The sequence below is a fragment of the Ovis aries genome, chromosome 3 (assembly GCF_016772045.2).
Source record: "Ovis aries strain OAR_USU_Benz2616 breed Rambouillet chromosome 3, ARS-UI_Ramb_v3.0, whole genome shotgun sequence".
NCBI classification, from domain to species: domain Eukaryota; kingdom Metazoa; phylum Chordata; class Mammalia; order Artiodactyla; family Bovidae; genus Ovis; species Ovis aries.
In genome coordinates, this window is record NC_056056.1 from 6,895,654 (window position 1) to 6,965,056 (window position 69,403).

Below are 69,403 nucleotides of genomic sequence, written 5' to 3' on the forward strand. Positions count from 1 at the left end.
CGTCACAGCAACTTGAGAATGTGGGTACTCTCACCGTCACCGTTTCCTCAGGTGAGGAAACAGGATCGGGGCGCTCTAGCCTGAAGCCGCTTTTACTGTCTGGCGGGCCAGTGGTGGAATCCCCCGAACCACACTGCCGCGCTCTGGGCGCTATGGCCTGGGGGGTGGGCTGGTCTGCGCCCTACTGTCCACTTCCCACAGCACCCGCCCTCCGCCCCCCGCTGGCGTGAGGATGCCCTGAGCTGAGCGCACGGCCGGTCATGCCCCGGCGTCGCCCCAGCTTCTGGGCCCAGCAGGTGGCGCCCGAGGGGCTCCCCGGCGGTGGCGATCGCCGGCGCAGAGACCCGCTGCTGCCCAGGCTGCTGCGGCCGGAGCTCCGGGCAGCCTCGGGCGCGGGGGTCTTCGGGGTCTCGAGGGCCTCTGAGAGCGGCGCCGAGTGGTGGCAGGCCTCCGCGTGTGAGTCCTTGCACTCCGATCCCGGGCTGGGCTTCAGGCGCTCCCGGTCCCGCCTGCCGGTCCTGCCCACCGTGGCCCAGCGGCCGGCGAGGAGCCGGACAGGGCTGAGGTCGCTGCTGCTGCCGCCCCTGCTCTTGGCCCGCGAGTCCCCCGAATCGGCGCCCGCATGCCGCGAGCTCGGACAGCGCAAGGACTCTCGCAGGGGCTCGGCCAAGGAGACCTCCGATTCCTTGGGCTCCCTCCTAGGAGAAGTTCTCCCGGGCCGGTTCCGGCAGTTCCTGCGACAGTTAAGGGCTGAGTCTGCGGAACGGCTTCTCCCACCGAGTGAGGCCCCTACGCCTCCCCCCAGGGGGCGGGGCAAGGCGGGGCTGCGTCGTTTCCGGTGGTGGGGGTGGTTGGAGTGGGGGTGGTCGGGGTGGGGGTCACACCACGTGGCATAGGATTCTTGTATTAGTGAAGTAGGGTGGCAGAATCCTGACAACCACTGCTTGAGGGCGGCCCTGCCATTGTACAGATGAATAAACTGAGGCCCAAAGCCATGCAACCAGGAAGACCCTAATAAAGACTGCCCCCCAAGCGAAGGCTCATAACTCTTTCTACTTCATCCTGCCCCACCCCCACCCCAGCACCCTCAACATCTCAACATCAAAGGCATCCTGCAGCAGAGTTCAACAGAAGTCCTCCGCGGTGTTCCAGCTCCCACTTCCTCCCAGACCTTGGGTAAGCGTCAGTGACCTCTTCGTGGGGACAGGGTTGTCATCAACGCTCTGACCATGGAGGACCCTCATATCAGGTGTGGCCTATTTGTTTTCAAGGGGCCAATCGTCCTACCTCAAGAATAGCCTTAAGAAGATTTTGCTTCATCAGATACCTGCCCTGGGGCCCTTGAGTAGAGATTACCCGCAGTTCACCACGGTCAAGGCCAATCAGTGAGTTGTGGGAGGACGGGGGTAGGGGGGTGGGGAGAAAGAACATTTCTTTCCTTCCTCTGTCTTTCCAGAATTTATCCATCTGTCCACCTGTTCATCCATCTATATGTCCATCCATGAATCAATTCTTCTCCCCACCTGTTTAAGGAGCATCCATCAACATCTATGAATCCACCCACCCATTCATTAATCAGGTCTTTGACCCACACATTCATAATTCCCTGATGAATCCATTCATATATTCATTCTCCTGTTCACCCATCCACCATTGCATACATCTGTGAACCAGGTCTTTTACAATCTATTCATGAATCTCTCCATCCATCCATCCACTCATGAATCAGGTCTCCTGTTGATTCATTAATCCATCTCTCCAGCCAGCCAGCTATTCACAAACTCCCACAATTCTGTCCACCTATTCATGAATTCAGTGATTGATCGTCTACCAATCCTTCCATCCACTTGTAAATCCAGGATACTGTCCATCACTAATCTAATCATGAAGCCAGTCTACATACCCACCTGCATAATCATTCCTCCATCCATGTATCCATACATCTACCTATCCTCCTGAGATCCGAACCTTATGCTAAGACCTTTTGCGGAATTCCCTGGCAGTCCAGCGGTTAGGACTCAATGCTTTCACTTCTGTGGCCTGGATTCTACCCCTGGTTGGGGAACTAAGGTCCTGCAAGCCGAGTGGTATGCCAAATAAAAAAGACCTTTTCACTAATTCATCCGTCAGTCCATCCACCCACCCACCCACCAACCCATTCTTTCACCCACCCTGCCATTCACTCATCCATCTCTTCCTCTGACTTTGATTCACTTTTACTGTATGTCAGTGGAGAAAGTGAAGTCGCTCAGTCGTGTCTCTTTGCGACCCCGTGGACTGTAGCCCACCAGGCTCCTCTGTCCATGGGATTCTCCAGGCAAGAATACTGGAGTGGGTTGCCATTTCCTTCTCCAGGGGATTTTCCCAACCCAGGGATTGAACTCGGGTCTCCTCCATTGCAGGCAGATGCTTTAACCTCTGAGCCACCAGGGAAGACCCAGGGAGGAAGTCAATGGAGAAGGAAATGGCAACCCACTCCAGTATTCTTGCCTGGAGAATCCCATGGACAGAGGAGCCTCGTGGGCTACAGCCCATGGGGTTACAGAGAGCCGGCCATGACTGAGTGACTGAGCACAGCACATATGTCAAATATTGGGGGAAATAAAATAAGCAGTGGAAGTAGGAAGGGCCTGGGCACTAGAACTTAGCTGGACCTGGATGCAATAGCTCTAAGGGAGGGAGAAAATAATGCAGAAGTAGTTCCCCCTGCTTAACTCTGGATGAAAGGTGAAGAGCATCGTCCTTGAGTTTAAAGACCAAGGACAGTACATACGCTAGACATCCTGGGCCCATGGCAGACATTACTAATTGAGCACAGCACTTTTCCCCCACTGAGCTTTAGAACCCTTCTTGACTCAGTGCTCCAGGAATACACCGCCTATGGATACGCACCACTGTTGCGTAACTAGGTCCCAATGCATGTAGCTGGTACTGTCTTGGTCATCTACTGGGTGCCTGACTCTTTAAGGGACTCATGAAAAGTGTCCTCTCTGTGTCCACATGGACATAAAGATGTGGTCAGATAAATGGAGACAGGTATATCCATAGGCATGTACTTAAGATCAAACATGGCATTTCTGGAAAACAGAGCCCTCAGTGGATCGAGCACACCATCCTGCAGCCTTGCTCTGGAGGCTGAAATGAGTAGCAATAAATGTAATAATCACAGATCCCCTTTACTGAGCCCAGGCCCCTGGCCAGGCTTCAAACTAGATGCCTCACATTTTATCTGATACTCTACAAACTCTTAGCACACTTCTAGGAGGGATGTTAGTGTAAAGAAGCCGCCTATCAATGCAGGTTAGACAAAAAAGATGCGAGTTTGATCCCTGTCAGGAAGATCCCCTGGAGTAGGGCACAGCAACCCACTCTAGTATTCTTGCCTGGAGAATCCCATGGACAGAGGAGCCTGGCAGGCTACAGTTCATAGGGTCACAAAGAGTCGGACACAACTGAAGCAACTTAGCATGCACTCAGACTCTTACAGGGCTTCCCAGGTGGCGCTAGTGGTAAAGAACCCGCCTCCAGTTGGGAAGATCCCCTGGAGGAGGGCATGGCAACTCACTCCAGTATTCTTGCCTGGAGAATCCCATGGACAGAGGAGCCTGGCAGACTATAGTTCATAGAGTCGCAAAAGAGTCTGACATGACTGAAGAGACTTAGCACGCACTCATGCAAACTGTTATAAGGATGTTGTTATCCTGTCCACAACACACAGTACATAACTTAAAGGGGAGATCTGCTGGTGGTCTGCCCCGTGTCACTGGACTGGGATGGTTCATAGTTGAAATTGATGACTATGAGGAACAGTTCTCAGAGATGTTTACTCTTGGCCCTGCAGACCCTGGGTGTGTGTGTGTGGGGGGTGCTTTGCAGTCTTTTTCACGTCTTCCCAGCCCTGTACTGTGGGCACGATGATTCCATTTTACAGACAAAGCAACTGAGGCTCCAAGAGTTAGAATTGAAACCCAGGGACTGCCCAACTCCTGAGTTCATATCCTTCTTCTCTCTGCTGAATTGCTTGATATACAAGAGTACCCGGTCTGGAACCAGGATTCATAACCTAGTCCCACCCCTAACTAGCTGTGCGATCTTGGACAAGTTGCAAAAAAAAAAAAAAAAAATCAAAAAACCCCTGTGCCTCAGTTTCCTTATCGGTAAAATGGGACTAATAATCGTGTTTCACAGGGTGGTGTGGGTTTGGTGGGCTGATGCCTGTTACGTGCTTGATCCATTGCTTTGCAGGGCAGGAAGTGTTCAGGAGGGACCTGCTCTGAAGGTCAGGATCCCAGAGAGCTCTGGTGGACATGTGTGTTGCCGGGGTGGCGTGGAGGCTGGCGGCTGAACCCCTCTCATCTCTCTCACCAGGCCCCAGGCTACACAGGCCCCGAAGCTCAAGGCTGTGCTCACCCACAGCTTCTCGGGGGAAGGCTCAGGGCGCCGCAGGCGATGTTGCCCTTTCCGAGTGCGATTCGCTGATGAGACGCTGAGGGACACAGCGCTCCATTACTGGGAACGCAGCTGTGCCGGTGAGCAGACAGGAGGGGGAGCCCCGGGACTCTGGAAAGTTCCAGCCTGAAGCCTGGCCAGCAGAGGCTAGGCCCAGGTACTGCAAAGGCCAAGAGGCCACTGACCCCGCAGAGGAGGCCCCTGAACTGGCCTTTCCAGAAGCTCTTAGGGTGACCTTCAAGGACCGTCTGAGGTCCAGCAGAGGTGGCTCAAGGCAGATGGTGCCAGGGAGCAGCTGGGCCCAGAGAACAGGGTCTGCCCAGGCCTGGCCACCTGGAAGGATTGCTCACTTCCAAGGGTCCCCACATGCTGTATCCTCTGCCCGCCTTGGAACCCGCACCCACAGCCTGCAGACCCCGCATCTGGCCTCCAGGGGCTGGAGAAGGTGGGAACTGGGACACCCGAAGCTTTTCCCTGACCCATGAAGGCAGACCTCAGGGGCCTGGCTGGGGAGGTGTCCAGAAAGTTCTAGAGGATCACACCTCTGTGGGAGGCTGGCACTGCCTGGTCCAGCAAGGAAGCTCGGAACCGACCATCAGTCCCAGGTTTCCCGGGGGAACTGTGCTCTCGGTTCCTTGGGTGATGGATGTGGTCATATTGGTGCTGGCAGTTTCCATTGTTTCCTGAAGTGGGTGTCACAAGAGGCAAGCAGGAAGAATGCACATCCTTGCTCTAGCATGAACCCTTCCCAAGGCCCCCTCTCCCCATCTGCCTGGCCCTTTCTCTCCTCAGGATCCAGTAATCCAAAAGCCTCATCTATTTATTAAGCATCGACTGTGTGCACTTTCAGAGAACAGCTGCTCCAAAGCCTTGCTGGGGATTTTTATTTTTCAGTTGCTTAGTCATGTCCAACTGTTTGTGACGCCATGGACTGCAGCACACCAGGCTTCCCTGTCCTTCACCAACTCCCAGAGCTTGTTCAAATTAATTTCCATTGAGTCAATGATGCCATCCAACCACCTCATCCTCTGTTGCCCCCTTCTCCTCCTGCCCTCCCTGGGGGTAAAGTCCTCAAAATCCAGGACCTTGGCCAATTCAGGAGGAGCCTGGCCCAGCCCCCTCAGGATCACAGGAAGTTGGAGGTGGAAGCTGAAACTTTGCCCAGTTTTGTTTGATGGGGGAAGCCAAGACTCCAAGAGCAGATGACAAGCAGCTGAGAAGGCAGCGTCCACCCCAGCCACTTCTGGGAATCCCAGCAATGGGAGGGGTGTGGAGGAGGCTGGAGAAAGTTTCTTGAGAATGGCAGCTGGCTGGCACGGGAGACACTTCCTGGGCAGTTGCTGGGCACAGGAGCTGTGGCCATCTCCTCGGGGCACCAGAGCGGGGATTTCAGGCTTCCTGACCAGCCAGAGGGGCAGCTGTTGGGCAGGAAAGGCTCCAACCCTGTAGGATTCTCAGCATCATTGCTTGGATTCCCTGGTGGGGCCACTGGGCTTCCCATGGTGGGAAAAGGGGGCCTGTTTTGGGCTGGAGCAGGAGTGGGTGTGTGGGGAGAGGATGGGGGGCAGTGCAGAGCTTGGATAAGAAAGGCAGAAACAGTCATGTGGGATAGTTTTAAAACCAGAGTCTTCTCTGGAGGCAGCCAGAAGGTGCTGGGGAGCCTGGGGTTGCCATGGAGACAGGGCTCTGCCTGTCACAGGGAAGAGGGGGGAGGGTGGGGTACAGGTGGCTCCGCCCAGGGAAGAGATCTCACCCATGCCTCCTCTCCTTCAGCCCGGCAGGGCATCTTCGAGAACAGGACAGCCAGCCCCCAGTCGACAGCATCGGATCGGGTGTTCGGGAGTGTCGGGAGATGGCTGGAGAGCTTGCCCAAAGCCCTGTACCCGAGGGCCAAGGAGGAGACCGCGGCCAGCACCTTCAGCTGGGACTTCCCTGGCCTGTGAGGCTTTGTGGAAGGGGACGGGATTCACGCGCCTCCTCCCCCTGTAAACCACCCTGTCCAGCGGTGGTCTGGACCCTGGAGGGTCCTGCCAGCAACGTGTGGACCTGGGACTCAGGGTCCACGCAGCTCATGGGCGCCTGTCCCCCTCAGGTCCACCCTGGAGCCGAAAGGCCACCTCCCTGAGGACACTTCCATGAACAGCAGCCTGCCCTTCATCCCCAGGGCCACCGCCCAGAGGCAGCGGGGGGACCTCAAAACCATCCTGGAGCAGGTGGGCAAATCGCCCTGTTCCTGGAGCCAGAAGCTGGTGAGCACTTGCCGGCGGCCAGCCGCCTGGAGTGCCCTGCCTGGTGGGAGGGTGCCCAGTGGGGTGATTTGGTCTCTGGGTAAAGCCTCTGTATGTGCTTGCCTAAAGGGGTGGGCTTTCAGGATGGACCGCCTGGGGTCAGATTCCAGCTCCTACCCTGCTATAGGTGGGGGCTTTTTTATGTCAGTTTCTGCATCTGTAAAATGGGGCTGACAGCGGTGTCTGCCCCCTCGGGCTGCAGTGTAGAACTCCCTGGGCCCAGGAAACCCCATCTCCTGCCCAGAGGCCCCTGAAAATGGCCCCCCTTCTCTCTCTAGGAGTCCTTCCTGCCCAGCTTGGTGCTGCACACAGTCCTAAAACGAGGCCACCCTAAGGGGTACCAGCTCCTCCTGCCTTCAGCATCTCATCGCACCCAGAGGTGAATGGTCACTGGTGTTCAAGCCCAGCCGTGGACATGGGTGAGGGGTGAAGAGAGGCCTTCCCTGACCCACAAATAAAAGCACATCCCAGGTGGCTGGTATCTGCTGCCGGGTCTCACCCTGCAAACCTCTCCAGGTGCCTGGTTGCTAGTCTTCAGGGGTCCTGGACCAGGGGTACGGAAGGGGTAGGGTCACAGAAGATGAGGAAGCAAGGCATCTTCAGGGGTCAGGCTTGTTCCAAGTGAACCATTCTGGGAGGTGGGAGACCCTGCCTTATACCTCAAACCTGGGACCAAGCCTCTGTCCACCTAGATCAGCCCACACCTGAAACAGGCACCTGCTCTGAACCACCCCCCCCCCCTCAGCCTCCATCTTTGACTGGAACCAAAGGCTGCTTGTTGTTGGAAGAGGACCCTCTTCAACAACACAAGAGACGACTCTACACATGAACATCACCAGATGGTCAATACCGAAATCAGACTGATTCTATTCTTTGCAGTCGAAGATACAGAAGCTCTATATAGTCAGCAAAAACAAGACCAGAAGCTGACTGTGGCTCAGATCATGAACTCCTTATTGCAAAATTCAGACCTAAATTGAAGAAAGTAAGGAAAACCACTAGACCATTCAGGTATGACGTAAATCAAATCCCTTACAATTATGCAGTGGAAGTGAGAAATAGATTCAAAGGATTAGATCGGATAGACAGATGATCTGAAAAACTGTGGATGGCAGTTTGTAACACTGTACAGGAGACTGTGATCAAAACCATGCCCAAGAAAAAGAAATGCAAAAAGGCAAAATGGTTGTCTGAGGAGACCTTACAAATAGCTGAGAAAAGAAGAGAAGCGAAAGACAAAGGAGAAATGGAAAGATATACCCATCTGAATGTAGAGTTCCAAAGAATAGCAAGGAGAGATAAGAAAGCCTTCCTAAACAATCAATGCAAAGAAATAGAGGAAAACAATAGAATGGGAAAGACTAGAGATCTCTTTAAGAAAATGAGAGATACCAAGGGAACATTTCATGCAAAGATGGGCACAATAAAGGACAGAAATGATATGGACCTAACTGAAGCAGAAGATATTAAGAAGAGGTGGCAAGAATACAAGAAGAACTATACAAAAAAGATCTTAATGACCCAGATGACCACAATGGTGTGATCACTCACCTAGAGCCAGACATCCTGGAATGCTAAGTCAAACGGGCCTTAGGAAGCATAATTATGAACAAGGCTAGTGGAGGCGATGGAATTCCAACTGAGCTATTTCAAATCCTAAAGGATGATGCTGTGAAAGTGCTGCACTCAATATGCCAGCAAACTTGGAAAACTCAGCAGTGGCCACAGGACTGGAAAAGGTCAGTTTTCATTTCAATCCCAAAGAAAGGCAATGCAAAAGAATGCTCAAACTACCGCACAATTGCACTCATCTCACACGCTAATAAAGTAATGCTCAAAATTCTCCAAGCCAGGCTTCAAAAGTACATTAACCAAGAACTTTTAGATGTTCAAGTTGGATTTAGAAAAGGCAGAGGAACCAGTAATCAAATTGCCAACATCCGTTGGATCATAGAAAAAAGCAAGAGAATTCCAGAAAAACATCTGCTTCATCAACTACACTAAAGCCTTTGTGTGAATCACAACAAGCTGTGGAAAATTCTTAAAGAGATGGGAATAGCAGACCTCTTTACCTGCCACCTAGGAAATCTGTATGCAGATCAAGAAGCAATAGTTTAAACTGTTCAAAACTGGGAAGGGAGTATGTGAATGCTATATATTGTCACTCTGCTTATGTAACTTATATGCAGAGTACATCATGTGAAATGCTGGGCTGGATGAAGCACAAGCTGGAATCAAAGATTGCCAGGAGAAATATCAATAACCTCAGATATGCAGATGACACTACCCTTATGGCAGAAAGTGAAGTGAATTGAAGTCGCTCAGTTTTGTCTGACTCTTTGCGACCCCATGGACTGTAGCCCATCAGGCTCCTCAGTCCATGGAATTTTCCAGGCAAGAATACTAGAGTGGGTTGCCATTTCCTTCTCCAGCTTTGGGATAGGGGGTTGCTAAGCATTGCCGGCAGAAAGTGAAGAGGAACTAAAGAGCCTCTTGATGAAAGTGAAGGAGGAGAGTGAAAAAACTACTTTAAAACTCAACATTCAAAAAAACTAAGATCATGGCATCCAGTCCCATCATTTCATGACAAATAGATGGGAAAATAATGGAAACAGTGAGAGATTTTATTTTCCTGGGCTTCAAAATCACTGCAGATGGTGACTGCAGCCATGAAGTTAAAAGACGCTTGCTCCTTGGAAGAAAAGCTATGACAAACCTAGACACATATTAAAAAGCAGAGACATTACTTTACTGACAAAGTTCTGTATAGTCAAAGCTGTGGTTTTTCCAGTAGTCAGTTGGATCATAAAGAAAGCTGAGTGCCAAAGAATTGATACTTGTAAACTGTGGGAAGACTCTTGAGAGTCCCTTGGACTGCAAGGAGATCAAACCAGTCAATCCTAAAGGAAATCAGTCTTGAATATTCATTGGAAGGACTGATGCTGAAGCTCCAATACTTTGGCCACCTAAGGCAAAGAACTGACTCATTGGAAAAGACCGTGATGCTGGGAAAGATTGAAGGCAGGAGAAGGGAACAACAGAGGATGAGATGGTTGGATGAAATGGTCCATCAACGACTTGATGGATATGAGTTTGAGCAAGCTCGGAGAGTTGGTGATGATCAGGGAAGCCTGGTGTGCTGCAGTCCGTGGGCTTGGAGAGTTGGAGACTGAACGGAGAGGCTGCTTGTGGGACTCCCTGGTAGGGAAAGGGCGTCCAGACTGTGGCGGAAGGGAGCCTTCCCCAGGCCAGGTTTTCACTGTCTGGTCCCTGGAGGGCAAGCATCTGGGTGGGCAGGGGCCAGATGTTTCTCTCCTGGTTGGGGCTGGGGGTGGTACTGGGACTAGGGGGGTGTTTGGACTCACATCAGGAGGTGGTGAAGGACAAGGTGGCAGGAACCGCCTGGAGTCCTCCTGACGCTGCACTGACCCATCAGCGCCACCTCTTTCTGCCTGTGTGCCAGGTTTGGCCCTGCCACACACCTGCATGCCCGCCGTTGGGCAGAGTTCAGCCCCCTCTCCTTCCTGAAGCCGCGCTGTGGCTCCAATCCCTCGCCAAGGCCAGCGTCGAGGTCTCTTTCGCCACCTCCTGGCCACCGAGGAAACAGCCTCGGAACCCACACCCAGTGGCTGCACTGCTGAGGAGGAAGGGATGGAATGTGGGCTGGACGGGCCGCGGGGTTCGTGGGACCAGGATGGGTTGTGGATGGAGGAGGGCGCTGTTTTCTTTCTTTTTTTATTAATTGAAGGATAATTGCTTTGTAGAATTTTGCTGTTTTCTGTCAAACCTCAACATGAATCAGCCATAGGTATACATATATCCCCTCCCTTTTGAACCTCCCTCCCACCTCCTGCCCCATCCCACCCCTCTAGGTTGATAGAGAGCCCCTGTTAGAGTTTCCTGAGCCAGACAGCAAATTCCCGCTTGGCTATCTATTTTACATATGGTAATAGAAGTTGAGGGTGCTGTTTTGAACAGGCTTTGCCTCCACAAAGGGGTCAGTTCTGACTCTTTGCGACCCCATGGACTGCAGCACCCCAGGCCTCCTTGTCCACCACCAACTCCCGGAGTTTGCTTAGACTCATGTCCATTGAGTCGGTGATGCCATCCAACCATCTCATCCTCTGTCATCCCCTTCTCCTCCTGCCTTCAATCTTTCCCAGCATCAGGGTCTTTGCCAGTGAATCAGTTCTTCGCATCAGGTGGCCAAAGTATTGGAGTTTCAGCTTCAGCATCAGTCCTTCCAATGAACACCCAGGACTGATTTCCTTTAGACTGGACTGGCTGGATCTCCTTGCAGACTAAGGGACTCTCAAGTCACGGATCTACAAACCCTGTGGGGGATGGGACCACAGGGGGATTGCAATCCCTGGGATGACTTAATCTCTCCCATCCCCACTCCCTGACTTGCACGCCCTCCCACTCCACTAGCAGTGGTTCTGTTTCCTGGAGAGCCTGCGACTCCAAAAGGAGGCTTGCTTCTACTACACCTCCTCCTCTTGGCCTTTGAGCAGGCCAAGCTCACCGGCTCCGAGCCTCAGTATGTACCCCCCGCAGAGTCGCCGCGGACCCCCCCCCCGCCCCCCGCCAAGGAGGCCACCGGCTGCAGCGCCGCGCCGCGCCCACGCGGGGGCAGTGTTGGCCTGGCTTTGGCGCCGCCCGGCGCGGCCGAAACTTCTCAGCCTCTCGCTCAAGGGTCGGAAACTTTTCCCCTCGCGCGGCGCTGGCGCCTGGCGTCCTGCCCCCTGCGCAAGCTCTCCGCGCCGGACCGCGGACCGGGACCCCGGGGGACTCTCCCAACCCCCTCCCCCAACGACTCTTTCTCGTTTTTTGTCGTTAAAGAAAAAATCTGCTTAAGCTTGCAACAACGGGGTCAGCCGCGAGCACTGGAGATGGAGTCCCGCGTGCAGAGCACGGGGGCAGGAGTCGGGGTGTCGGGGCCCCCCAGAGCTGGCGGCGGGGACCCGGCGGGCGGCCACGCGGGGTTCCGCAGCCCGGCTTGTCGGGGACCCCTCCGCTCCTCGCCCCCACCCCGCCACGCCCCGCCTCGCATCCCTTCCGCTCGCATCGTCCTCCTCCCCCGGAGCCCCCCTCCAGCCTTCCATTTCTTCCTTCCCTCTCCGCGTTCTCGTCCTCTCTCCTGTCTCCCTCCTCGACAGACATGGATTCTGTGTCAAGAGGACCTTGAGCGGCCCCGAGCCTCCCCTCCTGCCACTGCCAGCAGAAACGCAGGGACACACGGGGACAGCCGCGGACAGGCGCCTGCGCGCGCGCGCGCACACACACACACACACACACACATGCACATAAACACACGCATCGCACACGCACAGACACATCACACACACAGGCACCACATCCCAAGACCCACACCACACAGTTAGAAACCCCACATAACGGAACACCCACATACCCTCCCACGGTTGGGGATCTGCCAGCGACCGCACCCCCCACCTTCTGGGTGCACTTGTTGCCTGGGAGGCCGCAGATGCAGCCCCCACCGCAGTCCTCTGTAGACCTTTCCAGCATGCCCCTGCCCCTCTGCACACAGAGCTTTGGACGTGGGGTGACTAAGAAGGGGGAGGGAGGGAGGGACTTGCTTCACGGAGGGGAGCGACCCCTCCCCAGGGCCCCCAGCGGGGTCCTTCTCGCTGGTACATTTCCACTCAGGGCTGGCACGTGGCCAGTCCCTCCTGGGCTCCAGGGAGCTACACGGCTGGAAGGCCCCCGGAAGCAGCTGTGGCTGGAGCTGGCCGCCCCTCCAGCTCTTGCTCCCACAACCGCAGATCCCCTGAATCTCCAGAGGGTGGGGCAAGGCAGGTGGGCCACCCTCCACCGCACACACTGGTCTCTTCCGGTTTCTGTCTGCCCTCCTCAATCTGAGCCATAGTAGCACCCACCTCATTCCACCCCCTACCCTGGACCGCCTGCCTGGGCTGTGGGTAGACCTGTGCCAAACCAGGGCTGGCGGCTAGCTTGAAGGCTGGTGGGGAGGGAGGAACGCTCCCAACCCAGCGCAGAAGGAGGTGATGGGAGAAGCAGGAAAAGCACCCCTCCTTTCTCCTGGGGTCCCCCGTCACTGGGCCTCTTCACCCCCTGGAGGGCATCTTCTTAGCAAATAAGGAAACTGAGGCCCAGGGAAGTTACGGGGTCTTGTCCAGGCCGTGCCTACCGCTGGAACTGGAGCCAGGTCCACGTGTGTCCCAGACCAGAGCCCCTTCCCCCCACCGCCACCCTCCCTCCACCCCCTCCACCCCACCATCACCACCACCAACCCACCCCCACCCTCCCCACCAACCTCCCCACCCTGGACCTTCTCTCACAACCATTCCTTGTTGGGAAACCAAAACCCAGAGAGGCTCATCAATTTCTCAAGGTCACTTTGTTTTTAAGTGTTGGAGTCAGGATTCAAATTCAGCAGGAAGAGAGGCCAACATGGGATCCTGGGCCTTCCTCTCCCCGGGGGCAAGCAGGGTGGTCTGGAGCCCCTTCCTGCCCTGGGGTCTGTCCTCCAGCACTGGGGTCCCTGGGAGGCAGGGAGAACCCCAGCAAGGCCAGGGCAGGAGAAATGTATTGGAAGGTGGCGTTTGGGGAGGCTATGGAGACTGGCTAGTGACAGGGCTGGAGCAAAGGGTCCTGAGAGCTAGAGTCTCAAGAATTCCCTAGAAGGCGGGGCTGGGCCCACGGGGAGGCTGTGGGCCACGGGGAAGCGGGGGATGGGAGTGCTGACCCCAGGCAGGGTCAGAGAGGCAGTGGGAGTCTGAGTGTCAGGGTGGAGCCACGGAGACGCAGAACCCAGAACCCGAGAGAGCCTGCCTGCACGGGACTCCAGGGATATGAGCTGTCCCAGGGGCTCTTTCCCTTTCATCTGCAGGCAGTTCGTTGAGTACCTACTGTGCGCCACACTCATGTTGGGCCCTGAGCGCACAGTGGGCACCACACGTGCAGCCCTGCCGTCCGGAGGCTACAGTCTGCTGGGGACATGGACTCAAGTGGACGATTGCAGGACACAGTGACAGATGCTACGTGGGGAGGCCCGGGGCTTTGGGGGCACAGGGGAGGAACCTAACCCACTGTTTGGGGCACTGGGAGGACACCTGGGCCTTGTGACGACAGGGAGGTAGAGGTGTGGTCAGACATAGAGGACCAGGGGGCGGGGCAGGGAGGCGACTGCTGTGGGCCTTGCGTCAAGGCTGGTGGCACTCTTCTTAGCACGGGCTGGCAGGGGCAGGGGGAGTGGCAGGGGCCCAGGAGGACTGTTGACGAGGCAGGGGGAAGGCCAGCATTTCCCCAGCCAAGATAGACACACACCCTCACTGCGCGTGGAGCTGCCCACTGCTCATTCCAACTGCTTCTGTCTCTGCCATTTATCCCAGCCCACCGTGTCCTCCCATCCCCTCGTATTCCTGTCTTTTGGGGTCCTGTTGTCATTCCCTCCCAAATATGCCCCAACTGACAGATGGTCTGCAGCTTCCAGGGGCTCCTGCCGAAGGCCATCGAACCCTTCCATGGAGACAATGCATGCTGCGACCTCCAAGCAGCCCCCCAAGCCTCAACCTTCCCCTGTAAACAGCCTCAGGAAAAGGGGTGATGCTGATAATGGTCACTGTGCCATTTGCACTCATCAGAGCCAGCTTCGGATGCTGGGTGGGGGTCAGAGCCAGAAGCAGAGACTGGACGCATCAGATAGGGTTCTGGAACCCTCTTCAATAGTGGAACTGGGACCCAAAGAGCCAGGGGCAGCTCATCTGCCGTCTCCCATCATGAGGCCTTGGGGACCCTTAATGACTCACCCGCCAGGGTTTCCTGGGTTTATTGTCTGCACCTGGCAGTTCTGGGGACTGTGGCGACGCCCGCGAGTTCCCAGGGAGCCCCCATCTGGCTCTGGGCTGGCTTCCAGCTCCCCCAGCTGCAGGGCCCAGCAAACCTCGAAGAACCCTCTTCCAGGAACCTGCTGGCCCAGGCAGCTCGGAGCCCCTGGAGCGTGTTCTCCAGGGGGCGGTGCCTCCCACAGCCATTCCACAGTGTTAACCAGGGTGACCAGGAATCCACGTGAGTGAAACAGACCTGGGCCCTGCCCTCATGAAGCTCAGAGGCCGCTGGGGACCCCAGAGGCATAGTGACAAAGCTACTGAGCAGGTCCTTGTACAGACATTGATCCAAAGACTGCCATGCGTCGAGCTTCCTGATCCGTGAAGGAGGGTGCCGCTCCCTGAAGTAGGCACGCCCTTAGCTCCATATGTGTGTGTGTTAGTCGCTCAGTCGTGTCCCACTCTTTGCGACCCCACGGACTGTAGCCCACCAGGCTCCTCTGTCCATGGGATTCTCCAGGCAAGAGTACTGGAGTGGGTTGCCATTCTCTTCTCCAGGGGATCTTCCTGAGCCAGAGATCAAATGTGGGTCTCCTGCATCGCAGGTGGATTCTTTACCGTTTGAGCCACCAGGGAAGCACCCTTAACTCCATATTAAAGATGAAAAAACCAGGGCACAGGGAGGATAAGCCACTTTCCCAGAGTCGCACAGCTGGGCTCCAGATAAGAGGTCCATGAGAAGCGCTGTGATGAGGGAGGCGCAGGAAGGTTGCAGGGAAGCACGGGGCAGCCGCCGCCTCGAGGTGGAGGCTTCCCCTTCCAGAAAAACTGGCCCCAGCTTTCCTCTGGCCCAAAGGGGAAGGCCCAGGAGGGCAGGGCTGCAGCCAGTGTAAACAGGCGGCCCTATTGATGGTAAACTCTGCCCACACCTCAGTTCTTTGTCCTGCATTCACTCACAGAACACATTTACTGAGTATCTACTGTGTGCAGGCTCTGGAAACAAGACAGAGGCACGTCCGCCTCAGGGAGTCCACACCTTAGGCAGCAGACACAGACGGGGGCTGGGCTCGCCGGCGAGTGACTCCTGCACTCAGGACTCTTTCCGGAAAGGGCCCTCGGCTGGGCTCAACGCGAATATCTGGAGGTACGTAATCAATTTTGAGCAAGGAGCCCTAGGTTTTCACGTTGCCCTGAGCCCTTGCAAACTGTGAGCTAGTCCTGGACACAGACATTAAGGAGGGCTGGCCGGAGGGTCCACAAGCTTTCTTGGAAGAGGCAGTAATAGATTGGCCTGGGTGTGGGCTTTGTCCTGACCCCAAATCCCATCCTGGGCCCCCAGATCCCTCAAGGTAGCTCCCTGGGAGCTGGGTCAGTCAGCATAAGGCAGGAGGTCAGGACCAGCAAAGCTCCCAAGGGACTTTAAAAACACCCCTGCGTGTCTGTATCGACTCAGTGATAATGCATGCCCAGCATCTGTGGGCATAAGCTGGAGCCAAAGAGAAGAAAGCCCCGCCTAGCCATCCCCCACCCAGCCCTGGTCCCTCCCACTGGGTAACACTGTTTCCTGGACACCCTCCAGAGTTATTTGCGCCGTACAAGGAAGTGCGTACATTTGTGTATTTTTGTATTGTGACACTGAATTTTTTTTTTGGTGTGGTGTCGATTTTATTAATATATATGTTCTATATTGCACACTTTCTGCTGTTTGTGCTCCCACTTGACAGTCTAACTAGGAACTCAGAAAAAGCTCTTTCAAGGTCATTGAATTGGAGAGATGGAGAAACTGGGACCCAGAGTGTCACAGCAAGCGTGGGGTGTTTTGGTGGCCCAGGCACAGCTCCTGGCCATGGCACCGTGATGCTCACGGTCCCTCCATGTGCTCATATTCGCCCAGGCGTTGGTGACAACCAGCCCCTCTCCTGTCCTAATTTCAAGGACTGCCGTGGAGGGAGCCAAAGCTCTACTCTGTGAAGAGGTGCTGCGAAGATCCGAATTTCTACATGGGGCTGAGAGGTGCAGCCATCGTCTTGGGGTCACACAGCTGAACAATGGCTGAGACCTGCAAAGCGGCAGTGCCTCCCATGAGCAGGATCACGTTTCCCCAGGTGGCGGGGCGCTGCCCATTGCCATATACTCACAACCGCCCCTATGCCAGATGGGAAGGCCTTGACTTCAGCAGGTGAGAATTGGGCGAGGGACCCTGCCAGTCTGACAAAGCCGCCAGGATGGAGCTGGCAGGAGTCCCAGCAAGGCCTGGAGGACGAGGCTGGGCCAGGTGGCCTGCTGGAGGAGGTGGGGCAGGTGTGGGTGCCTGCCCCCCAGGCCCCAGCTGCATGGAGGCTCCTGGCACGCACCCCTTGGCGGCCTGTCGCCCGAGAGAGCTGGCATCAGCTGGTTGAATGTGCCTGGGGTTGCGATTCAGCATTTGGGTTCAAAGCCTTATTTTTGTGTTTTGTTTATTTGAAGCGTGCCTTTGAAATCTGTTTTCGTGCCGCCCCCATCCCAGAGAAGGGAACCTGTTTGGGGACAAAGCGCAGCAGTTTTCTCAGCCTTTAATACAATTCCTCCTGAGTTGGGGGCTCAGTGTCCCTGGGCACTTGTGGCCCCCGAAGTGTGGGTGCCACCGGTGGGTCTGCAGGACAGCTGGACACCCACCTGCCCAGCCAAGATGCCCCAGGCAACAGGCAGCCCAAGAAGTTGGGGGCCCTCCAAGCACTGGGGTGTCACTGACGCTGGTGAAAGGAGGCGCCACTTTGTGGGGGTGCTCGTGAGACCTTCTGACGAAAGCTAAGGACATTATCTGTCCAAAAAAATATACCCCCACACAAAGCTCTGCACTCATTTCCGGGAGCTTCCAGGATCTTCTTTGGCCCATCTGCGGACCCCTCCCTCCAGTTTCGAGCCTGTTCCTAGAGGAATCTCACCATCAGCCTTTTCGGAATAGTAAGGAACAACAATCAGTAGTAGCTAAAATTGAGCAGTTACCATTTTGGGGGTTGTACCGCGCGGGGTTCCGCCGATGAACTCACATATGCCCCAGGATTGAAGGTCATTCACCAAAGGTCTGACAGCTAGTAAAGGGCTCAGCCCAGATCTAAGCCTCGCCAGTCCAGCCAGTCTGTCCTCTCAGCCTAACATATACACATGCACGAGCCTGCACACACAAATGCACGGTACCTGGCCCCTCGGGACACCTGTGGATTAGGCGAGCCGAGTGGAGAGCCCCAGGTTGCACCCGGGCTTGGGGGTCTGACCAGGGTCGGTGGCCGGGGGCCAGTCCTTGTGAAGATCAGAGGAGATCCACCTGGAGATTTCTCTGGCTCGAGGCCAGCATGGGGGGGCTCCACCATCCAGGAAGCTGACAGTATTGTGAGGGAAGGGACCAAAGTGGGAGTTCCCCAGTGCAGACACCCCTGAGGGCTGCCATCCCAGCACAGGCAGGCGCCTCCCTTTCCTATCCCTCTTCTCTCCTTCCCTTCCATCCTCCCGGCATCCCTTCTCTCTGCTCTTCTCCTTCCCTTCCGCTTCTCCTCCCACCCACCCCCACACCTCCCGCAAACAAGGCAAACACTAGACCGTGTACAGCTCTGCTCTGGACACAGCCCATTTTTGAGAAGCCTGGACCCTGTCTGCAGGAGCCACGCAGTTTGCAAGCTGGCTGAGCCCACAGACCAGGTCAGACGGCCCACTCCCCATCCCGGGCCTCTAGCTGCCCCACCCTCCTTACCCCCAGGGCAGGCAGGACAGGCCTGGGGGTCTCCGTGGGCCTTCCAGGCTGGGATTTCCAGCGACTGTGGAGTTAAGACCCTAATACTATTTCCCAACAGCTTGTGGTGGTTTAATAGAATTGAGGGTAAATCTAACTTGCAAATTTTCCCTTTTGATCTCCCTTCTTTTTTCTCTTAGTGGCTCAATAGAACTGGGTTTAGAACAGGGCTGGAGACAGCTCCCTTCTCAGTCCTGCTCCCAGCCAGCATTCTCTCGAGGAGGTCTGAAGTCCTGCGGTGCCACGGAGGTGGCTGTTAGCCTCCTCTCCCCCGTCCCACGTGGCACTGAGCTGGCCCAGGCAGGCTTCTCCAAGCTCCAACCAAGGTCCTGCCCTTCAGCCTCCCAGCTGGCTTCTCCCCTTCTCTGCAGCAAGCAGGCTTTCTTCATGCCCTCAGGGCCTTTGCACTTGCTTTCCCCTCTGCCTGAAATGCTATTCCCACTAGCTTCACTGACTCCTACTTAACATCAGGTCTCAGCGTGGAAGTCTCCTCCTCAGGGAAGCCCTCCTGGATTAGCCTGGAACCACAGTAACATTGCTGGGACACAGAGGACCACTCTCAGCAGACCCCGAGCTCTAGGAGCCCAGGGACTGAACAGGTTCCTGCCCAGACCCTGCCCCTCAGGAGCCCCCCAAGGGGCTCCCTGCGGTGTCCTGCACCTCAGTTTCCCTGCCTATAAGATGAGGGGGTGGGTCACACTCCTGCACTTGCCGTGTGATGATTCTCTGCGGCTCCCTGTGGGTTTCTGGCAAGGATCACACTCATTTCACGGTATTTGACTTCCTTGATTATCTGATTTTCCAGGGAGGAATTTTAAATCTCCGGGCTGGGGTGGCATCTGCCTGATCCCCGGGCACCCATCCCATCCCACCAGCCGGAGTACACCTGACATCCTGGGGAGGCCCATGAAAACTGCCCTCTTGGCAGACGAGGTCCCGCACTGAGAAACCCTGCCAGGTTCTGTGACTGTGTCGTTTGGCCCGTGGGGTCAGGGAAGAGGGTGGTGGCAGCCCCACGCCCTGGGGCCCAAGCTACCAAGGCAGGCACCGTGGCTCAGGAGCCAGACAGGCTGGATTCAAAGTGTGACTCGGTCAGTTTTCGTGAGACTAAGGCCCACCTTTCACTTCTCTATGCCTCAGTCCCTCACTATATAATGGGCATAAAAACAGAACTTCCCAGCTGGGGTTCTTGGGTTGACCGAGATAGTTCCCTGCCTGGGCTCTGGGGTTAAAGGGCTCTTCTCTTCTCATCCCAGAGGCAGCAGCTAAGCTTCAAGTCTCTGGAGAAAAACAACAACAAACAGGACTTCCCCGGTGAGCCATCGGTTGCGAGTCCACCTGCAGAGGAGGAGACACGGGGTCAGTCCCTGGTCGGGGCAGATTCCACATCCCGTTGGTGGCTAGGCCCTCCTCCACGGCTGCTGAGCCCCAGCTCTGGAGCCGGAGCTCTGCAGCAAGAGAGGCCGCGGCCTTGAGAGGCCCATGAACCAAGCTGGAGAAGGGGCACCAGCCTGCCACAACCCAAGAAAGCCAGCACAGCCACGACCCAGTGCAGCCAAAAAACGGCAAAAAGTCTCTGCTACTTAGCTGGCTGTGTGAGCTCCTAGTGCCAAGGCTTTCCCATCTGTAAAGTGGGGGTGCTGTTTACAGCCGTCTCTTAGGGTGGCTGCACGCCAAGGTGAGCCCCAGCTTCCTGCTCTGGATCTCAGTAAACCAAACTCTAGGGAATCTTCCCAGAATCTTACCGAGTGCAAGGGCTTCCTGGGCAGGGAGGAGGGCTGCTGCGGAAGCCGAGGCACAGAGGAGGGCAGCGACAGGCCCGAGGTCACGCAGTCCGGCCAGGATGGAGGCTCTGTGTCCGCCGGGCCCCAAGGCGCAGCCTCCCGGGCACCCCGCTCCCCGCAGCCCCTACCTTCCCCGGGCCGCCAGGCCCTGTAGAGACACGCCCCGCAGGGGCTGCAGGGCCTCCCGGAGGTCTGCGCCCGCCCGAGCCGCGGGATGAAAGGGGAATCCGCCCAAACCTGCCTCCCTCCTGGCTCGCCCGCCCCTCCCGCAACCCGATCAGGCCCGGGCGGCCGGCTTTGATGTCGGCGGAGGAGCTGCGGCCCATCTGCCTGGGCGGCTTGGAGCCTCAGGGAGGCCGACTTGAAAGGGCGGCCGCGGGTGCAGCCTTCCTGGGATCGCCCGGCGGAGGGGAGGAGGCGGGGGAGGGGGTGCAGAGGGTCCAAGCCCCGCCCAGGGGAGCGAGGAAACGGCTTGTCGTCGGCATTCAAGGCCCTGCAGGCGGGTGTCCAGCCTGCACCACCGGTTGCGAAGCCCCCACTCAGCGCCCCCGGGCCGGACAGCGACTCCGGCTCCCAGGTGTCGCCGGATCTCAGGCCCTAGTAGATGCTGTTCCTCCTGCCTCAAACGCCCTTCCCCAGCTTTTCCTCCCAGGCCTCAGTGTCAGGCCTTGGGTTGGCGCTTTCTTCTTCTGGACCTTCCCAGAACCGCTCCGCAGCCCTGCCTGGTGCCTTCCTCCTGGTCTGCTGCCGCCGCGCCCCACCCCACCCATACCCCACCCAGGGCAGCACATGCTCTGGTAAGCCCCCACCCTAGGCCTCTGGCTGTGAGTTCAGGACCAGCATCCTTTCATTCCCCCCGCCCACCACCACCACCCCACTGGCACCCGCCTCGCTCCCCATACCCTGCCTGATCAGCTGTGGAAACGTGCTTGGGAAACAGGGAGAAGGACTCTTTCAATGACAGCAGCCATGATAATAAGGCTAGGGGCAGCCAGTCTGGTGCGAGGGTGGAGGGCGGGGCGCCCAGAGATTCCAGGCTCCTTGAGCACACACCCCAGGTTCCTGATACACCTTGTCCTCCGTTACAAAGCTGGTTGGCATTTCTCCCCAGCTCCAGGCCGGGCTTTGCCCTCACTCACTACACAGGAGCTCAGCCACTTCTGTTCAGTCGCTCAGTCATATCCGACTCTTTTCGACCCCATGGACTGCAGCACGCCAGGCCTCCCTGTCCTTCACCGTCTCCTCCAGTTTACTCAAACTCATGTTACTGAGTTGGTAAATGCCATCCACCCATCTCATCCTCTGTCACCCCCTTCTCCTCCTGCCCTCAGTCTTTCCCAGCTTCAGGGTCTTTTCAAATGAACTGGCACTTCCCATCAGGTGGCCGAAGTATTGGAGCTTCAGCTTCAGCATCAGTCCTTCCAATGACTATTCAGGGTTGATTTCCTTTAGCATTGACTGGTTCGATCTCCTTGCTGTCCAAGGCGCTATCAACCACTGACAGCGCCCAAAAGCCCCAGCCTCCTGACTCCCTGCCCAGAGTCCCATGATGTTCTGCAGCTGCCTCCCAGACCCGAGGCCTCTGCCCACGCAGATGACTCCCTCAGCCTCTCCCAGCCTCCCAGAGAGGCAGGCAGGGGACAGAGTTTTAGTTCCAAGTTGCAGATGGGGACACGGAGGCCCACTGAGGGGTCTGGGTCCCAGAGCTGGGGGGATGGAGCTGGCAGTGCTAGGCCTCAGGGAAGAGAGGGGGCCCCTCGCTCAGGCTAGATTCAAACGTAGGACTCCATTCAACCGAGGCCACCTGGGAGCCTGAGAGGGTCCAGGCACCATCGTTTTGTTTTTTTTTTTTTTTTTGTAGGGGGATGGATTCTCACATACTAAACACAGGAACAAATTGGCCACAAGCCTCAAGACAGGTTCAGTGTTAGGTCTCAGGAGCTGATGTTTAGATGCAGGCACAGCACCATGGAACTGGCTGGACATGCACACAGATCCCAGGGCGGCTCGGAAAGGGCCCTCCAGGGCTTCCCCAGGAAGGGGAGGAGGAGGGTTGGTTAGGGGGTCTGTAGGCGTGGATGTGCGGCCTGGATGGGCCACAGCAGTTGTGAGCTTCAGCCTTCGCTCTCCTCCAGCTCCAGCTTTCTGCCTCCCCAGGGGATGGGGTCTTCTGCCTGCAGCTCCCTCTCACCCCTCTGGCTGCTCCCACCCCCACCCCAGGGTCCTCTCGCTGCTGGGTTAGGCTGACAGAGGAAAGAAGGGAGAGAGAATAGAACAGCTCAGCCCCGGGGCAGGAGACCCACTCCTGCCTGGGCCAAGCCTCTCAGCCAGTTTTCTTACCTTTCCTGGAGGTTTGGACTAATTCTCCTACTTCCTTCCCTTAACAAATGTCTGCTGGGCACTTACTCTGTGCCAACCCTGTGTTGAGTGCTGTGGATACCTCTGTGGACAGGACAGAGTCATCATTTAGTTGGTGGTGGGGAGCAGACATGAACAGATAGACCCATAAAGACAGGCTATGATGGTGGAACTACAGACAGTTCTGAGAAAGGGCTCTAAGACAGATATCAGGGAAGGCTTCCTGGAGGAAGTGGCATGGGTGAATTGAAAGCAAAGGCTGGGGCAGTGGAGAGTGAGTGGTGGGAAGGGCAGAGGATGAAGTAGGTGGGCTGGACTGTGTGAGTGGTAGAGAGGGGAAAGACTCTCTAGAGGAGGGAAAGGCAGAGGCTGGGGGCACCAAGGAGTCTGGGCAGGGCCCTGGCTGAGTAGGGCCTTGCCACACCTAGGAACCCAGAGGATCCAACCCCCCAAAAGGACTGGAGATCCCTCAGTGTGGGTTCCCCAGTTGGGCTGGCCCAGGACCTGAGCCGTGGCCTCCGGAACGGAGCCTGGCCTGAGGAAGGGGGACTCAGTAAGGCCAGCTCTTGGGCGGGACAGGAGGGGTTGCCCCTGGGAAGAGAAGAAGGGCCAGGGACAGCTGTGACGGAGGGTTCCAGAGAACCAAGGGGGAGGGAGGGAGGCGACATGCCGGCAACCTCCAGCCTCCTTCAAAAACTGGGACTGCATCCGTGTGAAAAGATCTTCCCAGGGCAGTGCATTAGCTGGGATGGCCCGGCCCAAACTTCTGGCTCCTGGGATTGGTGGGGCGGGGGGAATCCTGATCCTGGGGAAGCAGGCAGGAGAGCCTGGGGGTGGGGTAGGCTCTTGCCTGGCCCTGCAGGAACCCAGGGATGTTGGCTCACCATCATTTTTCCAGCATCTCCCTTGGGTGGTGGCTGCTTCTCCACAGAGTATCTCTGCCAAGGAGCTCTTCCTGGGGACATTTTCCTACTCAGTCCATCTGGGTCTGGTGCAGAGAGAGGAGGCCCTGGAAAGGTCCAGCCTCAGCCTTGAGGTTCCATCCCTCAAGGAGAGAGGCCCAGAGAACCAGACAGACTCGTTAGGCGCCACCCCCCCACCGACCTCCCCCCGCCCCCCGCCCGCCGACACCCAACCCCCACCTAGACACCAGCCACCCACCCGCTGGGTCCCTACCAATTCTCCTGCCTCCCCGCCACCCCCCTGCAGAATTCCTGGCTGCACTCCTGGCCCTGCTTCTTCAAGAATTCAAGGCCTCAATCCTTTTCCCTTGTGGCAGGGGAGAAGGGGCAGGCGCGGATGGTGACTTTTTCATTGGGTGACAACTCCACACCCTGACTTGTTTGTAAGTGTAGACCAAAATACATAGGATTACACTGGAAGCCAATTAATTTGAAATGCAGATATCAAGATATGTTTTAAAACCATATTTGTGATGAAACAATAAATATGCTACTTTATTAACCATTAACGAGATCTAGCAGCAGATATAAAATGGAGAAGAAGGGATGAGTGAGATTTTGAGAAATCTGCATCAACTTTGATGTGGTCTGAAGATATCAATGATTCCTACTGGAAACAAAGCCGCAGGTACTGCTGAATACAGGGCCTGTTGGGTAAGTTCCTCACTGAAGGAAATGCTAGCTTGTATAGGTAAAGGGCAGTGAAAATGAAGATGCAATTTTTTTTCCCACCCAAGTTCATGATAGTCACCCTGAATTCTATCCACGCTGCACCCCAGCTTAAGGTTTCTTATTGTGCTCCAGTTGAAGGAGGCAGGAGAAGGAGATGACAGAGGATGAGATGGTTGGATGGCATCACCGGCTGGATGGACATGAGTTTGAGCAAGCTCCGGGAGTTGGTGATGGACAGGGAAGCCTGGGATACTGCGCAGTCCATCGGGTTGCAAAGGGTCAGATAGGACTGATTGACTGAACTGAACTGAACTCTGCTCCAATAATTGGGGTATGGACAGTATACCACCAAACATGGAGTTCTGGGAGGGGCCAAGTAGCTAAGGGGAGGAATCCTAGACTCCAGGGAGATTCACCTGACCCCAGTAACCAATGAAATGTGGAAACAGGGGGAGAGGGAGGAGCCAGCTTACTTCCTGATTTCTCCATCCTCGGATCCTGGGTACTAGGGTTCTTGAGAGAAGAGGGTGGTCAGGAAGAGGAGAGAGTGAGCAGCTCAGCTGGAAGTGGATGCAGCGGGAAAGAGAGAGTGTGTGTTGTCAACTCTTGCTTGGTTATGCTGTGGTAACAAACAGCTTCCATTTCTCTAGGGTCTCATAACCACAGAGATTTTCTTGCTCACCTGCAGCTCCAGTGTGTATCACCTTCTCCAGGATCCAGGTGGAGACATTGCTGTTTTCACAGTAAACCGGGGCCCCTCAAAGGCCCATGTCTGGCTGGTTTGCAAGTCTGAGCTGTTCTTTTATTTTTTGCCACACTGCAAGATATGCAGGATCTTATTTCCCCCACCAGGGATGGAACTCACTCCCCCTGCAGTGGGAGCATGCAGTCGTAACCACTGGACCACCAGGAAAGTACCTGAACCATTCTTAATACTCAGTACTCACTGAAGCAGTTGCCCTGAATCCTTACACAACCCAGGAGGAGGGCTCCAAGATGAGTTCGATCTTCCCAGTGGACCCCAGGGGCTCAGAGAGGGAGCAAGACTCCCCATGGGTGGCCCAGCGGGATATAGCAGAGTAAGGACTCCTTGCTCCAAGTTCCCTGGAATGTTCTTGGTTCCAGGTCTTGAAGCCCCTCCCCGCTCTTCGCCTCCTGGAGCCTGGTGAGGCCTAGCTAATTGGCTGCTGGCACTGTTCCCCAAAGCAGGAGATACCAGTCAGGCCCAGGGGAATTCATACAGGACTTGTGGGTCCTCACCAACTCAAACTGCAACTCCTCCTTAGCCAGCTGTCTCTGGCAAGGGAGAGATGGGGCTCTGGTTTGAAGCCAGAGATTCTGAGACCTCAGGAGCATCTTGACTCCTTCCCAAGAAGCCTGGATGGGGCTCCCTGTCTTTTAGGCAGTGGTAAGAAGCCTCATACCTATCCTGGGTCTTGTGTGGGGGCTGGGGGAGGAATGATGTGGGAGAAGCCCCGCTGAGCCCCCACCAAAGGTTTATAGTCAGGCTGGGAGAGGTGGGCCCGTCATCATCACAAGCGAGGTGAGAAAGGCAGAATCGGGAAGATATTGGAAGGTGCTGTACTGCTGGCTTTTTAAAATTTTATTTTATTTATTTGGCTGCACTGGGTCTCGGTTGCAGCACGTGGGATTTTCAGTCTTCTATGCGGCACGCGAGGTCTTTAGTTGTGGCACTCAGGATCTAGTTCCCTGACCAGAGATCAAACCCAAGCCCCCTGCATTGGGAACTGGGCGTCTTAGTCTCTGGACCATCAGGGAGTCCCTGTGCTGCTGGTTTTGAAGGAGAAGGATGAGGCCACAAGCCAACAAATGTGGGCTGCTAGAAGCTGAAAAAAGCAAGGAAACAGATTCTTACTAGACCCACAAAAGGAACAGGTTTCTGACCGCGGACTGAATGAAAATGAATTTGTGTTAAGCCACTTGCCCCTTCCCAGGTGGTGCTAGTGTAAAAGAACCTGCCTGCCGATGCAAGAGATGTAAGACACGTAGGTTCAATCCCTGGCTTGGGAAGATTCCCTGGAGGAGGGCAACTCACTCCAATATTCTTGCCTGGAGAATCCCATGGACAGAAGAGCCTGGCGGGCTACAGTCCATGGGGGTCACAAAGAGTCAGACACGACTGGAACGACTTGGCACACACACTAAATCTGTGGTTATTTGCAGTGGTAGCTACAGGAAGGAGAAGGCGATGGCACCCCACTCCAGTATTCTTGCCTGGAAAATCCCATGGATGGAGGAGCCTGGTGGGCTGCAGTCCATGGGGTCGCGAAGAGTTGGACATGACTGAGTGACTTAGCACAAACACTAAATCTGTGGTTATTTGTGGCGGTAGCTACAGGAAGCCCAAACTGTGGGGTTGCACCAGCTCTTCTCCCAGGTCTTAGCAAGCCCTGCTGTTCCAGAAAGACAAGAAGTAATACCCGTGACCCTGCTTTACAAAGAGGCAGGGGTGGGAGCTTCATGAGGTCACGGGGTCATCTATAGTTTCTCCAGGAAAGGAAACCAGCCCCTTTGACTGGGGGTGGGGTGGGTGGGGGGCTGCAAGGTGAACAAGAGAGACAGGAGAGCGCCTTTTCAGAGCAGAGCAGGAGGGCCCACTGGGCTGCTCCCCGCAGCTGCCTGTTTTATCATGAGTCCTCCGAGCCCACGAGTCACGAGCTGGGAAGGGGTGCCGGGGTGCTGCTGCTCCGCCCCGCTGAGTCATCACGTGGTCTCTGGGAGGTCCCCCCACCTCTCCAAGCCTGTTTCCTCTTCTGTAAAATGCAGAGAATCAGTGGGACTTACCTGTAGTGCCCACCTGGATGTCGTGCATGTGTGAGAAGAGCTCAGCACCGGGCCAGGCACACAGGTGTCACCCTGCGTGTGTCCAGGTGCGCATGTACAGGTATGCCTGTGCTGGGACCTGTGTGCAGTTATATACGCAGCCTGGATGAGCATTCTGAAATTCAGCTTGTACTTGTCTCGCCCCTGTTCATAGCCCCCCTACTGCCCCAGGGAGAAGGTCACATCTTCATCGTGACCTCCAGGACCCAGCACCGTCTGGCACCTGCGGCCTCTCTGCCTCCCCAAGTCCCCAGCTTGCACGCGGAGATCCAGCCTTGCCTGCCTCCTCTCTGTTCCTTAAGTGGGTCATGTTCCCGTGGGCGTCCAGGCCTTGGCACACGCTGTTCTGTGCGAAGTATTCCTCCATTTGGAATACTTCTTTTTCCTCCTCACTGACTAGCTCCTACTCAGTCTGGGTTTTGAGAAGATGACCTCCTCCAGGTAGCCTTCCCTGACTGCTACCCCCACTGGGATGATTACCCCACCTTTGGCCTCACGGGTCCCTCCTTCCTATGTGCTCCCCTGGCCTCAGCACTAACCGCCAGGTTGGATAATCGCTTGTGAGCATCCTTTCTCCTTCTGAGGGCCTGTTCTGAGGGCAGAAACCTAGAATGCCTTGCTCTCCCCTGTCCCCGGCACTCCGCATGGGGTCTAGCCCAGAGCAGGTGCTCAGAACTTTGTTGAATGAATGAATGAGTGGGTGAATGAATGAATGAGTGGGTCTGGGTGCATGAGCGAGGAGGCTGCCATCACTTACTGGTGCACACGCGTGCTTTCTCGCTGCTGGAGGGATGTGCCACATGTGTTCCTGCAGGGAGAGATGGTGGTGGGGTCACGACTGTGCCCTGGAGGGGTCTGGAGCAGGGGGAGGCCAGAGCGTTCCGCTTCCCTCGCTGGTCTCTCCCCTGCGCAGACCTGGACTCAGGGAGTTGGCTTAACCGTGGGAGCGGGAGGAGAGAGCAGAGAGGTAAGAGGAAGGCAGACCCCTGCAGCCTTCAGCACAGAAGGCATTCCGCTCCTTCCTTCCTCCCTGACCTCCCCGTGACCTCCATCCCCCAGCCTGGGCCCTCCACTGAATGGGGGGAGGGGCACAGACCTCCCAGTGTCCCCAGGGGACACCAAGCCAGGCAGTACTTCTCCAGGCGCCCCCCACTCCTCACCACCCCCACCCCCGCCCAGCTCCAGCCGGTCCCGGGGAGGATCTGATTAGGCCAGGAGAAGGGCAACCTGGGGTGGGGTGTGTGGGGGCGAGGGCTGTCCGGGCGCTTAGCCCAGACTGCCTGCTTGCCGGGTCCCTCCCTCATGCCTGGGTGAGGCAGACCATGCCACCTCTCTGACCCTTGACCCTGTCATCTGCACAATGGCACCTCAGTCCTCCCTTGCAGTGCTGTAGCAATTAACGAGATCTTGTTTACAGAAGGCCTGACAGGGTGCCTGGTGCTAGAGGATGCTGAGTGCGTGTAATTTTGTCATCATTGACATCACCCCCGTCCCCCCCATTCCTCGCCCCCAGCCATGACCATCCTGCACTGAGATCCATGCAGGTCTGGCGCCAGCACACTCCTGGCACAGTGGGACAGGTCTGTCTGGCTCATCTTTATGTCCCCTACCTCTGGCATCAAGTAGGCACTCCAAAAATATGTTAAATGAATAAACCAGCAGACTCAGGTGGCGTAAAGCACTTACTGTCTCCGGGCCTCAGTTTCCTTAAGTGTAAAACTGTATGTCCACGAACTAAGACTCTTCCAGGTTCCTCCTGGAACCTTGTTGCTGCTGTGCTGAGGTTTGAGTCTTTTTTAAAAAATATTCATGCTAGCTCACACATCCCCAGGCCCTCTCACCTGGACGCACTGCCAGCCTCTCGCTTTTCTGCCTGTTTCTGTGCCTTGACCCCATTCTCCATCCCGTGCAGCTGGTGCAGGGGTCTTGAAACACAACAGTCTGCCTGTGATAGACTGGGGAAGATTGACGGCAGGAGAAGGGGACAACAGAGGATGAGATGGTTGGATGGCATCACCGACTGGATGGGCATGAGTTTGAGCAAGCTCCGGGAGTTAGTGATGGACAGTGAAGCCTGGCGTGCTGAAGTCCATGGAGTTGCAAAGAGTCAGACACGACCATGTGATTGAACTGAACTGTAATAGACTAGAGTGCGACGTGGCTCACAGGGCCCCACACGGCCCAGCCCCTGGGAACCCTTCCAGCCTCGTCGAAAGCCTCCACCAGCTCCGCTACACAGGCCTTCTCTCTGCCCCTCCTCTCCTGGGCCTCCCTGTACAGGCCCTTGGAACACAACATGCCGTTCCCTCACGCTGCCATGCTGCTCCCTCCCTCTTTAACTGGTGATTTGCACTCAATCTTCAGGTCTCCTCTCTAGGGCCCCACCCTCTGGGAAGCCCTCCTTAACCTCTCCTGAGACTGAGTCAAATTACCCCATTATTTCTTTAAAAATAAATATTTGTTGACCAACCTAGACAGCATATTAAAAAGCAGAGACATTACTTTGACATTACTTTGCCAATCAAGGTCTGTCCAGTTACAGCTATGGTTTTTCCTATTGTCATGTATGGATATGAGAGTTGGACTATAAAGAAAGCTGAGCACTGAAGAATTAACTGTGGTGCTGGAGAAGACTCATGAGAGTCCCTTGGACTGCAAGGAGATCCAACCAGTCCATCCTAAAGGAAATCAGTCCTGAATATTCATTGGAAGGACTAATGCTTACGCTGAAGCTCCAATACTTCGGCCACCTGATGAGAAGAACTGACTCATTGGAAAAGACCCTGATGCTGGGAAAGATTGAGGGCAGGAGGAGAAGGGGACGACAGAGGATGAGATGGTTGGATGGCATCACCAACTTGATGGACATGAGTTTGAGTAAGCTCCGGGAGTTGGTGATGGACAGGTAAGCCTAGCATGCTGCAGTTCATGGGGTCACAAAGAGTCAGATAGGCCTGACTGAGCGGCTGAACTGAACTGATTTATTTCATTTTTGGCTGTGCTGGGTCTTCCCTGCTTTGTGTGGGCTTTCTGTAGTTGCGAGGAGCAGGGGCTGCTCTGCTGCGGTGTACCGCCTTCTTATTGCAGTGGTTTCTCTTCTCGCGGAGCGTGGGCTAGTTGCAGCTCGTGGCTCTAGAGCTCTGTCTCAGTAGTCGTGGTGCACGGGCTTAGCTGCTCCGAGGCATGTAGGATCTTCCCAGACCAGGGATTGAACCCACGTCCCCTGCATTGGCAGGCAGATGCTTTACCACTGAGCCGCCAGCGCAGGCCCCACTCCATTATTGACTGCGTCTCTCTCCCAGCATCTGTTGTGATCAGAAAGCTCCCCTTGCTTGCGGGATCACTGTGTGTGTGTGTGTGTGTGTGTGTGTGTGTGTGTGTGTGTGTCCCACTGGGACCATGTGTTCCTGGAGGTCAGGCCTGGCCTGGCTCCTTCTTACGTTGCTACAAAACAGTGAAGAGCCTGGCACATAGGAGCTACCTGATAAAGGGTAGCCACTGCTGGCATCCTCCCCTCCACATCGGGAGCCTTTGAGGGGCGCTGAAGAGTGCCGGTACCCAAAGATCAGGTGACCACGTGGGAATAGTGTGGGCTGGGTGGAGGTTCGTGCTTGACCTTGGGGGAGGGGAGCACCCATGGTTGGGGGGTGGTGATCAGGACAGTGGCCGGGAGGGGGATGGCCTCTGGGTGCGCACACCCAGTCCCTGCCTTCTGCCTCGCATCATAGCCTGCTCTCAGGGAAGGGCCTGCGTTTGCCACGTTTTGGACTTCATCCCATTCTCCGAGTTTGGCCTCTGCTGGAGAGACCCGGGTCCTGAGGCTCGGGATGAATCCCGGTGCCACCACTCATTGCCGTGCATCCTTAGGCAGCGCCCTCCCCCTCTCTGGGCCTCTAGTTCCTCATATGGGAGATGGAGGCAATACCAGTCCCTGCTGCAGAGGGTGGGAGTTAGGGAGGTGCTCTGTGCCCAGCGCCCCTGCTGGGACAGGAGGGAGCTCACTGGGGAACTGGGACACAGGGAGCAACAAGGGCGTGGTCTTCAGGGGGTGCCCCTGAAACTGTTGTGTGGCTGGTCTGCAGCAGGCATTGGGGAGGGTAATAGAAAGAGCCTCAGAGTGGCTGCCGAAAGACTGTGAACGCTGAGTGCACGTGTGTGTGTGTGTGTGTGTGTGTGCCTGTGCGTGTACAGCTGCCGGAGGAGAGACTTCAGAGGAGAGGAGGGAGGGAGTGAGCTGGCAGAGCTGAGCGCTGCAGCAGCAGTGGAACCAGAGGCCCAGAGGCGGGAGCTGAAAGAAGCCTCCCAAGGCCACTGCAGTCAAAGCTGGAGAAGGAGGGGTGGGCCTGGCTGGAAGGAGGGGCTTCCCAGACCTGGGAGGGGAGGCTGGGGACCCTGGGCTGGGGGTCTGAGGACTCACAGGGTTCTTAGCATCCCTGGCGTGCAGGGCTTGCACTCTGCCGTTCAGAGGCCCCTGTCTGCATTCGAGCTCTGCTTGTCACTAGCTGTGTGACCCTGGGCAAGCCCTTTGCCTCTCGAAGCCTCCGCTTCTGTGGCTGCAAGATGGGAATGATGACAGACTATCCCTGTGTATTTCCTGGGGCCACCATAACAAAGTGCCACAGAAATTAGTTTTCTCCTATTTCTGGCGACTGGAAACCAAGAGCAAGGTATCAATAGAGTTGGTTTCCTCTGAGGCCTCTCTCCTGGCTCGTAGATGGCCACCTTCTTGCTGTGGCTTCATGTGGTCCTTGCTCTTCTTAGAAGGACACCAGACATTGGATCAGGGCCCACCCCAATGACCTCATTTTAACTTAATTACCTCTTTAAAGACCCCATGTTCAAACACAGTCACATCTAAGGTACTGGGGCTTAGGACGTCAACCTACAAATTTTGGGGAGGGGCTTAATCCAGCCCATAATACTGGGCTCCCTGCACACTGGCTAAAATAAAGGCTGAGGTATGAGTAGTTTGTCAGGGGCAAGAGTGAGGGTGGGAGATGGGAGAGTGAAATAAACGAGAAAAGAGAACTAACACAAACCCGCCTTCTCGAGTTCCCCGAGTTCCCCGAGTTCCCCGGTAAGGCTGCCTGGGTGCCCAGGCCCCAGGTTTGTCTGAGGTTCCTTATGAGATGCACCTCGGAGGAGGCATCCCAGAGCTCCTGTTCCCTGGGATCAAGGGTTGCCCTGAAGGTGTTACAGCTGATCTCCTCCGACTGCTGAGGGGGTTCGGGTGGGCGGAGGGACATCCCAGACAGGCAATCCTATTTCCACAGCTTGTTTCTGGCCCGGGTGTCCTAGCTCTCGGGAACACACCACCACCAGCTGGCTGTGGGCTCTGGGCACGTGGTTGGCTTGCCGCCGCATTCCATCAGGCCCCTGCTCCAGGGCCAGACAGTGGCTACTATGCTTGTGCTCTTCCCTTGCCATCAAGTCGGGCCCTTGGTCCAAGGCCCAGGGAGGATGGGACCCCATGTCCCCAGATGAAGAATTGCGTAAGGGCTAGGATGTGACCAGCTATGGTGTTCTGAGAGGCGTAACAGCCGATGGAGCACACATCTCCCTGAAAAGGGAGGCTTGGTCTCTGCCTGGGCTGGCTCAGGGAATAGTGTGGAGGCCGAAGTGACCCTGCATGGCCTCCCAGGGCAACAGCCACCACTGGGTGCGGGAAAGGGGCAGCTGCTAGGCTGACCCATGGAGACCTTTCGGGAATAACTGGCAGCCATAACCATCCACTGAGGGGCAGGACAAAGTGACTGTGAACTCCCAAAGCTTGATTTCTGCCCAGGATCCCTAAATCCTTCCTGATAGACCATCATTCCTCCTGGGCTCAGCTTCCCAGGTGGCTCAGTGGTAAAGAACATGCCTCCAAATGCAGGAGATGGGGGTTCAATCCCTGGTCAGGAAGATCCCCTGGAGAAGGAAATGAATGGCAACCCACTCCAGTATTCTGGCTTGGGAAATCCCCTGGACAGAGGAGCCTGGTGGGCTACAGTCCATGGAGTCATAAAAGAGTCGGACATGCCTGAGTGACTAAACAACAACTCCCAGGCTCAGGACAGGTGGACTGGGCTCTGGGTCAGACAAAGCCTTCTGGATGCACAACCCTGGGTGAGTCCTGTCTTCATCACCTCATCGGGCCTCAGGAGGACTGAGGGACTGAACAAGATGCTGGGGGCCTGGCCCTCAACGGGGTTGTTAGTCCAGCCAGGGCACAGAGCGGCCACCCAGGGGCCTACCTTGATTGCCGATCTGGTGTTCCTTCCACCACTCCTCAAGAGAAAGCGTGGGGGTCGTGGGAAGAGCGAGAGAATGGGAAAGGCAGGGAACTTATGCCCACTCCCCTCCATAATGCCCTGCACATAGTAGGTGCTTACTAAGTACATGCTGAATGACTGGGTGCAAGGATGGATGGACAAACGGACAGACAGGTAGGTAGATGTGGCCTTGCTCTGTTTTTTCCAAATCCCAACCACCCAGTCCAGCCCTTCCCTCCCCTTGCTAACCTCATTTGGTTGCTAGCCGTCTCCCGCTTTCATTTCTGCAGAGTCATTGCTCTCAACCCCGTGATGGGGCTGGGCGTGCCAGGAATCCAGAGAGAAGGAAACAGAACCTCAGAACTTCACCACTAGCTCCATTTTTGAGATGAGGAAACCGAGGCAGGGGGAGGGTCCTGAGGTTTGCTCAGCCCCGGCACAGCCCACCTCCCCAGTGGCCAAAGGCCCCCACCCTTGCCTGGCTCACCCACCACCATGGGATGGCTTTAGGCCTTCTCTGGCAGATTTGGGTAACTGGTTGGAAGGGGGGTGCAGGGGAGTGGGGAGAGTTCGGTCAGCAGATTGGGTTCCCTGAGTCATTCCCAGTCCTCCCAAAGATGTCCTAACTCAACCCACGTTGCTCCAAAGACACACCCAGCCCCGCTCTGGGGCCTATGGGCTGCCCCCAGCCCCCTCCCCTGGGTGAGTCTCTCCTCTCTTCCTCTCGGGCCCTTCTTACCCTTCTGCAGGGTCTGGAGTCAAGACCCAGGGACTCGCCTCCGACCTGGCACAAGTACTATGGCCTTAAGCAGGCCTCTGGCCCTCTCTAAGCCTCCGTGGTCCCAACTGGGGTGGCTGGCTATCTAAATCCCTTCTGACCTTGACCCTCCAGGCCTCCTGGCAACTGGAGCTCTGCTCTCCCTTCTCCCTCGGTCTGCACACCCCCTTTCTCTCTGGACGCCCCCCCACCTCTCCTTCTCCCCACTCTGCTCTCCCCTCTCCTGCCCACCCTCCTCAGAATGCCAGGAGCGCAGCTTTCCCTGACCTTGAGCAGACAGCAGGCTGGGAGCCTGCAGCTCAGAGCTTTGCAAAAGGGCCTCCGGTGATGAGAAGGCTTCCTGCTTTTCTGGTCCTGGGAGGCTGCCCTGTCCTTGCTGGCCCCCTCCCCGCACCCTTTGCCCCGCCCCGAGTTTACTCTTCTTGGCTTTTCTCATCTTCTCACTAGTCACTTCATTTGCCTGCGCGTGCTAAGTCCCTTCACTTGTGTCCTATGTGCGACCCTACGGACTGTAACCCCCCAGCCTCCTCTGTCCTCGGGATGCTTCAGGCAAGGATACAGGTGGTGTTTGTTGTTCATCCGTTAGAAGGTCAGCTCCCCAAGGGCAGGGATTTTTGCCTCTTGTCACTGCTGGTGGGTCCCCCAGCCCAAAACTGGTGCCCAGCACACAATGGGTGCTCAGCAGATACCTGATGAAGATTCTGCTCTCTAATGACAGTGGCTATTTATGGAGGATGTAATACTTGCACACTGCCTCTGATTAGCAAGCCCTGCATGCCCAGGACTGTGCCAGCCCCTTTGGGAAGATGGGGAAACTGAGGCTCAGAGAGGAAGAGCACAGAGGGGAGAGCTAAGGTCACACAGTGGTAACAGGTGGAGGCTGGATTCGAACCCACAGGTCCAGCCAACGGGACTGCGCTCTTGGTCCTCCCTCCCAGCAGGGATGAGGGTGCCGGAGCGGTTGCAGTTGCCACCCCGGACCAAAGGGGAAGCCGAGGTCCGTGGCTGGGGCCGGTCAGTCCGGCCCCCAGGCCTCCGGCCACGCCCCTTACTTGTGGACCCGGAAGACCCAGGTACTCTACCTGCCTCGGGTTCCCTGGAAGCCTCCCTCCCAAATCCGAGTCAGTCTGGGAACCAGCCCGCGCCACCCCCCTCCCCCGACCCCCGCCCCGCCCGAGGCGGAGCTTCGCCCGCGCCCACCGGGAGCCGGGGAGGGAGAGAGAAATGAGTTTTCCTGCCGCCCGGTGGCGGTGTCAATTGATCGGGCGCGGGCGGGGGCCGCGCGCCGGGCTGGGGGCCTCGCTCGCAGCTGCCGGCGCACAATTATCGGGAAAAAACTGGGGCGGCCGCTGCGGTGAAATTAGTTATCGATCTCTCGGCGGGGCCGCGGGGCCGCGCTCGGCGCTGACTGCTGCAGACCCGGGCCCAGCCCGCCGGGCGGGTGCGGCGAGGAGGGGGCAGGGATGTTGGAGATGGGGGGGGGGGCTCCCCCGCCCCTCCCCTCCCTCTCCGTCTCCCCGCGGCGCTCCTCCACCTCCTCCTCCTCTCCGCACCCTCCTCCCGGCCTCTCTGCCTCTCTCCTCTCCCCTCTCCCATTCATCCCGCCGCCGTGGTATCGACCCAAAGCCGACCCCGAGCTAACGGGCATCCTCCGCCCCCAGCACTGGCCGCCCCGCCTGGGCTTGGCACCCGGCGCCCTGTCTGAGTGCTGAGAACACCCCCAGGGTAGTCCCTGCCCCCCGCCCCGGAGAGCCCCCGCGAGCTGGCGGGGAGGAAAGCCTGTTCCCGGTAAGCCAGGGTTTGGAGCCCTGTTGCCTGGGAAAGTGTTTGATCCGAGCCTCAGTTTCCTCCCCTATAAACTGGGCAGTTCCTACATCTTGCTTGTTGGGAGGATAAAATTGGAGGCTTCGAGGAGTGCCTGCGCTGGTCGCCTGGAGGGAAGCGTGTTGGGGAGCTGATTTCACGTTTATACCGCTAGTTCTTCCCAGCGACTCTAGGAGACGTGTCATGTCCTCCTGTCCCCATTTTACAGATGAGTAAACTGAGCTCTGAGGGGGGGGAGTGCCTTATCCACCCCATTACAGCCAACAAGTGGCCCCATGACACCAGAACCCAGCTAACAGAGGGGAGATTGGAGAGGGGTGCTTCTCAGTGGGTGCTGACATATAAAAGGGGAAGGGGGATGGTAAGAGAAGAAGTGGGGGGTCAAGTCAGTTCCCCTGGGACCACATGGCTCAGGGCAGCCTCCAGGGAGCCTGGGGAGGGAAAGGGGGAAAGGGGAGGGGGAGAGGGCCTCTCTCTTTCCCAGTACTAGGCTTTCTACTGTGACTTTGGGAATGCCCTTGACCCTGTCCCAGGCCTTCTACAAAAAGGGGTTTGGACCTCATGTCCCACCAGGGAGAGATCGACAGGGTCTGGTCATGGAGCACTTGGAGTGTTCCAACAAAGGGCATTGAGGAGGAGGATAGCAGGGTCAAGTTCGCCCCCATGGCTGGAAGCCTGGTGTGCAGAAATCCTGCACTGAAGTCCTGACTCTGTTCTTGGTCTCTCTGCGCCTCAGTTTTCTCCCTGTAAAATGATCTCCACCAATGTAAGGGCAGTGGCTTTGGATTGGTTCAGCCCTGGGTTGAGTCTTCCTTTAAAGCTACAGTACCTTAGGTGCTGGGGCTTCCCAGGTGGCGCTAGTGGTAAGAACCTGCCTGCCAGTGCAGGAGATGTAAGAGACTTGGGTTCAGTCCCTGAGTTGGGAAGATCCCCTGGAGGAGGGCATGGCAACCCACTCCAAGATTCTTGCCTGGAGAATCCCGTGGACAGAGGAGCTTGGGGGACTACAGTCCTTAGGGTCACAAAGAGTTAGACACGACTGAAACGACTTAGCACCCGTGCGTCCATGCACATTGGGTGCTATCAACAAGCGGTTCAATCAAAGAGGCAGAATAGCCTAGCAACTTGGGGTCTTTGTGCTCCCCCTCCTAAGATTTCCTGGCTTCCCAAACGGGGCTCCAGAGATGGTGCTTGTTTTCTTTTTTGTTTGTTTTGGCCCTGCCACAGGGTGTATGGAATCTTTTTAATAGTTCCTCCACCAAGGACTGAACCCGTGCCCCCTGCAGTGGAAGTGAGGAGTCTTAACCACTGGACTGTTGGGAGGTCCCCAGAGGTGGTGCTGAAGGGGATGTGGCCCCTCTGTGGGCCACAGTAGCCCTGGACTGATGCTGGAGGAGAGGCAAGGCCAGAGCGCTGGAGGCTAACAGGCTGATTCTGCCTCTTCTGCCCGTGGGTTGCAGGGACCTTGGCAAAGGGGTCCTGAGATGAGGAAACCAGTGCCCCCTTGCTGTCTTTGAGGGCAAATAGAAACTTATGGGGAGCAGGGACCAGGGACTGCAGGCGGCCTACGGGGCCTGCGGCTGCCTTATGTTCTGTAAAAACTGACCCTCATTAAAAAAAGGGCTGGGGGGGGGGGCGGTTCCCAGCTAGCTCAGCCAGTAAAGCAGCCGCCTGCAGTGCAGGAGACCCTGGTTCAATCCCTGGGAAGATCCCCTGGAGAAGGAAATGGCAACCCACTCCAGTATTCTTGCCTGGAGAATCCCCATTGACAGAGGAGCCTGGTGGGCTACAGGCTAAGTGGTCGCAGAGAAACAACGGCAACAATAAAGACTAACCCTTATCCATTCTGGGAAGCAAGGTATATTCTATTTCTTGATTTGGATGCTGGTTAGTTATACCGGTGGGTTCACTTAGTGAAAATTCTTACAGCTGAATACCTAGCTGTAACTCTTCAGTTCAGTAGCTCAGTCGTGTCTGACTCTGCCACCCCATGGACTGCAGCACACCAGGCCTTCCTGTCCATCACCAACTCCCGGACTTTACTCAAACTCATGTCCATTGAGTCGGTGATGCCATCCAACCATCTCATCCTCTGTCATCCCCTTCTCCTTCTGCCTTCAATCTTTCCCAGCATCAGGGTCTTTTCCAGTGAGTCAGTTCTTCACATCAGGTGGCCAAAGTATTATCGTTTCAGCTTCAGCATCAGTCCTTTCAAAGAATATTCAGGACTGATTTCCTTTAGGATGGACTGGTTGGATCTCCTTGCAGAGGAGAGACTCTCAAGAGTCTTCTCCAACACCACAGTTCAAAAGCATCAATTCTTCGGCGCTCAGCTTTCATGTACATCCGTACATGACTACTGGAAAAACCATAGCTTTGACTATACGAACCTTTGTCGGCAAAGTAATGTCTCTGTTTTTTAATATGCTATCTAGAATTGCTCATAGCTTTTCTTCCAAGGAGCAAACGTCTTTTAATTTCATGGCTGCAGTCACCATCTGCAGTGATTTTGGAGCCCAAGAAAATAAATTCTCTCACAGTTTCCATTGTTTCTCCATCTATTTGCCGTGAAGTGATGGGACTGGATGTCATGATCTTAGTTTTTTGAGTGCTGAGTTTTAAGCCAGCTTTTAACTCTCCCATTCACTTTCATCAAGAGGCTTTTGAGTTCCTCTTCCCTTTCTGCCATAAGGGTGGTGTCATCTGCATATCTGAGGATATTGATGTTTCTCCCGGCAGTCTTGACTCCAGCGTGTGCTTCCTCCAGCCCGGGGTTTCACATGATGTGCTCTGTGTGTGTGTGTTGTCACTCAGTTGTGTCCGGCCCTTTGCGACCCCATGGACTGTGACCCACCAGGCTCCTCTGTCCACGGGATTCTCCAGGCAAGAATACTAGAGTGGGTTGCCATTTCCTTCTCCAGGGGATCTCCCCCACCCAGAGATGAACCCAGGTCTCCTGCATTGCAGGCGGATGCTTTGCCATCTGAGCTACTAGGGAAGGCCCTAGCATATACTCTTCCTGTAAGTTAAACACGGTGACGGTATACAGCCTTGACGTACTCCTTTCTCAATTTGGAACCAATCCGTTGTTCCATGTCCGGTTCTAACTGTTGCTTCTTGACCTGCATACAGGTTTCTTAGGAGGCAAGTAAGATAGTCTGGTATTCCCATCTCTTGAAGAATTTTCCACAGTTTGTTGTGATCCACACAGTCAAAGGCTTTAGGGTAGTCAATGAAGCAAAAGTAGATGTTTTTCTGGAATACTCGTGCTTTTTTTCTATGATCCAGCTGATGTTGGCAGTTTGATTTCCGGTTCCTCTGCCTTTTCCAAATCTAGCTTGAACAGCTGGAAGTTCTTGGTTCACATACTGCTGAAGCCTAGCTTGGAGAAATTTGAGCACTAGCATGTTAGATGAGTGCAATTGTGTGTAGTCTGAACATTCTTGGGCTTCCCTGGTTGCTCAGCTGGTGAAGAATCCGCCTGCAATGCAGGAGACCTGGGTTCGATCCCTGGGTTGGGAAGATCCCCTGGAGAAGGGAATGGCTACCCACTCCAGTATTCTGGCCTGGAAAATTCCATGGATTGTACAGTCCATGGGGTCACAAAGAATCAGACACAACTGATCGACTTTCAAATAAATAAAATTTATTGAACATTCTTTTTTTTTTTTTTGCATTGCCTTTCTTTGAGATTAGAATGAAAACTGACTGTTCCCAGTCCTGTGGCCACTGCTGAGTCTTCCAAATTTGCTGGCATATTAAGTGCAGCAATTTAACAGCATCATCTTTCAGGATTTGAAACAGCTCAACTGGAATTCCATCACCTCCACTAGCTTTGTTCATAGTGATGCTTCCTAAGGCCCACTTGACTTCCCACTCCAGGATACCTGGCTTTAGGTGAGTGATCACACCATCATGATTATCTGGGTCATTAAGATCTTTTTTGTATAGTTCTTCTGTGTATTCTTACCACCTCTTCTTAGTATCTTTTGCTTCTCTTAGGTCCATAGTGTTTCTGTGTTTTATTGTGCTCATTTTGCATGAAATGTTCCCTTGGTATCTCCAATTTTCTTGAAGAGATCTCTAGTCATTCCCATTCTATCGTTTTCCTCTATTTCTTTGCATTGATCACTTAGGAAGGCTTGCTTATCTCTCCTTGCTATCTTTGGATCTCTGCATTCAGATGGGCATATCTTTCCTTTTCCCTCTGTCTTTCGCTTCTCTTCTTTTCTCAGCTGCTTGTAAGGTCTCCTCAGACAACCATTTTGCCTTTTTGCATTTCTTCTTCTTGGGGACTTTTTTTTTAAGTCTTTATTGAATTTGTGACAATGTTGCTTCTGTTTTCTATTTTGGTTTTTCAGCCTGGAGGCATGTGGGATCTTAGCTAACATTCCAGGTTCCTATGCAGTATTGTTCTTTACAGCATCAGACTTTACTTCTATCACCAGTTACATCCACAACTGGGTGTTGTTTTTGCTTTGGCTGGGCCTCTTCTTTCCATCCGGAGCTATTTCTCCACTCTTGTCCAGGAGCATATTGGACACCTACCGACCTGGGGAGTTCATCTTACAGTGTCCTATCTTTTTGCCTGTTCATACTGTTCTGAACACCTAGAGGTAACTGAGGCCCAGAGAAAGTCAGTGCCCTGGCTAGGTTCCCCGGCACTAAGACAGAGCCAGATTTGAAACAAGACCTGCCTCCCTGGCTGCAAGGCCCTCTGTTTTCTGTGACACTCCTCTCCCTCCCGCCCCATCTGACATTCCACCTGCCATCAGTATGCAGGAGGGTGAACAGAGGCGCGCAAATGGGGAAGGAGGGGAGGAAGAAGTCAAGGGGTAAGTGTCCTGAGCACCCTCTCCCCAGCCACCAGGCCCATCCCAGCCTCATTCACTCACAGGGGACTCTTGGCCCCTCACCAGACTGTCGCCCTCTTGCCTCTGAGCTTTTCCCGATGTTGCAGGCCTGCAAACCCTCTGGGCACTGGGCCCTGAGCTGGGCTTCAGGGATGCAACTGTGAACCAGGGCCCACAGTCCCTGCCCCTGGGATGCTTTCCATATAGCATGAATGTGTTGAGCGCCTTTACTTAGGCTTTTATAAGCACGCAGGTACAGATGAGTACGAGCTTCCCTGGTGGCTCAGTGGTAAAGAATCTGCCTGCCAGTGCAGGAGATGCAGGTTCGACCCCTGGGTTGAGAAGATGCCTTGGAGAAGCAAATGGCAACCCACTCTGGTATTGCTGCTGGGAGAATTCCATGGACAAAGGTGCCTGGAGGGCTACAGTCCATAGGGTCTCAAAGAGTCGGACACACCTTAGTGACTAAACAACAACATACAAGCACATGTGTTCCTCTTTGTGCTTGGAGTTCTCCATAAGATGGTGCGTGCATAAGGTGTACGGATGTGAGAGGTGGACGGTGAAGAAGGCTGAGCCCCGAAGAATTCATGCTTTTGAACTGTGGTGTTGGAGAAGACTCTTGAGCGTCCCTTGGACAGCAAGGAGATCCAACCAGTCCATTCTGAAGGAGATCAGCCCTGGGTGTTCATTGGAAGGACTGATGTTGAAGCTGAAACTCCAATACTTTAGCCACCTGATGCTAAGAGCTGACTCATTTGAAAAGACCCTGATGCTAGAAAAGATTGAGGGCAGGATGAGAAGGGGACGACAGAGGATGAGATGGTTGGATGGCATCACCAACTCAGTGGACATGGGTTTGGGTGGACTCCGGGAGTTGGTGATGGACAGGGAGGCCTGGCGTGCTGTGGTTCATGGGGTCGCAAAGAGTCGGACCGACTGAGCGACTGAACTGAACTGAACTGAAAAGATGGCACTGGAAAACCCGGCTGAACTTTTTGGCCGCCCTCTCCGCGTGTATCTGTGCGTTGCGTACATGGGCATGGCTGTGCACGTGTACACGCACTGCTCAGCCTGCACGTTCACGTAGGTATAAGCGTGGGTAGCCCCGTATAGGTATGAATAACTGTGTACCCATGTGCACGTGCTCACTTATGTAAATGTGCATCTTTATGCGCGTTGTACGTGCCTGTGTACATCTGTTTGTACCTGGTTTTCAGTGCACGTTTGTGTGGCAGGTGGAACATCCCCTTGAATGCTTAGAAGCACATGGGATGGGCATCTCTGTGGACGCACGGAGCTGCAGAGATGTGCAGGACGGGGCTGTGTGTCTGGACACCGGCTGTGTATTTGCATTCTGAGTGTGTGATGTGTGCATGCTGGCACGTGTGGCATGTATGCGGTGCAGGTATACACCTTTGTGGTTCCAGGCCTTCCCTGTGTGTGTGTGTGCCCGTGCGAGTCCTCTACGTGTGTGCACGTCGGTGTAGGGAGCGCCTCCCTAGTGCACGCGCATTTCCAAGGTTGTGTATGTTCGTGCCTGTGTCTGTGTTTGCCTCCATGCCCGTTCTGAGCATGAACACAGCGCCCTGGGTGTGTGCCACCCCACGTCCATTAGGGAGTACAGCACACTGCCGTGGGGAGGAGGGTGCTTCCCCATCTTCCAGCAGAGCTCAAGAGAAGACAGACCCGGGCAGGGCTTGGCTGCCTCCTACCTGGTACAAAATGCTGAAGAGGGAGGTAGAAGCTGGCCAGAACTGCCAGCTGCCCGCTGCAGCCAGCCGGGGTCCAGGGAAACGGCCTTCTCCCCACACCTCCTCCGGGCCGCTAGGGATGGCAGGGGCAGGAGACAGCAGGTGGTCTTGCCGAGCAGGCTGAGGCCTCCCCCGGGCCCCTTGCCAAGGGAGGCTTTCCTGAGTCTTTGAGCCGCCGCCTGCCACCTCCCTGTTGGGGCCTCTCACACCTGTGCCCCTGCCTGTCTGCTGTGAGCATCGTAGGCTCCAGTGGCAGGCCGTGTCTGTCACCTCGTGACTTTTTCTCCACTCCCATCTCCCTGGCTTCAAGGCCCAGATCGGGACTGGGCCAAGGCTCTCCTCTGAAGCAGCTGGAGCCTCTGGTGAAGGCAAGGTGCACAAGAACATCCTTCCTTTTTTTTAAAAGTAAAAAAAAATTTTTTAAATTGAAGGATAATTGCTTTACAGAATTTTGTTGTTTTCTGTCAAACCTCAACATGAATCAGCCATAGGATTACATATATATACATACATATACCCCCTCCCTTTTAAACCTCCCTTTCATCTCCCCCCTCCACCAATCCCACCCCTCTAGGTTGATACAGAGCCCCTGTTTGAGTTTCCTGAGCCAGACAGCAAATTCCTGTTGGCTATCTATTTTGCATATGGTAATATAAGTTTCCATGTTACTCTTTCCATACATCTCGCCCTCTCCTCCCCTCTCTCCATGTCCATTAAGTCTGTTCTCTATGTCTGTTTCTCCATTGCTGCCCTGTAAATAAATTCTCCAGTACCATTTTTCTAGATTCCATATATATGCCTTAGAGCACGGTATTTGTCTTTCTTTCTGACATGCTTCACTCTGTATAATAGGTTCTAGGTTCATCCACCTCATTAGAACTGAATCAAAGGCGTTCCTTTTTATGGCTGAGTAATATTAAAAAAACTATTTATTTATTTGGCTATGCTGGGTCTTAGTTGCAGCACACAGGATCTTATATCTTCACTGAGGTATTCAGAATCTTTAGTTGAGGCATGTGGGATCTAGTTCCCTGACCAGGGATCGAACCTGGGCCTCCAGCCTGGGGAGTGTGGAGTCTTTGCCACTGGACCACCAGGGAAGTCCAGTGCATCCCTCCTTAAGCTGCTGGCCTGGGTGGTAGTGATGGAGCCCACTGTGCAGAAAATGAGCTTGTTCATGCTTTTTCTGTCCATGGGAAGCTCTGTGGTTCCTAAGGTAGGTCTGTGATGGTCTTCCGTCCACCACAGCTTGCTTCTCCCCCATCCCCATCCAACTCCCTCATACCTTTGGGGTTCCTGTACCCTGGTCCCTGGGGTCTCTCCTCACCTGGCACAATACTTCAGAAGACTTTGGGGCCTCCCACAACCCTCCTTTCCTCGCTCAGTCTCCCTCCAGCACCACCGGGACCCCCTGGCTGATACCCTGGGCTCCCTCTTTCTCCATCCTGTTGCTTCCGGGGAACTTGGCTTGGCTCCTGCACGATGGTCCACCCTGACCTGGTCATCACTCGCACGGCCGTACTTCTGAGGTCTAAAATTCAGACATCCCTGCCTCCTCCCCACCTCCCACCTATCTAGCCCTCACTTTTCTGAGAATATTTGTGCTTGCCACCTTCTTCCAGGTCCCTCTGGTCCCAACCATCCTCAGGACAGCTACCTCTTTCTGTGCCATGTCCTGAGATGTTCCCACTGCAGGGCCAAGCCAGCCTCACCAGACTGCACCTCTAAGGGACCACATTGCCACTTTAGATCTCCAAACCATGGCCTTCTGGACATCGATCTCCGGTCCATTGTCTTCTGAACACTAAACCCACAGTGGTTGCTGCCCTTGACATCTCCTGTGTGTCCTTAAAGCCTACCCAGGCCCTTCCCAACCCAATCCCGCCCTCCCCTCTTCCAGGCTTCCCCTTCACGGTACCCCAGCCACATCTTCTGGGCCAGAAGTCAGGACATTACCCTTGTCTGCTTCTTCTCCTCCACCTTCCACATCCAGTAAGTCACCAAGCATCTGTGCTTAGGGTTCATTGAACTTCTTGGATACTGATTTCATTAAATTTGGAAGTTTTTCATCCATGAGTTCTTCCAATATTTTCCTGTTCCATTCCCCCCTTTCCTCTGGGACTCCAATTATCCATATATTAGGCTGCTTGGAATTATTCTGCAGCTGACTGGTGTTCTTCCCATTTAAAAAAAACACTTCTTCTCCATGTTTCGTTTTGGATGGTTTTTATTGCTATGCCTTCACGTTCACGAACGTTTCTTCTGCCTTATCTAATCTGCCACAAATCCCACTCGGTGTATTTTTTAACCTCAGACATTGCAATTTTCAATTCTTAAAAGTTAATTTGGGTCTTTTGTTTATCTTCATGTCTCTGCTGCTGCTGCTAAGTCGCTTCAGTCGTGTCTGACTCTGTGTGGCCCCATAGACGGCAGCCCACCAGGCTCCCCCGTCCCTGGGATTCTCCAGGCAAGAACACTGGAGTGGGTTGCCATTTCCTTCTCCAATGCGTGAAAGTGAAAAGTGAAAGTGAAGTCGCTCAGTCGTGTCCAACTCCTAGCGACCCCATGGACTGCAGCCTACCAGGCTCCTCCGTCCATGGATTTTCCAGGCAAGAGTACTGGAGTGGGGTGCCATTGCCTTCTTCGATCTTCATGTCTGTAGCATTTTGAAAATGTGGAATAGAATTATAAAAGCTGTTTTAGAATCCTTCTCTGCTAATTCTAACATCTGTGTCAGTTCTGGGTCAGTTGCCATTGATTGATTATTCTTTTCTTTATGGCTTATGTTTTCCGGCTTCCTTGTATGCCTGGTAATTTTTAGTGGATGCCAGACATTGTGATTTTGGGATATTTTTGTATTCTTATAAATCTTCTTGAGCTTTCTTCTGGGAAGCAGTTAAATTACCTGGGAACCAATTGATGTTTTTGGGTCCTGCTTGAAGATTTATTAGGTGGGTTTTTAGCAATACTGTCTAGGACTAACTCTTCCCCACCTCTGAGACAAGACCTTCCTAAGTGCTCTCCCCGCTTCCCTGTGAATTATGACTTTTCCAGTCTGGCTGGTGGGAACAGGCAGTATTCCCAGCCCTGTGTGAGCATCAGGCACAGTTCCCTCTAATACTTTCATACGGTTCTTTCTTGAAAACCACTGTTTAAATTTTTTTCTTCTGTCTGAATTTTTTGGTTGTTTCAGGTGGGATAGGAAATCTGGCCGCCATTACTCCATCTTGGTCAGAAGCAGAAGTCGGTTGTCCTTGTTTTTCAGCTGCTCATGCCATGTCCGACTCTTTGTGACCCCATGGACTGCAGCCCGCCAGGCTTCCCTGTCCTTCACCATCTCCCAGAGTTTGGTCAGACTCATGTCCATTGAGTTGGTGGAGCCATCCAACCTTCTCATCAGAAGTCAGTTACCAAATCTTAATGATTCTACTTCCTAGTAACTCTCAAAGCTCTTTCCTTCTCTCCCAACTCCTGCCATGGATCCAGACCTCACTGGCTCTTGCCTGGCATAACACCCACAACCTCCTGGGCTTTCTCTTTCCAGACTCAGCCATCTTTCCAGACTGCACTCTGACCATCCCTCTCCCTAGTTCAAACGTTTTGACTCGTCGTCTTGGAGTTAATTTCAAACTCCTGCTTGTGGCTCCCTGGGTCTTGATATAGCCAAACTGAACTGCATGTAACTCTCCCAAGGGATCGTTCTTGTTCTGCGGGGCCTTTGCTGTTAACTCCTGTCTCCCCTCTTCCCTTCTCCTCCTCCACCTTCTCTGGGAGGCTCTCTCACCCCTCCCTTTTGCAAACCTTCACAAATAGCTCTAGATCGGAGCTGCCTGGGATGTCTGTGTCCCCAGGGTTGGGCCACCCTGAGGGCAAGACCCTGGCCCCTGATGCTGAGCGCTGCCTAACTTATCCACTGAATGAATGAATAACAAGAAGAGAAGAGCATAATGGGCCACAGGGAGGGCTGCCAAGAAGGGGAGGGAGACCGGGACTGTGGCTAGGAGCCTGTGTCCTCCCCCTAGCCCTCCGACTGGCCCACTTGCTGTGTGATTGCAGGCCCTCACTGCACATGGTGACCTGGTCTCTGAGGTCTCCTCTGGCTTGGCTGCAACACTTGCCTGTTTCCACAGCATCAGCATGATTTGCTGTCATTCTGAGCCCATCCGCCTTGTTGGACTGATGGGGAAACTGAGGCGCAGTGCTGGGGGAGAGCTGGACCCTCAGGTTACTGAAACGCTGTTGCTGAGCTGTGAAAGACGCCAGGATTCTTGGCCTCCGGAGGCAAGAAATTCAATCCGGGGCCAGTGATGAGGCTTGGTCGCTCAGAGCTTTTGTGTAATAAAGTTTTATTAAAGTATCAAAGAGATAGACAAACCTCCTGACCTAGACAGCAGAAGGGGGCAGAAAGAGTGCCCCCTTGCTAGTTTTTAGCAGGCTGTTTTATGTCAGTTAGAAAGCTATTAACCAGATAAGAGAGACACCTCAAGGCTGAGGGAGTTTCACCAGGCCCCTCTCCCACAATATTTATTTTTGAGATAGGATGGAACGAGGTGTGTCATCCCCCAGCCATAAAATAATTAGTATGAATAATGGTTTGTTGAGCTATTATCAGCCCAAGGTTTGAGAAAAGAAAAAGTGTTAGTCTTGGGTGGAATCATTTTGAAGACAGGCAAATTCCAAAGCAAATACATAGTTTCATTAACATAGCTTAAGAAAAACATTTCCATAAGAAAAACGCATCGGTTAGCTCAAGGTTTGAGAAAAGGTAAGTTCAGGTGGACCCAGGTGTCGTCATGGCAACACAGAATTTTAAGAGAAACCTCCTTTTAATTTTGTATAGAGAAGGAAAAAAATCTGACACTGTAGTTAGTTTACTCCTGCATGTCTGACCCTTGCAGCTTATTTCCTCCGTTTGGAGACCCCTGGCTTTCCTGCCTGTCACCCTCTCATCACTGGCGCATGAGTGGCAGAGTCCAGCTTGAGGCCCACATGCCAACTCAGGTCTGCAATTCTGGGCTTTGGTAAGGAGTGTGGAGAAAAAAGAGTCGCCTCTCCCCATGTCCTGGACGGCAGCCTCGCGGGCAGGCTGGGGCGCCCAGGACTGGGACCAGGGTTTCTCTGTGCCTGGTGTTTCCCTAGGATTCAGAACCCACCAGTAGAGCACCGTAGGAAGCGGGTCACCCTGAAGCGGTCGCACATCCGACTGCGGTGGGAACTTAGCGGGAGGAGGCTCAAGGTCAGCCTGAGGTCAGCCCTTGTCCAGTTTAATTATTCATTAACCAGGCAAGTCTAGGCACTGAGTTAATGACCAACATTAACTGGGGAGGGGGTAAATTCTTCCCCTGAGTGTGGGCGCGACCTGCAAGGGCAGGGAAGCCTGTAAATGAGCAACTGGTGGAAAAGCTCTTCCCTTTTCTTTCATTTTCACCCCTTCGTTGATTTCTTCACTCACTCGCTCACGAATCCACTTCTCTCTCTGTGCCTGCCAGTGAGCAGAATCTTGGAAACCCAGCTGGTGCGGGAGGGGCAGAGCTGCAGAGACAAGGGCAGTCCAGAGTGGTCAGGGCTGCGGCAGGGGGAGTGCAGAGGAGACCCCCACCCCCAGGCCAGCTTGGTGGAGTTGGTGAGGCTGCTTGGAGAGGGTGAGGCCCCAGAGGAGACGGGCAGGTCCCATGCAGCCGGACCACATCTGCTGGTTTGTGGGATGTGGGGGTCTTTAGGGTTCTCAGCCCCACCCACCCAGCTCAGCTTCTGTAACATTTCTGAGGACAGGGATGAAGCCATCAAGCCCACTTCTGTCTTGGCTTTCCCTTCACCAAGAGATACAACAGGGGACTCCCTCCAGTGGTCTGGCCAGCTCCTGCCCCATCCCCGGTGGCCTGGCCCCCAGGCAATGCCCCTGGACAAGATGAATGAGGAAGGGGTCCAGGGAGGCCAAGGTGCAGGCTGAGGAGGGAGTAGGGTGTCCTCCCTTGGGGTTCCATGGGTGCACAGATGAGGTGAAGATCCTGTCCGAGGGGAGTTTTCAAGGATGGAGAAGCTCCAGAGACCATCTGGGCCTGGGCTTGGAGGAGCCTTGTGTGTTCAGGGCAGATGGAAACTGGACTGGGAGCTGAAGCTGGGGCTCAGCAGTGGGAGGGCAGAGAGAGGGGGAGGAGGGAAGACCGCAGTGGGGCAGCAAGTGGGGCGGGGGTCTTCTGGGAGAGTGGTGGGAGCCACGAGGCCTTTCCTGAGGACCCTGTGGGGGATCGGGTTGCTGGGACTGGCCTGTGAGCAGGGGACAGGTGCCCAGGTGTGGCCTTACTTGTCTCTGCCATTGCGCGTGTATACTGGTGGTTCCCTGCGCTTGTGCCTGCTGGATAAATGGCTCCCTTCCAAAGGCCCGTCCTCTCACAGGAAGGTCTCCTTACTAGGGGCCCTGCCCAGCTGTTCCCCATCACCTCTGGAGAAGTTGGCAGGATGAGAGGGGCTGGAGACTCAATGTTGCCCCTTCCCCTCCCTATTCATTTGGCGAGATTGAGAACTGGGCCCCAGTGGGCTGTGTTCCCATCCCATCCTCACTTGATTCAGGGAAGTGCCTGGATGAGTGTGGCTCCAAATAAAGGTGTGATGCTCTTTGGAGCTACATGAACCATAGTCTGCCAGGCTCCTCTGTCCATGGAGTTCTCCAGGCAAGAATACTGGAGTGGGTTGCCATTCCCTTCTCCAGGGGATCTTCTCATCTCAGGGATCAAACCCAGGTCTCCTGCATTGCAGGCAGATTCTTTCCCGTCTGAATCACCAGAGAAGCCCTTTTGAATAAATGTGGCTCCCCTTAAATTTGTTTTTTAAATTTTTTTATGGGATCCTAGTTCCCTGACCAGGGATCAAACCCGCCCCCCTCTGCATTGCCAGCACCAAGTCCTAACCCCTGATCTCCAGGGAAGTCCCAAGGTGGCTCCTCTTATTGAAACTAAACAAAACCGTTCCAAGGACACTTCATAGCCCCTGTCTCAGTCTGTCCAGGTTTGAGAACCAGAATCCTGGAGCGGGACCCAGGCAAGGAGGCCTCATGAGGTAGAGAAGGGGAGAAGCCCACCCAGGCGGGGGGTGGAGTAGGGGGATAGGGGGTGGGTATGCCCCCCTCAAGCTGGCCTTTAACCCCACGACCTCAGTCTGGGCCTCACTGCGAAGCCTCAACCACCGCGGGAGGCCCTGATGCCTCCCTCCAACGGACTCCAAGCGGTGGGGCTGAATCGCATCTCGACGGGTGGGCCCAATGCTGGAGGCCGACGAGTTAGTGAGGAAGCGCTGGATCTGTGCTCTGCCCCTCTTCCCAGGAACCGGAGGGCGCGGGCTCCACGCAGCCGGTGGGGGCAGCTGGGCCTGGAGGGTGGGGGGTTGGGGGGGACTGCAATTCCAGCCAGGGGAGGGGCGGGCACCAGACGGTCCCCCTCGCCCTCCGCTCCCAACAAAGGCCTAGCTGGGAGGAGAGGGCCTGTTTGTTCAGCTCTTGTACTGGTCGAGGGGGGGCAGGAAGCAGAGTTTCAAAGCGGTTTCACCCTTTGTTATCCCTGCCCGGTCCCACCCTCCACACCCCAGGCTGCATTCCAGAACCTGGCGGGGGCGGGGGGGGGGGGTTCCTGCCCCGGGAGAAATCCGCTTAACCGGAGGAGGCTCGGGTTACAGCCGAGCTACTGGGGAGGAGTCGGGCCCTTCCCAGCCTGACACCTAACATTCCGGAAGGTTGGTCTCCCGGTCAACCTGGTCCCTATCCTGGGACCCCCTGGGACCCTCGGGCCTTGAGGGGAAGGAGCGGGGAAGAGGATGGAAAATCTGGGGGTGGCGGGGTCCAGGTCCTCGTTTACACATAGGACAAGAGGGGGTTTGGGTGGGTTTTTTGTTTTTTTTTTTTCTTTTTCTGGGAGGGAACCCAGGACTTTTCTTCCCCGGGGTGTGATCTCAGAATCTGCAGGGTGACTCCTGATTTGCACGAGGTGGGCTGCGGTGAGGTGGGAAGCTTTCTTTCCAAATAGGGCAAACTGTGTCTCTGCCTTGCTGTACTTTCCTGCGTGTCCTTTACATAAGCTGGAAAGCTCTCGGGTTACACGTACAGCTCCACGATTTCGCACATGTCTGTTCCTGTGTGATCACTACCCTGGGCAAAAATCCAGGCTCCATCACCTGGGGATGTTCCTGTCATGCTCCATCCTACAGGGATCTGCTAATCTCTCCTTCTTCACCACGGACAGCTTTCCATTTACACACACGTATAATCAGAGGAGGGTCTCTTTTATGCCTGGCTTTGAAAACACGGTATTCATTTCTTTGGTTGTGGTGGGTCTTAATTGCTGCACACAAGATCTTCGATTCATTGAGGCTGGTGGGACTTGGTTCCCTGACCAGGAATCAAACCGAGGCCCCCTGCATTGGGAGCCTGGAGTCTCAGCTGCTGGACCACCAGGGAAGTCCCCGTGCCTGGCTTTTTCGTTCCACATGTTTTGGTGATTCATCCACGTCACTGAGCACATGAGCACCCGTCCTTTTTCGTTGTTCAGTTGAATTTTGCCGTTTATTTATCCCACCTCCTGTCAGTGGCTATTCCGGGTTCTGGTCTCTGATTGATGAGGGAGGTTACTGTGTTACCTGTCCTTTTGTGGAGTGGGAGGGACTCGATATGACGCTTTTATTCGTCCCCTGATTCCTGACTAGAAGCATATGGAGCCTCAGGGCCTTTGCATACGCTGTTATCTCTGTCTGGACGCTCTGTTCCTGTCCTTCTCAGAGACCTTGGCCGTCCCAGATCCCCTGGTCTAACAATGTGCCCCAGCCCTCCTGCCAGGTTCCCCCTGATCCCCTGGTCTGACGGCATCCCCCAGCCCTCACGCCAGATTCCTCTTCTTGGCTCTGTTGTCTTGATGGCACTTGTTGCCATTTGCATCCATCTATCCCTGGACTTGTCTCTTGGATGCCAGGCCTCTCCCCAAAGGTTCCTGCTGTCGAAGGCCCCCACTTCTGCCTTGCGTACCCTAGTGCCCAGCACGGGGCCTGGTGTGGGGTGGTGCTCCCTCAGAAGTTTGTGGGTGCTTCTCTAGGCACTGCTTCCCCAGTGGCTCCGTGGTGAAGAATCTGCCTGCCAATGCAGGAGACGGGAGTTCAATCCCTGATGGGAAAATCCCCTGGAGAAGGAAATGGCAACCCACTCCAGTATTTTTGCCACGGAAATCCCATGGACAGAGGAGCCTGGTGGGCCACAGTCCATGGGGTTGCAAAGAGTGGAACACGACTTAACAACTAAAGAACAACAACTGTAGGCATTGGGAGGTGGGGACTCTGCTGGCCTCAGAAGTATAGCCTCTCCTGGGGAGGCTCCCTGCAACCATGACCCCTGTCCCAAGAGGCCAGGCAAGGAGGGGTAGGAGATCTGTGGGCTACGGTCGTATCTGCCTTATCTCTTGGCTAATGGTTTGCCAACATAAGCAAACCATTCCAGGAAATAGGAGGGTGGGGGCAGAGTTCAGCCTTGTCTCCACTCCTGCCTCAACCTGAGCAGTTCAGCTCTCATCTGTTTTATAAACACAGGTGTAGAAAAGCGAGGTTTGGAAATGACTGCGGTAGGCAATAGGGAGCTACAGAGGATTTAAGAGATAGAGTGATATGGAGGAAGTCAGCAGCGACCATCTATCCTGGGCTGGTAGAAAGAAGGGCTGGACTTGATCATTTTGCTATCAGCCCTCCATGGGCTGAGAAATGGCCCCACTTATTTGCAAGGTTGCTTTAGGCCGGAGAGTATAGAGCGAGGGAAGACCCACCAGTCTTCAGAGCTGGGTGAGTTGAGCAAGTGAAAGCCTCAGGTTGAGAGAGCATGGCCGGGCAGCAGCAAAACTGCTTGGAGCTGGGGAGTAGTCATGTCCCCACACAAGACATTTGGGGACCTCCCTGGTGGTCCAGTGGTTAAGACTGTATTTCCACTGAAGAGGGCACGGGTTTGATCCCTGGTCGGGAAACTTACATGCCGCGTGGCACAGCCAAAAAACCGAAACAAAACACTTTGGACATCGTGCCTTCTGACAGAATGCAGGAATCCTGCTTCTGAACTCTGGGGGACCCTGGTGTTGAGCCCCGTTGGCTGAAGGATGGAGGACCTGGGATGGAAGGGGATGGGCTCACGGCCAGTCCCCCAGCTGCTTAGAGGCAGGCACAGATGAGAAGCAGTGTCCCAAAGGAAAGGCAGTGCTGGGTCCCCTCCACTCCCCTCCCTTCCAGCCCTGAAGAGCCAGGCTGCTGTGGGTTCTTCCTCCTCAGACTCCTCTTCTGTTTACCTGCTGGCAGGACACACAGGGTCCTGTGGGGTGGGGGTGGCGGGATGGAGGAGCTCTGCCTTCATTCCTGTATAGCATCTGGGGGTCTGGCCTGCTTCTACAGGAGAGGCTGGGACCAGGGGACCAGCCTCCCAGCTCTTGCCCAGCTTCTGTCTCACTAACTACCAGAACATCTCCGGGGTACAGAAGGGTCGGTGACATCAAGGACACAGTCATGTGTTTGCTGAGCCCTCCATGCCAGGAATAATTTGGGGACCCTGATGGTTAGGAGAGGACCGATCTGCCTTGGTTGTGGGGCTCTTGCAGCCCTTAGCAGGGGAACTGCAATCTGGTGCTATGATCTGTGATGAGGGATGCTGAAGATTGGTAGATGAGGGGAACAATAAATGAGAGGAAAAGAGGGGGCCGAGGCAGGCCCAAGTCAGGACCAGCATATCTGTGGCCTTGGGGCAGGGCTCCTGGGAGAGCTGGTGAGTTTCACAGGACTGGGTCCTCTGGGTCCCAAAGAGGCTGCCATGAGCCGTGTTCTGTGTGAATCAAGTCCCAGTCACCTTCTGTTCTGAGGCAGAGCTTCTTTCTCATGCTTCAATGTGCAGGGCAGGGGAGGAGGAGGAAAAACTTGCTTAAAATGCAGAGTCTCTGGCCTAGCATCCCATGTTTCTAGTTTGGAACCCAGTAATGTGGATTTCTGAAGGCGATCAGCCCTGGGATTTCTTTGGAAGGAATGATGCTAAAGCTGAAACTCCAGTACTTTGGCCACCTCATGCGAACTGTTGACTCATTGGAAAAGACTCTGATGCTGGGAGGGATTGGGGGCAGGAGGAAAAGGGGACGACAGAGGATGAGATGGCTGGATGGCATTACCGACTCGATGGATGTGAGTTTGAGTGAACTCTGCGAGATGGTGATGGACAGGGAGGCCTGGCGTGCTGCGATTCATGGGGTGACAGAGTCAGACACGACTGAGCGACTGAACTGAACTGAATGTGGATTTTGGGTGTTAGTTCTAGAAGGTCTTGTAGGTCTTCATAGAACCGTTCAACTTCATCTTCTTCAGCATGACTGGTTGGGGCATAGACTTGGATTACTGTGATAATGAACGGTTTGTCTTGAAAACGAACAGAAATCATTCTGTTGTTTTTTGAGATTGCACCCAAGTACTGCATTTCGGACTCTTTTGTTAACTGCGAGGGCTACTCCATTTCTTCTAAGGGATTCCTGCCCACAGTAGTAGATATAATGGTCGATCTGAATTAAATTCGCCCACTCCTGTCCATTTTAGTTCACTGATTCCTAAAATGTCGATGTTCACTCTCGCCATCTCCTGTTTGACCACTTCCAATTTGCCTTGATTCATGGTCCTAACATTCCAGGTTCCTATGCAATATTGTTCTTTACAGCATCGGACTTCACTTCCATCACCAGTCACATCCACAAGCCTGCACTGCTTTTGCTTTGGCTCTGTCTCTTCATTCTTTCTGGAGTGATTTCTTCACTCTTCTCCAATAGGATATTGGGCACCTACCGACCTGGGGAGTTCATCTTTCAGTGTCCGATCTTTTTGCCTTTTCCTACTGTTCATGGGGTTCTCAAGGCAAGAAGACTGAAGTGTTTGCCATTCCCTTCTCCAGTGGACCACGCTTTGTCAGAACTCTCCACCATGACCCATCTGTCTTGGGTAACCCTACACGGCATGGCTCACAGTTTCATTGAGTTAGACAAGGCTGTGGTCCAAGTGATCAGTTTGGTTAGTTTTCTGTAATTGTGATTTCCATTCTCCTTGCTCCTTGGAAGAAAAGCTATGACAAACCTAGATGTATATTACAAAGCAGAGACATTACTTTACTGACAAAGTTCTGTATAGTCAAAGCTGTGGTTTTTCCAGTAGTCATGTATAGATGTGAGAATTGGATCATAAAGAAAGCTGAGTGCCAAAGAATTGAACTTTTAAACTGTGGTGTTGGAGAAGACACTTGAGAGTCCCTGGGACTGCAGGGAGAGCCAACCAGTCCATCCTAAAGGAAATCAGTCCTGAATATTCATTGGAAGGACTGATTCTGAAGCTGAAGCTCCAGTACTTTGGCCACCTGATGTGAAGAACTGACTCATTTGAAAAGACCCTGATGTTATGGGGAGGGAGGTGGGAGGGGGGTTCATGTTTGGGAACGCATGTAAGAATTAAAGATTTTTAAATTAAAAAATAAATAATTAAAAAAAAAAGACCCTGATGCTGGGAAAGATTGAAGGCAGGAGGAGAAGGGGGCAACAGAGGATGAGATGGTTGGATGGCATCACCAACTCGATGGACATGAGTTTGAGCAAGCTCTGGGGGTTGGTGATGGACAGGGATGCCTGGCATGCTGCAGTCCATGGGGTCACAAAGAGTCAGACACGACTGAACGACTGAACTGAACTGAATTTATCATGGATTGTAGGGTTTCCCTGGTGGGTCAGCGGTAAAGAATCCGCCTGCCAGTGGAGGAGACTTGGGTTTGATCCCTAGCTTGAGACCCCTGGAGAAGGAAATGGCAACCCATTCCAGTATTCTTTGCCTGGAGAATCCCATGGACAGAGGAGCCTGGCAGGCAACAAACAGTCCATGGGGGTTGCCAAGAGTCCAATACAACTTATTGACTAAACAACAACAATCTGCGTTTTAATAGCCATCCCATCTTTGTTTCCTAGGGCTGCAGTAATACCTGACCTCAGACTGGGTGGCTTAATATTAATACAACAGAAATTTATCCTCTTGTGGTTCTGGAGGCCAAAGTCCAAACTGAGTCCTGCTGGGCTCAGACGAGTTCAGCAGGGCTAGTTCCTTCTGGAGGCCCCAGGGGAGAATCTGTTCCTTGTCTCTTCCAGCTTCCGGAGGCTGCTGGCATTCCTTGGCTTGTGGCCCCATCACTCCAGCACTCCAGTCTCTGTTTCTGTCTTCAGATCAGCTTTCCTCCCATCAAATCTCCTGTGTCTTCCTCTTATAAGGACAATTGTGATTCCATTTAGGGCCTGTCCAGACGATCCAGGATAACTTCCCCTATCTCAGGATCCTTCATTTAATCACACCTGCAGCACCCTCTTTGCTTTATCAGGAAGCATTCACAGGTTTCAGGGACTATGACCTGGTGTTTTTAGGAGTTATTCAGCCTGTCACTCATCCTCCTAGTGATTCCAGACACTGTCCTGAGAAATCCTGGTCTGAAGGATAAATAAAATCCTGTTTATTTAACTGATGGCTGCTCTCTCCTGATTCTCTGAACTTATGGAAATAGGGCACCATTCATCATTCATCTAACAAGTCCTTATGGAGCACTTACTCCATGCCAGGCCCTGTGCTGGACATTGTGGGCATTGAGGTGAGGTGGACCCAGCCCATCATGCTGCGAGCCTGGGAAGGGGTAGAGATCAGGCTCCCAGCCCTTGACCCTAGGTTAATGGTTTTTGTAAAACAAAAGACCCTTCTTGATGTGTGTGGTGCCTCCAGCCCTCCCCAGTGTGTAGCAGCACTGGCTTGGGATTACCCCAGCTCCAGGCCATCTCCTGGAGACCTAGGCTGTGGTGCTGTTCAGTCGCTCAGTCGTGTCTGACTCTTTGTGACCCCATGAGCTGCAGCATGCAGACCCCAGGCTTTCCTGTCCTTCACTGTCTCCTGGAGTTTGTTCAGATTCATGTCCATTGAGTCGATGATGCCATCCAACCATCTCATCCTCTGTTGCCCCCTTTTCCTGCCCTCAGTCTTTCCAAGCATCAGGGTCTTTTCCAATGAGTCAGCTCTTCACATCAGGTGGCCAAAGTATTGGAGCTTCAGCTTCAACATCAGTCCTTCCAAAGTATATTCAGGACTGATTTCCTTTAGGATTGACTGGTTTGATCTCCTTGTTTCCAAGGGAGTCTCAGCAGCCTTCTCCAGTACCACAGTGCAAAAGCGTCAGTTCTTCAGTGTCAGCCTTCTTTATGGTCCAACTCTCACATCTATACATGACTACTGGAAAAACCATAGCTTTGACTAGACGAACCTTTGTCAGCAAAGTGATGTCTCTGCTTTTTAATATGCTGTCTAGGTTTGTCATAGCTTTCCTTCCAAGGAGCAAGCGTCTTTTAATTTCATGGCTGCAGTCACCATCCACAGTGATTTTGGAGCCCAGGAAATAAGGTCTGTCACTGTTTCCATTTTTTTCCCCATCTATTTGCCATGAAGTGATGGGACTGAATGCCACGATTTTCGTTTTTTGAACGTTGAGTTTTAAGCCAGCGTTTTCACTCTCCTCTGGCTGTGGGAGGCCCTCTTTCCCTCCTGCTGGACTCCAGGAAGAAACCAGGTGGCCTCCACTGTTCCCTGAGGATTCAGCTCAGGGTGAAGAAGGGACAGCCCTGACCTGGGAGCTGGCCCCATGCTGGGAGGCATGTTTTGCCCAGGTGTCGCAGAGTCGGACACGACTGAAGTGACTTAGCAAACCAGCTTATTGCTTATGCCAGCCTGAGTCAGGATGCCTGTTACCTGCAGCCAGAAGCCTCCTCACTGAAGCAGCGTGTGGAAGAGACAGCCAGTTGTCCAGGGGGCTTGCCCAGTGTGTCCTGAGACTGCTCAGATCCAGTCCTACCCTCTCCCCGCTCCTCAGCTCCCCCTTGCCTGTCTGCCATTCCCTAGGGGCTTCTCTGCTGTGAATCCCTTTCTTCTTCTGTTTTAAAAAACAGTATTGTTTATTTATTTTGGGGTATGCTGGGTCTTCGTCGCTAGGCAGGCTCTCTAGTTGCAGCAAGACGGGGCTCCTCTTCCGCTGGGGCACACGCGGCTCCTCTTGTTGCAGAGCACGGGCTCCAAAGCGTGGACTCAGTCGTTGTGGCTCACGGGCTTAGTTGCTCCTCAGCATGTGGGGGTCTTGCCAGATCAGGGGTCGAATCCACGTCCCCTGCACTGACAGATGGATTCTTAACCACGGGACCAGCAGGGGAGTCCCTTTTTTTTTGTTGATTTAAAGTATTTTCATTTTATGGGAGTAGAGTTGATTTACAGATTGCGTTAGTTTCAAATGTACAGCAAGTGGTGCTTTTTTTTTTGATTAATTAATTATTCTTAACCACTGTACCACCAGGGAAGTCCCCTATATTTGCTGGTTTTGTTTTTTTTTTAAAGAATCTTTTCGCATATAGGTTATCACACAGTATCGGGTAGAGCGCCCTGTGTGATACTGTTGGTTTCATGGGTTATCTTATATACAGTAGTGTGCATGTCCTCATCCCAAGCTCCTGATGTCATTCCCTTCCTTTAAGCCCTCCAGTCCTTTGTCCTACAGTGCTCAGCTCACATGGTGCCCTCTCCGTCCTGTCTTCCCAACCTCCCAGGGCAGAGACACCACCATAAAAAAGGTTCACCGACAAGAGCAGAGCCTTCTCTGGGGCCAGGAACTGGCTAAGGCCTTTCCAACATGATCAGCTACAAAGGAAGTGCTCTTCTCATCACCCTCATTTTATAGACAAGAGGGTGGAGGTCATTCACAGACCTGAGGTCTGCCTGGCTCCAAGTGCACACTGGAAATTAACCACCAACTGTGATTCTTCTTTCTGCAGCCTCAGAATTTAGTTCCCCATCCTCCTCAGGGATTCCTTGCCCTTCATCTCTCCTGTATCCAGCCCAGAAGCACAGGAGTGGGAGGGGGATTGTAAAAAAATAAATTCTTTTTTATAAAAAAAGAGGCCAGGGGTGCCGTGAGCAAAATCTCCCTGCCACCTCTTATGGGCAAACCTGCAGACAGCATCACTGGGGCAGCTTCTGGACACTTAGACAAAGGCTGGGTGCTTGGGAAGGTGAGTGAGGAGGCGGGGCATTGGGCAGCTTCACCACAGGCCCTTTAGCATTGGCGTTCACAGCAACAAAAAATCCTGTCTAATTTTCACCAGGTTTTTTTCTTTTTAGTATTTATTTATTTTGCTGAGCCAGATCTTAATTGCGGCTCGCGGGATCTTTAGTTGCAGCATGTGGGATCTAGTTCCCTGACCAGGGATTGAACCTGGGCCCCCTGCTTTGGGAGCACAGAATCTTAGCCTTTGGGCCACCAGGGAAGTCCCAGAAACCACTTACTTCAGTACTGACCCTTCATTTAGTGTGGCGTCAGCTAGGATCACACTGGTCACTTCCCAGGTGCAGGTGGTGGTGGTTTAGTCACTAAGTCATGTCTGACTCTTGTGACCCCGTGGACTGCAGCCCGCCAGGCTCCTCGGCTCACGGGATTTCCCAGGCAAGAACACTGCAGTGGGGAGCCATTTCCTTCTCCATTCTGTGTGCAGTGTTTCTGCTAAACACTCCGTGCCCTTGACCTCACTGGACTGCAACCTTGTGACAGGCATGCCTTTATTATCCTTGTACACAGAGGGGGAAACCAAGCTCCAGACAGAGTAGATGAACTGCCTAAGGTCACCCTGCTGGGAGAGACAGAGAAGGGACTAGAACTCAGGCCTCGTGGTCCAGACCAGAGCACTTTGCACTGAATAGTGCCACCCACTGCTCCCTCCACAGAGGGCCTGGGGACCATGAAGGAGGTGGGGAGTGGGGGAGCAGGAGGAGAAAGTGAAAAGTGTTGGGGGAAGGCCTGGATTCCAGGACCTGCTTTGCTTGTTCCTAGCAGGGTAAGCCCAGGTCAGAAGGAATTTTATTTTTTGAGCCTCAGTTTCCTCATCTGTAAAATGGGCTCAGTAGTGGCATCCATCTCCCAACGTAGTTGTAAGAATGTAGAATGTTTTGTGGACTGCTCCCTTTGCTTGGGAAGTTCCTCTCTAGCTCTTCAGGGAACCAGCCCTTCAGGGGACCAGCTTCTGCTCGCCCCTTTATATCTGTTTGAATGCCCCTTCCTCAGGGATGGCCTCCTTGACTATCCTTAGACAGTGTAGCTACTACCTGCCTCCTGCCATACACGCTGGTTGCTGTCTCTCTCGTTACCTTGCCTATTTCATTCCCAGCCCTTGTCACTGGCTGTGACATTTATTGTCTATTGTCTCTGCTCTAGCAGACTGTGAGCTCCATGAGGGCAAGGAGTGCCCCTTGCCAACATCTGGCAGGGTGCCTGGCAAGCGAAGGAATAATCAAATGAAAGCTGACGCATGTAAAATGCTTAGCACGGCGCCTGCTGCAGAGCAGTCACTCCATGGATGCTAGCAAGTGCTCTTGTGTGTGTTAGTCGCTCAGTCGTGCCCGACTCTTTGCGAGCCCATGGACTGCAGTCCACCAGGTTCCTCTGTCCATGAGATTTTCCAGGCAAGGATACTGGAGTGGGTTGCCATTTCCTTCTCCAGGGGATCTTCCCAACCCAGGGATCGAACCCAGGTCTCCTGCACTGCAGGCAGATTCTTTACCGACTGAGCTACAAGGGAAGCCCACTACTAAACAAACCCAAGGACTCCCCTGGTGGTCCAGAGGCTAAGACCCCACGTTCCCAATGCAGGGCGCCTGGGTTCGATCCCTGGTCTGGGAACTAGGGCCCACCCACATGCTGCAACTAAGAGTTTGCATGCAGCAACAAAGACCTAGCACAGCCAAATAAATACTAAAAAGAGAACAAAACCACACTCACATTTTGAGACTGTCCACATAGAACACGGTGGCCTTTGGGTCAGTCACTCTGCCAGCTCTACTGCCTTGAAGAGAGCACAGGGTGGGGGGTCCTAGGTTCCCCGCCCCTCACCCCAGCCCTGCACCCCCTTCCCCGCCCCCTGCCCCGCATGCTTTGACTACTTTTTATGGTGACTGTGGGAACAGCAGGGAAGAGCTGCCTTAGCCTGGCCGCTGCTCTTTGAGTGGGGAGGCTGGGGTGCAGGCTGAGTAGGACCTAGGGGACCTGTGAAGTCCTCAGACACCACCCCTGCCCCAGCCCAGACTGGGCTCACCTGTCACTGCGCTCAGCCTCTCCCCAGTGACTGAGTAGCTCCGGGGCACCTGTAATGTCATTTACATGTAGTATATCTAATATGAGAGTCCTCCTCTGAGTTCACGGCTGTAGCTGCAGGACTTAGCGAGCACCTGGCCTGTAGCAGGTCTCCATAAATAACGTGCTGAATAATGAAGATGCAAGGGAAGCATCTCTAGGGCTGTGTTTTCTAACTTTTCGGAGTCGCTGACTACTTTGAAAAACCCACGAAACCTTGGGACATCCCACCCGCTACCCGCCACCTCGTCAAGCACCCAGAGTGGGACGTATCATTTCAAGGATTTCATGCATTCTTCCACCCTAAGATCATTCATAAAGCTCTGCCTAAGATCTTTCTATCTGGGGCGGGGGCCAGCTCTGAGATCGCGGGGGCGGGGGAGATGGTGGGGAAGATGTTACCGAGAGGCACACTCTGGGGAACCCAACCTCCCCCCAAGAGGCTGGCGAAGAACGGGGTGAGTGAGCGCCTCTTCTTTGACGTGCTGCGGTCCAGGAGAAGGAAAGAAAGCGAGGTCGAGGCAATCTGGCAGGATGGGGAGAGAGCGGGAAGCAAGGGAGGAGAGGACGGAGCATCGGGGAGGGAAAGGGGGCGTGATGGAGAGACGCAGCCCTTCGCCGGGAAGAGCAGGGCGAGCCGGGGGAACAAAGAGCCGGCGCGCAGCGAGCGAGGCGCGGAGGCGCCGGGAGGGAGAGGCCCGAGGCCGGCCGGCCGCCCGGGCTGTCTGATTTTCTGTCAGCCGCCGCTGATTAACGGGCCGCCTTCCAGCTCCGAGCGCGCCGAGCCGCGTTCCTGGCAACCCGGCGCGCAGCTTCCTGGCGGAGGCGGGGCCTGCGGAAAGGTTACATTTGCACAAAGTGCCTCGGCTCCGCGGCCCGGAGGGGCTGCGCGGGGCGGGGGGATGGCGGGGGGCGGCGGGCAAGCCAGGCGGGCCGAGAGGAAAGGCTGCGGCGTGCGGCGCTGCCTGGGTAATGGGAAAATTCCTCTGGGGGGCCGTGCTGAAAAATATCAGGTTACACACCGGCGGCGCGAGCGGCACCTCCCGTAGCAGCCCGACGTCCCGGCCGCGAGGGCGCGGGGATCGGCGCCCCGTTGCGCCCCGGGTGCTGCGCCCCAGCGGGTGCCCAGGCCCTTGAACTCCAGCCCGAGCGCGCCAGTCTACTGCTCCCCAGCCTGTGCACCCGGGTCCCTGCACCCCAGCCCTGTGCATCCCGACTGGAGGCCCCTAGCCTGTGCGCCTGAGCGTGCGCCCTACCTACCCGGTGCGCCGAGCCCGAGCATCTGTGTTCCGCGTGCCCAGCCCCTGCGCTCTGGGGCGTCAACTCGCCTTCGCAGCCTCCATCACAGCCTCAGAAGGCAGATGAAAGAACCCCACTTTCCCAAATCTTAATCTCCAGGCCTCCCCGCTGACAGTCCCCTTCTCCCTAAGAAGGCCATTGGATGACTGGGGCCAGGCCCTGCGGAGAGGACAGACCGGATGGATCCAGCGTGTTCACAGTGACTTGGGAAGTGGGGTGGACTCGAGTCTGTCCTCGCCTTCCCTCGTGGCTCACCAGGTCTGCCCAGTTCTCTGAGAATTGGGCCGTTTCCCCTAGTACCCACTTGCATAGGATAAGCAGTGTCGGTCTGCACTGCGTTCGCCACTACCCTGCTCCCACACCATCTGTGGCTCCCTATTACCACCTCTACTTTCTAGTTTACACCCTTGGGTCCTATCCAGCATGGGGGTTAGGGAGTGATGTCAAAACTCCCCAGGACCTGGGGTCCTGCCACTCTGGGGGTTGAAGAGCTTCTGACCAGACCCTCTGGTGACATATCTGGTGAGATTCGGTCTTTCATTGAACTGGTTCTTTCAGTAGACATTGTATTAATTCAATGCCAACTAGATGTCACCCAGTTTCTGGGCCTTGCCCTGGGCCCTGGAGGCAGCACCAGAAGCAGCCTCAGCCCTCAGGGAATTCGGGTCCCAGCAGGCAGGGTGGAGGCTGCCCAGAAAGGATGTCGAAACCTGGAGTCCAGTGGATAAGGGTTTACATTCTGCTCTCCCACTTCCTGGCCGTTACGTGTCCTTGGGCAAGCTACTCTCACAACCCCTGTCTGCCCGGCTGTCAAACGGGGGTAGAATAGCAGTAAGAGCCACTTCCTCAGGCTTGCCTGGGTGGATTGAAGGAGAGACACCAGTAGCTCTTGGCACCGTTCACAGTGGCACTCACTCAGTGGGGCATTTTATTACTGTTAGGGCTCTGGAGGAGTCCACCAATAATAACTCAAGTGCACGGCAAGATTCTCCACTGCAGAAGTCTCAGCAAGGCTTCAGAAGGCAGGGAGATGTGGGGTGGGGCTGGCTGGTATGTCACGGTGCACACACATTTACAGCTCAAAGCGTGACTTCTCCAAGGCACATGCGCAACAGGGACCAGCCAAGGTCAAGGCTGCAGTTCTCCTTTTACCAGGGGATCTGGGGAAGCTGGGCCACTTGGCTCGGGGAGCTGTTACCCTGGAGGGCCTCTCCTGCCACCGAGCTGGAACAGGGTTTTCTCTGAAGCAGCAAAGCAGTGGGCAGAATCTGCTGCTGCCTCCCAGGGCGGGGAGGCCGATCTCTGTGAACCCGGCAGCACAGACCAGGGAGGGAAGACAGATCAGATGGGACGGAGGCTTGTCAGGCTGGTCCCCTCCAGAAATCAATCAGACCCTTACAGAAGCTTGGGGCCCATGGGGTCCTGGGCTTCTCAAAAAATGGTCCAAGAGCAAGTGGGGCAAGGACAGGGTGGGGGTCAAGAACATCCTGGGCTCGCTGTTGCCTTGGTGGCCCTCCCCAGGGCCTCACGAATTGGTCTGGGAACCATATTCAATATCTTGTAATAAGCCATAATCGGAGAAGGCAATGGCACCCCACTCCAGTACTCTTGCCTGGAAAATCCCATGGACGGAGGAGCCTGGTAGGCTGCAGTCCATGGGGTCGCTAAGAGTCAGACATGACTGAGCTACTTCACTTTCACTTTTCACTTTCATGCATTGGAGAGAAAATGGCAACCCACTCCAGTGTTCTTGCCTGGAGAATCCCAGGGATGGGAGAGCCTGGTGGGCTGCCATCTATGGGGTCACACAGAGTCAGACACAACTGAAGTGACTTAGTAGCAGCAGCAAGCCATAATGGAAGAGAATATGAAAAAGAATAAATATATGCATGCTAAGTTACTTCAGTGGTGTCCAACTCTGTGACCCTATGGACTGTTGCCCACCAAGCTTTTCTGCCCATGGGATTCTCCAGGCAAGAATACTGGAGTGGGTTGCTATGGCCCCTTCCAGGAGATCTTCCTGATCCAGGGATCAAACCCTGGATTTGGCAGGTGGGTTCTTTACACTAGTGCTACCTGGGAAGTTATGTATATGTATAAAACTGAATCAGAAACTAACACGACATGGTAAATTAACTAGCTGTTGTTCAGTCACTAAGCTGTGTCCTACTTTTTGCTACATCATGGACTGCACTACACCAGGCTCCTTTGTCCTCCTATATGTCCCAGAGTTTGCTCAAATTTGTGTCCATTGAGTCAGTGATGCTATCTAACCATTCTCTGCCGCGTCCTTCTTCTTTTGCCTTCAATCTTTCCCAGCATCAGGGTCTTTTCCAGTGATTCAGCTCTTAGCATCAGGTGGCCAAAATATTGGATCCCATTCCAGCAAGTCCTTCTAATGAATATTCAGGGTTAATTTCCTTTAGAACTGATTGGTTTGATTAACTATACTTCACTTTATAAAAAGAAAAGAAGAAAGAATCATCCAAAAGGGTAGTTTGGCGTCAAAAATTCCAAAAAAAGAAAAAGAAGAACTGGTCTGCAATCAGATGGAATCCTAGCTCTGTCTCTGAGCTGGTGACTTGCTCCAGGCCAGTGTGGTTGCCTTGACCCCTGCAGCTCTCAGCCACCAGCGAAGTGACAGCGTTGACTAGACACTTAGCATGTGCTATGAGCTTGTGGATCTGGTGTCCTAACAGGGCCAGGAAGTAAGGATCTGTTAAGGTTGTTTTTTCACAGAAGAGGAAACAGGGTAAGAGAGTTTAAGTTGTCATACAGTCAGTCCTTGGTGAGGCTGGAACCCAAAGCCAGCCTTGCCAGACACCAAGGTCTGAACTCTTAACTAAGTGCCAGGGGCCACCTCCCAGGTGGACCCAATGAGCCCCCAGCAAGGGCTGAGAGTCCGCTCTAGCTGACAGGCTGCCTCTGGTAAGGTACCCATTTTATAGATGAACTAGCAGATGCTTTGGTGTCTTGCTCAAAACCCTGTTGCTAAGTGGGGCCCATAAGAAAAGGCAAGAAAAGGATTGCTAGCATACCAGAACTGGAACCAGAAGGCATCTCAGATTCTTCCAATCCACAGGGAAGAAATGGTGACAGGGAACCGTGGTCCAAAGAGGGCTGGGGCCCAGCCACCTGCTGAAGCTCTTTCTCAGTCATCATGGGCTGCATACCCGCCCCAGTGAAATGATGACCCCCCCCCCCCAACATGTGAGTTCCATGGAACTTTTGAGAGGAAATGGAGGGTGACTGGGGAGAACAGCAGTTACATAAAGTGTGAGCGTCAGTCGCTCAGTTGTGTCCGATTCTTTGCCATCCCACGGACTGCAGCCCATCAGACTTCTCTGTCTATGGGATGTTCCAGGCAAGGATACTGGAGTGGGTTGCCATTTTCTTCTCCAGAGGATCTTCCCAACCCAGGGATCGAACCCAGGTGTCCTGCACTGCAAGCAGATTCTTTACCAACTGAGCTAAAATTTCATAAAAGGACCCAGGTTTTCACCCAGAGGCTCATCAGAGTGCTGCCTTGCTGTACTGTGCTTAGTCACTCAGTCGCGTCCGACTCTTTGAGACCCCATGGACTGTAGCCTCTGCCAAAATTTCCAGCTGGAACTGCCTAAGGTGGGGGAGAGGCGAGAGGGGAGGAGGGTGGAAGGGTGGGGGAAGGGTAGAATGAAGCCTAAGTCAGCCCAGGTCACAGTCTTCTGGGTCCTCACAGGATGAGCCCCAGCGTCTCAGTTTCACACCTGCACGGTGTGGGTGCCGCTCCCCTCTCCAGGTCTCCCAGTCCAAGAAGCTGGGAGACTAATCGGCTGTGACCCTGATGTTGAAGCGAGTCTAACGTTCTGCGCTCACGCATTCGACCAGACTTCGCAGGCTTCTAGTTGATGCCGGCAGCCCTGCGCCAGGGAGTGGGGTACAGCCTCGAGTAAGAGAGAAACGTGCCCGCCCTCATGGCTTTCCCACCCCTAGGTCTAGTTCTCAGTCTAAGAGGCAAATGTGAGGCGTCTATGGGAGCCTTATTCACACAAGAGTGGTTCTCCCAGACCCCTTGATGTTTCTGGAAAAAGGGAGGAAGAAAGAGGGGTGTGCAGAGAGGTGGGGGGGGGTCACACAAGGTCACACACTAATTTTCAGGTACACTTCCAGCAAATTTAACCTCCTGGGATCTATCACACGGGTCAATCACTGAAGAACTATGGACGGAGGTTCACAACATCGTACAGGAGGCGGTGACCAAAACCATCCCAAAGAAGAAGAAATGCAAGAAGGCATTTGTGGTTGTCTGAGGAGGCCTTACAAATAGCAGAGGAAAGAAGAGAAGCAGAAGGTAAGGGAGAAAGGGAAAGATATACCCAACTGAATGCAGAGTTTCAGAGAATAGCAAGGAGATATAAGAAAGCTTTCTTAAGTGAACAATGCAAAGAAATAGAGGAAAACAATAGAATGGGAAAGACTAGACATCTCTTCAAGAAAACTGGAGATACCAAGGGAACATTTCATGTAAAGATGGGCACAATAAAGGACAGGCATAGCAAGGACCTAACAGAAGCAGAAGAAATAAAGAAGAGATAGAAAGAATACACCAAAGAACTATACACTGATCAATATGAATGCCTTAAAATATCAGCGCTACCAGGGAAGAAACACTAGTCTCTTTCAGTGGACCATTCATCTGAGCATCCCGAATGCTCTGTGAACATTCATTCACTAAGTGAAAGTCGCTCAGCCGTGTCCGACTCTTTGCCACTCCATGGACTGTAGTCCATGGAATTCTCCAGGCCAAAATACTGGAGTGGGTAGCCTTTCCCTTCTCCAGGGCATCTTCCCAACCCAGGGATTCAACCCAGGTCTCCCGCATTGCAGGTGGATTCTTTACCAGCTGAGCCACCAGGGAATCCCAAGAATCCTGGAGTGGTAGCCTATCCCATCTCCAGCAGATCTGCCAGACCCAGGAATTGAACTGGGGTCTCCTGCAGCAGGCGGATTCTTTATCAACGAAGCTCTCAGGCAGGCCCATCTTGACCTTTACACTTCTCATGTGAGAAGTGAGTGGATCCCTGAGTGGGTCCCTTTAAACTCCGAGTTCTTCTAAAGGATTAGTCTGAAGTTTAGGGCTTTTCCACTTCATTCATTAAGCCCTGATTACATAGTTATTGACTGGAAATATATTTATTGCATACAGTCAACTGGTTCCTGGTTTCCTGATTATGGCTTAACCCCTGCTATCGTCATGTTCAAACTACATGACAGGAGGGCAGTTAGAAAATTGGGTTCATCCAGGGACGGAGCTGCTGGGACCATGGTCTGCTGGGGACATCAATTCTAAGGACTCTAAACGGTCCTCAGATCTTGTCCATTCTCTGTCCTGTGGCTTCTTTGGATGCTGGGAACTTACTAAGATGGACCATGCCTGCCAGCCTCATCCAGAAGATCGGCAGTGGCCTGGTTACCCTCCTGCCGTCTTAAGTCTTGACCTTTACACTTCTCATCTGAGAAGTGAGTGGGTCCCTGAGGTCCCTTCAAACTCTGAGTTCTGTAATCCTCTAAAGGATGAGTCTGAAGTTTAGAGCTTCTCCACTTCCTTCTGCCTTCTCATAGAGGAAATTTCCTCCTGGAGGAGGCACTGCTGGGCTAAACTCTGTGTTGGCATAGGGGTGGGGGGAAGGTGACCTACCATATATTGAGCAAGGGCCAACTATGGATCAGGCAGAGGCTGGGCCGTTGGTCAGCATTTCCCAGGACATGGTGGGGGACTGGGGGCAATGGGATTGGGTGGTTGGCATGTGTTGGGACCTGACCTGAGCCATGACAGGCTCAACAGGCCACACTAGGCCTAAGCCTCAGGTTCTGGTAAGCATGAGTCATAATTCTAGGAAGCCCCACCAAGGTCCCCGATGACGCCAAGGTTAAGTCAATCACCACGATGACCCAAGGTTGAGTCAATCACCACACGCCAACTACACTATTGCTGAGACAAAGGACTGCCTGTATATAAGCAGCTGTGATTCAGAGCTCAGGGCTCTCGTCAAGACTCCACTGCGCTGGATGAGACTTGAGCCCTAGCTCGAGCTAGCAATAAACCCCTTTATGCTTTTGCATTGCTGTGGACGTCTTATTCTCTCAGGTTTGGGGACTCAGACACTGGGCATAACAGCATGGAGACCTGAGATCCTCTGCACATCTTAGAACCATAGGCAGGAGCAGTGATAAAGGATGAGTCTGAAGTTTAGAGCTTCTCCACTTCATTCATTAAGCCCCAATTCATAGTCATTGACTGAAAATATATTTATTGCATACATTCAACTGGTTAATCTGGAGCCAGACATCCTGGAATGTGAAGTCAAGGGGGCCTTAGAAAGCATCACTATGAACAAAGCTAGTGGAGGTGATGGAATTCCAGTTGAGCTATTTCAAATCCTGAGAGATGACACTGTGAAAGCGCTGCACTCAATATGCCAGCAAATTTGGAAAACTCAACAGTGGCCACAGGACTGGAAAAGGTCAGTTTTCATTCCAATCCCAAAGAAAGGCAATGCCAAAGAATGCTCAAACTACTGCACAATTGCACACATCTCACACGCTAGTAAAGTAATGCTCAAAATTCTCCAAGCCAGGCTTCAGCAATACGTGAAACGTGAACTCCCTGGTGTTCAAGCTGGTTTTAGAAAAGGCAAAGGAACAAGAGATCAAATTGCCAACATCCACTGGGTCATGGAAAAAGCAAGAGAGTTCCAGAAAAACATCTATTTCTGCTTTATTGACTATGCCAAAGCCTTTGACTGTGTGGATCACAATAAACTGTGGAAAATTCTGAAAGAGATGGGAATACCAGACCACCTAACCTGCCTCTTGAGAAATCTGTATGCAGGTCAGGAAGCAACAGTTAGAACTGGACATGGAGCAACAGACTGGTTCCAAATAGGAAAAGGAGTACGTCAAGGCTGTATATTGTCACCCTGCTTATTTAACTCATATGCAGAGTACATCATGAGAAACACTGGACTGGAAGAAACACAAGCTGGAATCAAGATAGCTGGGAGAAATATCAATAACCTCAGATATGCAGATGACACCACCCTTATGGCAGAAAGTGAAGAAGAACTAAAAAGCCTTTTGATGAAGGTAAAAGAGGAGAGCAAAAAAGTTGGCTTAAAGCTCAACATTCAGAAAATGAAGATCATGGCATCCGGTCCCATCACTTCATGGGAAATAGATGGGGAAACAGTAGAAACAGTGTCAGACTTTATTTTGGGGGGCTCCAAAATCACTGCAGATGGTGACTGCAGCCATGAAATTAAAAGGCGCTTACTCCTTGGAAGAAAGGTTATGACCAACCTAGATAGCATATTCAAAAGCAGAGACATTGCTTTGCCGACTAAGGTCCGTCTAGTCAAGGCTATGGTTTTTCCTGTGGTCATGTATGGATGTGAGAGTTGGACTGTGAAGAAGGCTGAGCACTGAAGAATTGATGCTTTTGAACTGTGATGTTG

General features: G+C 54.0%; 2 protein-coding genes and 1 long non-coding RNA gene across 4 annotated transcripts; 2 read left to right on the top strand and 1 right to left on the bottom strand.

Annotated features, from left to right (window-relative positions):
• The first annotated feature begins 260 nt into the window (after positions 1-260).
• Positions 261-7,244, top strand: C3H9orf50 (chromosome 3 C9orf50 homolog). The gene is made up of 7 exons (XM_012175904.4): positions 261-780; positions 1,083-1,176; positions 1,272-1,385; positions 4,369-4,529; positions 6,223-6,388; positions 6,542-6,698; positions 7,016-7,244. The coding sequence occupies exons 1-7, from the start codon at positions 261-263 to the stop codon at positions 7,118-7,120; spliced, it is 1,317 nt and encodes a 438-aa protein (XP_012031294.3). The 3' UTR covers positions 7,121-7,244.
• An 8,944-nt stretch (positions 7,245-16,188) lies between these two features.
• Positions 16,189-23,421, bottom strand: LOC106991031 (uncharacterized). Its single transcript, XM_060413633.1, has 3 exons — positions 23,341-23,421; positions 20,060-20,695; positions 16,189-19,652 (listed from the first exon to the last, which is right to left on the bottom strand). Exons 1-3 carry the CDS (start codon positions 23,419-23,421, stop codon positions 19,587-19,589), a joined length of 783 nt encoding a protein of 260 aa, XP_060269616.1. The 3' UTR covers positions 16,189-19,586.
• A 165-nt stretch (positions 23,422-23,586) lies between these two features.
• LOC132659371 (uncharacterized) lies at positions 23,587-43,175 on the top strand. Of its 2 annotated transcripts, XR_009599728.1 has the most exons (3): positions 23,587-24,421; positions 24,741-29,839; positions 39,487-43,175. It is a non-coding gene; the product is annotated as an uncharacterized LOC132659371 (long non-coding RNA). The 2 variants fall into 2 exon arrangements; XR_009599727.1 differs by having other exon boundaries at positions 23,587-29,839.
• The last annotated feature ends 26,228 nt before the right edge of the window (positions 43,176-69,403 follow it).

What these genes read in the sequence shown, in the direction of transcription:
- C3H9orf50 (XM_012175904.4), top strand. Translation starts at nt 261, where the DNA reads ATGCCCCGGCGTCGCCCCAGCTTCTGGGCCCAGCAGGTGGCGCCCGAG. An exon ending in GGAACGGCTTCTCCCACCGA is followed by an intron (nt 781 to 1,082) that starts GTGAGGCCCCTA and finishes CCCCCACCCCAG; the next exon opens with CACCCTCAACATCTCAACAT. An exon ending in ACCACGGTCAAGGCCAATCA is followed by an intron (nt 1,386 to 4,368) that starts GTGAGTTGTGGG and finishes CTCTCTCACCAG; the next exon opens with GCCCCAGGCTACACAGGCCC.
- LOC106991031 (XM_060413633.1), bottom strand. Translation starts at nt 23,421, where the DNA reads ATGTCCCCAGGAAGAGCTCCTTGGCAGAGATACTCTGTGGAGAAGCAG. An exon ending in GAGATGCTGGAAAAATGATG is followed by an intron (nt 20,696 to 23,340) that starts GTGAGCCAACAT and finishes AGCATCTACTAG; the next exon opens with GGCCTGAGATCCGGCGACAC. An exon ending in CCAGGAAGCCCTTGCACTCG is followed by an intron (nt 19,653 to 20,059) that starts GTAAGATTCTGG and finishes CCTCCTCTGCAG; the next exon opens with GTGGACTCGCAACCGATGGC.